We start from the raw sequence: 63496 nt of genomic DNA, 5'->3' as shown, positions 1-63496 counted from the left end.
AAAAAATTTGGGGAGATGGTCGAAAATTATTCAAGTCAAAAATTCAAGCCCTATTGGCAAAAAATATGACTTTTTGACAACTCTGACAAAACAAGCAAGATTTTCATTTTCAACACCAACATTTTTCAAACAGGTTAAAAAATTGTTGGATTAAATTTAATAAATAAATTTTTCATGAAAACTACAAAAAATTAGGGGGGATGGTTGCAACTTATTCAAGAAAAATTCAAGCCCTATTGGCAAAAATATGACTTTTGGCAACTCTGACAAAACAAGCAAGATTTTCAACACGAACAATGAACATTTTTCAAACATTTTTGGATTTAATTCAATAAATAAAATTTCCAAGAAAACTACCAACAAAAAATTAGGGGGGATGGTTGAAACTTATTCAAGTCAAAAATTTAAGCCCCATTGGCAGAAAAATACTACTTTTTGTCAACTCTGACAAAAAAGCAAGATTTTCAACACGAAAATTATTCAAACAGGTTGAAAAATTTTTGGCGTCGTCGTCGTCGTCGTTTCCTTATAAGCGGTAGGCCTATTGGCCTGTCTGCTGCGGTGTGGAACCTGTTGAGGATGAGCCTGAGGTATCCGTGAGTTTCCTCCTTGGTCTCCCTCTGCTTCTCTTCCCCGTTGGTGTATATTGGAGGACCTGTTTTGGTGATCTTGTTTCCTCCATCCTTTTGACATGATTTCTCCAATCTTTCCTATACTGTTTTATCTTCTTCATGACTGGCTTCACTCCGAGATCTGCTGTTATTTTCTCGGATGGGACTCTGTCTCTGAGAGTCACCCCTGCCGTTCTCCTCATGAACTTCATCTCTGCTGCCGTTATTCTTCTTTTATCCGATTTCTTCAGTGCCCATACCTCGCTTCCATACGTCATCATTAAATTTTTGGCCTAAATTGAAAATTTTTCATTTTCTAAGAAAACTACAAAAAATTAAGGGGAAAAAATGAAATTATAAAAGAAAAAAGGAAACGAAAAATTTATAAGTTTCATTTTTAAAAAAGTGAAAAGACAAGACCTCTACAATTTTGACCAAAAAGGGAGACCTTCGGCTAACTTTGGCAAAAACAATTTTCGGTGCCTAATTTCGACAAAAATAAAGGTTATCAACAATTTTGACAATTTTTTTGGGTGGAGGGAGGGGGTAAGGGGGACAATCAACTTATTGGAAAAAGATAACAATGAATTTCTTGGTTTGATACGTAGATGGAAAGTGTAAAAAAATTGAAATTTTCTGCAGTTCTGACAAAAAAAACTTTTTAGCAAATGTTTACAAAAAACGCAACTATTTAACAATTTGGCAAAAAAAAACAAGATTTCTCAGACAGGAAATTTTTAAAATTAGGAAGGCGAAAAGTACATTTTAAATTTAATCAAATCGAAAAGTTTTTACGTCCTACAAATTTCCTATTTTCAAAAAAAAAAAAAAAAAAAAAAAAAAAAATGAGAAAAAATTTGAAGATTCTGAAAAAATACAATTACTTACTTCCAATCATTTTTCCTAAAATTTTTTCTATTTTCAAGAAAATTGGAAAAACGATTTTAAAAAGTTGAGATTTCGAAAAAAGTACAAAAATTAATGAAAAATTTTAAAGTGTACGTATTTTAAACAAAAAAAACTTATTTTTTTTTTATTATTTCGCAAAAAAAAACTTTTTTGCTATTTTGGTGAAAAACATACTTGACTTCTCGTTTACTACAAAAACATTTTTCACACATTTCAATAAAGCGAAGACGAGAGACTCAAAAACCACATTCAGGTCAGAAATTGTTTCACTTTCAAGCAGAACTTTAGAAAAAATATCAAAATTTTGGACGAGCGATGAAGGAAATGAAAGGAATTTTTAAAGTTGGGTGTAAAAAGTGAAAAAATATGACTTTTCGACAATTTTTGCAAGAAAGCAAGATTTTTGACCGGAATTTTTTTCAAATAAATAATACAAAGGGTGGAGGACGAGAGGGGGGGGGGTGAGAAAGACATCAACATTTATTCGAGTCAAAAATGTTTTTAAAAAACTTTCGAAGATACAGAATACAGAAAAAAATTGAATTCAACTTCTGAAATAATAATACAAAAAATAAAAAAGTGTAAATTTAGAAGTTTCATTTAAAAAAGTAGAAAAAACAGAGCTTTTGGGGATTTTCGGCAAAAAACCAACATTTTTTGGTAATTTTGGCAAAAAAGAGAGACTTTTGACCTAAAATTTTTTCAAATGTTTCAATGGGAAGTAAGAGGACTTGAAAAAATTATTCTTTTAAAATTGAGGGAAAAAATCCACGTTTTGAAAGAAAAAGAAAATAGAATAAGATGTATTTTCAAGTTTCATTTTTAAAAGTAGAAAAAAACATGACTTTTTGACAATTTTGACCGGAGGAGAAAGGAACCATTCAGACGAATCAAAAATTCTCTCACAAAACTTTCCACTTACACTGTTCAGTGTTCAATCCTTCTCAATTTCTTCCACATACAATTTCGTCCATTAGTTTATCATTCATGTCATTAAATTTCTAATTCACATCTCATTTTCCTTAGTTATCATACCCAATTAGAACAATTATCACGATCCATTCCGGTATCTAATTTTCCAATCACACTTTATATTCTTCACATAATTTCCAAAACCTCTATATTTTATTCACATTTCCCTCATTCTTTCTTCGAAACTCATTACTCAATTCGCCAATGTCAAGGCCACTTGCTCGATAAATCAAATGTTGATTTTCCATCAACTTTCGCATCACCACTCTGCGTTCTGGCCATCATTAAACGACACAAAATAAACTTTCGACCCGGATCGATAAGCTTAGTAATTCTCAACCGAGTCAAAACTTTCCAAATGGACCGCCTCGAGGTTGCAATATTCTCCATTCTTAACGATTTGTTTGCATTATTCGTCGGTGTAATATTCAACTGGTGGCATAAAACAAACACTTTCTTCGCATTAAAACGACCCCATTTCGCCTATTAAAACAAATCTGTTTTCTTTCCGATCGTTTCATTAAATCCACTTCCACCATAAGGTGCAATCGATTCGCTCATTTAGTTCGTATCTTCTCGATTTGAAAACCCCCTCAACATTTAATTGCATCCGAATCGAATTCCTGTAAAATAACTCTAGACAGCTAATGTAACGCGTTATCAAATCAGTAGTAATTCGGAAAACAGCATTCGAATCATTTTTTTCAATTACTCGAGCAATTGATATAAGATCGTCAGAAACTCATCAATTCGTATACAGATAACGTGCAAACTGCATTCTGCACAAATCGACCGTAAAATTATCGCGAAATTCATTTTAAAAAAAAACACTTTCTTTGAAAAAAGATGAATCTTTCTCAAAGCACAGAAAAAATAAAACAGCTACCTCGAAGGTAGGTATTAAAATACAACGCTAATTTATTCGAAATAAAAAAAAATGATAAATAAAATAATTACCAAAAAGAAGGAATATAATAATTATTCTATATACGTTCAACATAACACAGTGAAAATTTTCTTTTCGTAAATCGATATAATAACGAACGATTCGTGCAGCAGCACGTTTTACGTAACTTTTTACTAAATTAAAAACACACGCACGCAAAGGAAAAAAAAGAGAGGAAAGCCGAAATTTAAAAAATAAAATAAACGAACAATTAAATAAAAAAAAATTCTCAGATACACTCGTATAAATAATATTAATAATAATAGCGATAATAACACACGAAAATAGAATACAACAGCGATAGGTAGGTAATTAGGTATATCGGGATCGACGACTTTATCAGCGCGAGCTTTCGTTCAATTTACAAAACAATTTTTTTTTAAAATAAATAAAAAATACAAGTTAGCCAAATTCTTCGTAATTTCTTTCAATCGAAGCAGCAAGCACGGCGGAGATCTGGAGGGAGAGGAGACGATTCGAAGCACCACCACCAAAGACGTCAGATATTAGCAGGGTTATCGGAGGCTCTTCTTCTTTTGCTTCTTCATTTACTCATCCACCAGGATATAATTTCGTTTAATTCTTGCATTCTGTAATCTTCCGGTAACGGCAGCTGGTCCACCAGGCTGACGAAAAACCTAACCGACGGTCCGGCTTTACCGTATTGTAAATTCAATATCGTTCGAATAAACTGGATCATCCTTTTGGAAATTTCCGCTTGACATAATCTGCAAAGAAAACAACGAAACCGTTTCATTAAATTTACGCTAACGAAACATATTATTTTTTTTCTTCTTCTTCTTCTTCTTCGATGAATTATTCATACTTTATTTCGCACGTATAGGGTACTTACTTGCCCAAGAGAGGGTATTTTTATAGTCTACTTTTACTGTTACACACTTCTCTCTACAGCAGCAGCAGCAGCGATTCGACAAAGCACAAAATAGCAAAACAAAACAAAACGTAAAACAATGGCTGGCTCACCTTTCTTTAATCGTGTTGGTGGGGAAAAATTTTATTTTGTGGCATACGGAGCTCATCGTAGGCTGCAGTTTTTCCATCACCAAGGCCGTCTCTATCGATTGTTCAGCCATAAGGGCGTTTATTTCGTTCATTATGGTTAAATAATCGTAGATTATGCCTCCTTTGTGGTTCCATCCGCTGATGGCACGTTCGCTGGCCACGATTTCGTCCAGAAGGTCTTGTACGACGGCGTAGCTTTCTGCGAACATACGACGACGGTCTTGGGTATTATTCGGTTACAACCAGTTCGGAATTTGGAAAATATTGTACGAGGTGGGAGGGAGGGAGGGTGAAGAAGACGAATTCGGTTCCATTTTGGAAAAATTCAGAAACAAGGGTGAAAGGGGAGGGGGAATGAATCCGGATCTCGAATCAGCCGGATTGAAAAATGTCACTCCTCGTGATTTTCGATTTTTTTTTCAAATTTAAAAAAAGGGGAGGGGAGGGGGTTCATGAGTCGTAACCAAAAAAATGAATAAATTATTCCAACTCACCATCCTCAAAAACCCAACAAACGACACCTCATACGTAATTTTAAATTCTTTGCAATTTGACCATATTCAAGGTCATCCCGGGAAAAGGGGGGAGGGGGATCGAAAATTTGCACTCATAGTAGTTAAAGTAGATACGTTACTCGACTCCTGATTTTTTTTTTAATTTTTTTTTTTAAATCCCGATTCCTGATCAAATATTAATTCAAAAACAATTTTTGCTACAAAAAAAACTGAATAAAAATTTTAAAAAAGTCTTCACAGTAACTTTATAAAAAAAATTTCAAATTGTGGCGTTTGCTTTTTGAAATCGTCCAGAAAATTCGAAATGAAAACCAATTCCAAAAAAGTTGGTAAAGTGAATTCAAAAAAAAAAAAAAAACTGAAAAAAAGTAAATTACTCAAGTTACAGTGGTGTGAAAATTATTAGACTAGCGCAACTACATAAACTGATTTTTGCAGTTTTATCGGGGAAATATCAAATAAACTCATTTTGAATTTTTTATACCATATCATTGACCACAAGGAACACTTTTTTTTGGTTTGGAAGCATTCATTTACTTTATAAAAAAATTTTCGAGTTGTGAAATGAAATTTCACCATTTTGGAGAAAATCAGTTTTTCAGTAATAAATAATTATAAATTTGTAAATCTGGAAGTAATTAAACACGGATTCCGATGAAATGGACATCTATGGACCTCAGCCGATGTTGATTGGCCATTGGTTTTCAAAATGAAGCAGTATTTTCGAAATGCGCCATTTTTCATACTGAAATTTGAAGTTACAGAAAAGTGAAAAAAACACGTTTTTCTATTGCTGATTTCTCAATTTCAACCAAAATTCAATAAATGGGACACCAAAATGACCGGAATTTAGTTGCGGATCTCCTCCCGTTGACAGAATTCCGCTATCTTATTTTGTTCTCGCGAAATTCGCAAAAGAATCTTGAAAAATGAGATTTTAAAAATGCACAAAAAATTACGTTTTTCAAGCTACTTCTGCTCGTGGAAGGAAAACGCAAATACCAATCGTTTCGCTCTAACCGCCATTCGATTCCTCATAAAATTTACCTTCAGAATCAACTCCAGAAAAAAATTTTAAAAAATCTATTGCGATACTTTGCGAGGTATTAGTGATTTCTTTTTTCACAAAATCGCTCATGCAGCAAAAATCGCATATAAGGCGATCTTGAGAAAAAAGATTTCATTTCACAACTCGAAAATTTTTTTATAAAGTAAATGAATGCTTCCAAACCAAAAAAAAGTGTTCCTTGTGGTCAATGATATGGTATAAAAAATTCAAAATGAGTTTATTTGATATTTCCCCGATAAAACTGCAAAAATCAGTTTATGTAGTTGCGCTAGTCTAATAATTTTCACACCACTGTATAAACAGAATTTTGAAAAAGTAATCAAAAAAGTGACAAAACGTGAGCAACACCTCTTTTTTATGCAGCAAAAATTGCAACAAAAAAAAAAATGGAAAAAAAATTACAAAATGAAAGTTTTGGTTTTTTGATGAAAATGAGAGGATTTTTTGGGCTTTTTGGTATTATTTCAGGCAAAAATTTTCAGTAAAAAAGGAATTTTTGTTCGAAAAGAAAGGCATTTAAAAATTTTTTTGCATAAAAATAATTATGACTGAATTTCGAACAAGTTTTTGAAAAAATTACAAGTTTATTTTTGAAAATATTACATTTTTTTTTCAATTTAAAAAATTTCAAATTCTTGTAAAAAAATTTTTTTGAAAAAATTACAAACTTGCCAATTTTTGAGAAACTGAGAAATTTTTGTCAAAATGCAGAAAGTGGAAAATTGTACAAAAAGTAGCACTTCTTGAGAATTTGAAAAAAAATAATTTTTGACAGTTCGTATGTAGTAAAAAAGTAAGTCTTTTGGATAATTTTTGAAAAAATTACAAATTTCAAGTCAATTTTCAAAAATAAATACGTATTGCAGTTTTTTTGTCAATTTTTGAAAAATTGCAACTTTTTGTCTATTAAAAAAATTTACAAATTTTGGCAACAAAATTATTTTGAAAAAATTGCCAACTTTTGCCAATTTTTGGAAAACAAAAATTTTGGTCAAAAAGCAAAAACTGGAAAGTTTTGCAAAAAGTAGCTCTTTTTAAAGAGTTATTGAAAAAAATATATATTTCTTGAGAATTTTTGGCAAATTAAGTGAGTTTTTTGGAAATTTTTTGAAAAAATTACAAATTTCAAGTCAATTTCTGAAAATATTACAGTTTTTTGTCAACTTTTGAAAAATTGCAACTTTCTGTAAATTTAAAAAATTATATTTTCTATCAAATTTTGAAAATATTACAATTTTTTGTCAATTATTCTCGTAAAGAAATTTTTCTTCGAAAAAATTACTAACTTTTGCCAATTTTTGAAAACTTGAAAAATTTCAAACTGAAAACTTTTGCAAAAAGTTGCACTTTCTATTGAAAAAAGAATGATTGTTGACAATTTCTGGTAAAAAAGTGAGTTTTTTGGATAATTTTTCAACATTTCGGATTCAAAAATCAAAATTGAGGACTCCAATGGCTCCTTAGAGGTGCTCAGATGCACAAAAAAGGATGAAAATGCATTTTTCACAGAAATTTTTTCATTTTTATAAAACGTCGAGTTTTCATCTCGAAAATTTAGAAACCAAAATTAATTGATCAAATTATTCCTGGTCAAAATATCAAGGAAACCGGACCATTCATGGGTACTGATGATATAAAAAATTAAAATAAGAAAAAAAATCACAAAATTTGAAAAAAAACTGTAAAAAGTAGATTAGGTAAGTAAACGTTTTTTTTTTGTTAAAATATTAAAAAATTAAATCAATCCAAGGTAATCAAAACGTTGAAGCCAATGAAAACTGAAGAAAAAAACACCCCAAAAAATCGAAAAAAAGACAAAAATTGAAAAAAAGTCAATAATTTGCGATGAAACGATATTTTGTTCAACATCTACAAGTTATTGTTTCTTCTTATTCAAAAAAAAAAAAAAAAACAAATAAAAATTGGGCAAAAATTTCCAAAAAACTTTCAAGTTTGATGATTCAAGCTAAAAAATTCATCGTCTATCGTTTTTTCTAGACTTGAATTTACTCGAGATGACTCAACTAAGGGTCCATCCCCCCCTGGGAAAAAATGTCGAAATCTTCATCGATTTAAAACGCAAAATAAAATTCGTCTCGTGAAAAAAAAATGAAGAGTCGAAAAAATAACGCAAATGGAAATTTTACTCAGAAGATCTGGTCCAAATATTTCTGAAATAATGCAACATTTTTACGAACAACGTAAAAAAAAATAGAAACGAGACAATTCAATTCAAACTACCCCTACCTCCCTTACTCGAGATGACTCAACAAAGGGCCTATGTCCCACCCCCCTCCCCCCTGTACAAAAATTTCCAAATCTTCATATGTAGATTTAAAACGCAAAATAACATGCTTCTCGTAATAAAAAAATTAAAGAGTGAAAGAAATGACGCAAATGGAAATTTGATTTAGATCTGGTTCAAATATTTCTAAAATAACGCTACATTTTTACGATCAACGTAATAAAAAAAAAAAATAGAAACGAGAAAATTCAATTCAAACTACCCCTACCTCCCTCCCACAACAAAATAAAAACTTCTCAGTAAAAGTAAAAATCAAACGAAATTTGTCTATCGCACACGATTCGCGTAGTTCAAGTTCATGGATGAAAATTAGCTCGAAAACCACGCCAAAAATTCGATTACTCGTAATCGCAATTATGTAATTACTAATTAGATCCGACGTCTGATAATTCGAGTCACGGTTCGTTTACTCCTTCGAAGTATTAGCACTACGATAAAAATTTCGTCCATGTGATTCGATACCAGATAAACTACTAAGTAGCTTCGATTGAAGAATAAAATTACATTTTGGTGGTCTCATCGCAGGATTCTTCGCATGGGAGATGAAAAATATCTATGGTTTAATCAATATTGCAACGTTATACGAAACATTTTTATATTAAATTTTTCAAAAAAAAAAAAAAAAACACTGACCACGCTGATTGCAACACATGGGGTAATTTTTTCCTCTTTAGCTTCTCTAGAGGGACTTGGAAACCGAACCATCCACTTCTCTCATCAATTAAAATAAAAAAATTCTTCCGGTATAAGATAACTTAGTAGTTCAATCGAGTTCAACGTATGCTTACCATTAATAATGGCATTTGTGACTAAATTATTCATGATGATTTCGTGAGCTTCGTTCCATCTCTCGGCCTTCACGTAATACCAGGCAGCTTCTCTGTATCTGTTCTGAGACGAGGCCAAGATGGCTTTAGCGTAGTAAACCCATTCAACAGGTACTTCTAGCTTCTCGGAGACGAATTGTTCTTCGGCGGTTAACCCGATGGAACGATCTTCGAGGAGTCGAACGTTTCTTCCGATTGTATCGGTAACACGATTAATTCGACTATTATTGGGGAAAGGAAAAAAACATATTCGATTAATTATTTTCCAATATTCGACCATCAATTATCTACACAATGATCAGTTTCCATCTTTGAAAAAACTTACCAGTTAAGATCTTTAATATGTAATAAAACAAACACAGCCCATTGCCATAAGTTTTGTGCTTCTAGTTGCGCAGCGAAACTGGTACTAAGGATGAATTCGCTCTCCTCCGATAGGTGAGTGAATCCGAGATTTTTCAACGTTATCATAATCAACCAACTACAAAAATACAATAAAATTAATACGAGAATTCAGTCTCCATCTCTCCTTCAAAAAAAAGACCCCAGTGTACAGCTTTATCTTAGAATATTTGCTCACCTTAAACGATAATCCAATACGTTAGCGGTATGCGTAATAGGATTAAGGAGTGTTTCTAGAGCATAAGATCGTCGCGAGTACAATTTCAGCAGATGATAACATAAATCAAAAGCTTTGCGACCGTCGCTTGTTTCGTATTCTAGCGTATCTTTAGCGTAAGGAGGATCAGGAGCGTTGGCAAATTTTCCATCGGATTTGAACGCAAGCTCGTATTGGTTGAGGGCTTCGACTAACGAGTCCGCAGATCCTGTGATATACCTAGAAAAATAAAAATTCATTTTCAAAAAAGAAAAGAACTTCAAAAAATTGAGAAAGAGGAAATTATTTTTCAACGAGGGAATCTTTTTGATGAACAGACATCCTTCGATTTGAACGAAACCAAGCTTGGTTGAAAGAACCAGAATTTTAGGAGCTAAAATTCATTTTTGGGTTTTTGAAAATTTCAAACAATCTACAATTAATATAATTAGAAAAGTGAAAATTCATTTTTGGATTCCTTTTCTGATCAGATGCAATCATTTTACGCTGAAGATTTCTGTGTTAGTTTATAATTTTGATGGAGAAATGAAATTTTGTTGACAATTTTAACAAAAAATGGATCTTTTTTTAGAATTTCTGCAAAAAAATAAATGACGTTTTGAAAATTTGGACAAAAAAATTAAGATTTGTATTTTAATAAAACCTGATTATTGTTTGCAATTTTGAGTTTTGACAAATGCAAATTTTTGACGACAAGAAAGCAAGGCTTTCTGGAAATTCTGACTAAAAAGAACGAGGTTTCAGCAATTTTGGGAAAAAAATAACTTGCCAGCAATTTTGATGAAAAATAGGATTTCTAGGGAATTTAGACAAAAATAGGTTCCTTTTGGTGTACAAAGAGTAAGGTTTTTTGAAATTTCAACAAAAGGGTAAAATTTTATGATAATTAATGTAATTTTGATAAACAACAGATTTTTTGCATCTTTGATAATGAGATGATTTTTTTGCGACAAAAACAGGATTTTTTAAAAAATTTTGACTAAAAAGGGCTTTTTGCAATTTTGGCAAAAAAAAAGTCTTTCAAGCAATTTATATGAAAAAAACAGGTTTTTTTTGGCAACAATTGACAAAAAGTGCTTTTTTTACAACATTTCCGAAAAAGTATGGTTTGTCCATAATCTTGACAAAAAATGTAGAATTTTTTGGTAATCCTAATTTAAAAAAAACTGATTTAGTTTTGTAAATTTTGAAAAAACAGGCAGATTTCATTTCAGAAAACACATTTTTTTTTCAAGAATTAATGCATTTTTATGGATTTTGGACAAACTTTGAAAATTACTTCAGTTTTCAAAAATTCAAAAATGATCTTTGGCACCTTCAACTTCTCTTGGTGTTTAAAACTTTAAAATGCACAAACTCAAGTTGAAAACAGCAACTTCTAAAATATTTAAGGAGCTTTTAACGTGATTTTAATTTTCTGCGGAAATAAATCACTCTGGAGACTCCAAAAATTTTTAAAAAGGAGTTCATTCTCAACTAACGTCTGTGCCCCATAAACATCCATCAAAGTTTCATAAGCTCAAGTTCATTTTTGGACTTTCCACAGCAATTTAGAATTTCTGGAGAATATTAAAAACTCGCTGGAGGCTCCAGAATAGCTCCAAATTTGTAGTTTTTGAAAAGGCAAGAGGTGAGAGAGGGGGGGGGGTCTTGAAATGAAGTAATTATTCGCAAAGGTTTTGATTCGATTTTTTGAAAAAAAAAAAAAATTAAAAATATAAAAATCTTCATAACAACAGCTATTTTGAATTTTCAAAAATTCAAAAAAATGAATTCCAGCTTTTGAAATTTTGGTTGCAGAGGGATTTCAAGACATAAGTAAGTATTCTTTCGATCTAGCTTGATTTCGTTCAAATCTGAGTACAGCATGAAAAAATGCAAGCGAAAAATTCAAATCAGAAAAATCACTCCAAAAAAATATAATTTCAATTTTAAAAAAATGGCACCATCTTTGAAACTTTTTGATAAAAAAGTGTGAGATACTTTTAAATCACAAGGTGAGAAATTTTGAATTCTGGAAAAAATGTCAATTTTTGGAAGAGAAAGATTTTGGATAATTTTGGCAAAAAGAAAAAATTTTGCAAAAAAAGAGACCTCCGGATAGTTAATTTTTTGTGGAAAAAAGAAAGAAAAATCTTGGGCAATTTGCTAGAAGAAAGTATTTTTCTATCAAGTAAAAATTTCACAATTTTATCAAAAAACAGCAATTTTTTGGAATAAGTAATGGCAAAGAAATTGCATTTTTTCGCCAATTCTCAGCCAAAATCAAGGCTTTTGGACAACATTTGGAAAAAAAGTAACATTTTTTGCAAAAAAACAAAAATTTCTGTCCGCGAGGATTTTTAACCATTTTTAGTAAACAAAAATCAAGACTGACAGTTTTAGCAAAAACTAGAACTCTTTGGCAATAGGAACATGGCAAAAGATGGCTGCGAGCCTGCCACTTTATTGTTATCAATTTGGAGGTAACTTGTCGCCAATGATATTTGAGCGTTCACATGACGTCAGCTTCATTCAGCCAATCAAACGTTTGCTTTTGGTTTCTTACCTCCAAATTGATAAGGGAGCCAGGGCGCAGCCATCTTTTGCCATGTCCCTATTATTCGCAAAAAAATGAAAAGTACTTTTCACAATCTTTGTTGAAAACGAAAAATTTTTCACGGTCAAAAAGGGAGACCTTTTGGCATTTTAAGACAAAGAAGCAAGCGTTTTGGATAATTTTTAAAGATAAATCAAAACTTCGACATTTTTTTTGCAAGAAACAAGACTACTTGAAAATTTTGATCAAGGTGAGATTTTTTCCTATTCTTGGCAGAAAGCGAGACTTGGGAGAATTTTAGCCAACCGCAGGGCTCTGTTTAGCCAGTTAAAAAGAATAAAAAAGTGTGTAACGTTCACAAATTATTCATAACAATTACCTACATCATTAACAATTTTTTTTCAAAATGCATGAAAAAATAATTTTTTTTCATTCAAAAAAAAAACAAAAAAAACTTGAGAACCAAAACGCAGAAAAAGGGACCAAAAGTAACCGAGTACGAACTCGAACGTACCATAAATGTAGAGCGAACGCTCGTTTCCAATCTAAATTCTCGCAAGTGTTGACGATATGTTTACTCGACACGAACAGCATGTGCCCGGCAACCAACGCCATGATCTTAAGACGTCCATCATCGATCAACTGATCAGCTTCGGATTCGTGCCATTGTTTCAATTGTTGCTCCATTAACGAACGAGTATGCTCACTGCTGCCGATTTGGGATATAAGCAAGGCCAAGTTGTAATCATCTAACAGGGGGAAAAAAGAAATCAAAATCAATCAATCGCAAAAAGATTTTTTTTAAAAATACACGGATGATAATCTCGATCACTTACCGTTATTCATGGCTGTTTTAGCAGCCTCGTATATTTTACCAGCCGACAAGAGCGATACAACCGAAGCGACCGGATCGGATTCGTTCAGTTCGTTTTCGGCGACCGATGATACGACATTTTTCAGCCAATCACTGACAGCTGATTTACGTAGCATTTTATTCTTGTGACTTTTTGGATCGTCTACAACATCACACCGTATTATTTTTTCATATACGTAAGCTCAAAGCTCATCAGCTGCTTACATTTAATAGTACACTACACTTACATTCCATTTCGATATCCGGTATATTACCCCACAGGGCGACCATAAGCTCCCACACTTGTCTATTGTAATCTTCATCGATCCGTGAAATTCTCTGCTCGATGTCGCAATGCGCGTGCAAAGCGTCTGTGCCCAATTTCGGCGTCAAAATCGGACACCCGTCTTCGAAATTGAATACGCTTTCGCGTAAACAAACATCCAAATGGTTCTCGGTGATCTCCTACAACAAACCACCGCATCCACATTGATTAATCGACATTCGCAGACCATACGCAGTCATTGACGTACTTACTTTCATATTATCGCTACTCGAATACGTAGACATTTCTAGCTTATGAATAACGCTGGGCGTGTAATCGGAATCTTTGCGGCCGGATATGATACGACATTCGTAGTCAACTTCGCCATCGATGACCGTATTCGCGGTACAGATACTCGACTGCGTAGCCAAGGTTAATCCTTTACCCCAGCCTACTCGGAAATGCTGACCGAAGTATACACCGACGTCGCATAAACACTTGGAAGCGTTACGAAAAACACTCTGCTCCAGAGGGATCACACCGTTGCGGTATTTCACCTGGACACGTTGCGGACGCAGCACGACGTGGGGTACGGCCGGTACTGGTTTGATTTCCGGCGAATACAGAGGTGGTTTGTATTCTTCGTCGGCGAAATCTGCGATTTTCCAGAAAACACTGAGTTCAGTATACAAATGGTATCGGAAAGTGATTTTTTTACCCTAATAAAATACTCGTATTGAAATATTCGTTTTGAGCGATGACTTGATGAATTTTTTTGAACTGGAAAAATTTTAAATTAGTAAATAGACTCGAGAACGAGCTTGAAATTGATCATGCTCACAGCATCCTCTCTCCAGCTCATAAACGATTTCTGTTCTCTCTTTTCTGCAACAAAACTGAATCTTTGGCGCACTCTGCAGCGTGATTTTCAAAGAGACTGATTCGAAACCGTTCATAAGCTTGGGAGAGGTTCGAAATTATGAGCTGAAAAATTCATAAAATTGCACAGTTCAGCAAAACAACATCATCGCTCAAATCGATCGTGAACCAGTGGGCAAAATTGACCCAACGAGGGAACCATTAGAAGTCATCATCGCCGATTTGGTCTATGAGATCCTCAAAGGAGTAATATAGACTTGATGTTCGGTTTCTCTGAAATTGGAAGGGGCTATTGCTCGTGTTTCAAAATACTTCGAAATTTCGAGGACGAATCTTCGCATATGTCATAGAAAGAGTTCCAGTCAGTTGAAAATTTCAGAAAATTTTTTCAAAAAAATATCATTTCTTCAACAAAGTTTCAAACTTAGTTTTTAAAGGTTTCAAAACTCAATCATTTCGATGCAGCTTTTGAAGACAAACACAAAAAGTTCTACAATAAAAATGCTCAATCTTCAAATTCAAAAAAGCTACAAGCAGGGCTTTTTTTTCTTTTTCAAGAACGACATCAGAATTCATATTTTTAAAGTATTTTCATTATTGAAAAACTTTTCAATATTCTATCAACAGGGAAAATGTCAAAAAAAACACGTCCATTCAGCGATGATAACTTCTGATTGTACCCTCGCAAATAATCAGCTGCAAAAATCACAGAATTCAATTCAAAAAGAGAAAAACTTCACCACAAGCGAAAAAAAACAAACAATCTCAACAAAGTTCGCACACACAAGAGAATAAAAAGAAAAAGTGAAATGCAAAATTCCATAAATGAATCATTCTTTGAAAAAAAAGGCCAAACATTTCAAACGAGTTTGCAATAAAATATGTTCAAAAAGATTGCACTAAACTGAACGATCATAATATCAAAACACGCCGTATATTTTTTCAAAGAATGATTCAAACAGCAATTTTACAAAAAAAAAAATAAATAAATAATGAAAATGAGAAAAAAATTGCTGCATCATTAATTTATTACTATAACTAAGCTAATTTTATGGATAAAATAAGCCAGGAAATATTAGATTAAAATTTAGCCAACGATTAAAATGAGCTGAAATTCAATTAAAAATATTTTATGATAAAATAAGCAATAGAATAAGGATTGAATGGATACAATCGAATAAAAATATATTCAGCTGGCAGCGTAAAACTAAGCAAAAAAAAAAATTGAAATTAAATTCAAAGCAAAATTAAAATGAGCTAAAATAATAATAATATAAAGATTTTTAGGCAAAAAATTTAATTCAGTTCAACACCGAAAAGGGGTCAGATTGAAAATCAAATCAAACCAATTTGGACTAGTAAAAGAAAAAAAAAACAAAAAAGGAAAAAAATAAAAAATAAAATTTGAGCAAAATGTTCAAATGAAATAAAAGTAAACAAGAAAAAAGTTAATTAGGACTAGGTAAAAAATGAAAAAATTGTCCAAAAAGTCAACAAGAGCTAAATTAAAGCTACATGAATTTAGATTGGGACATAAATTTTCAAAAATTATCAAAATAAGGAGGATCACAAATTCAAGAAAGTAAAAATTCAGTAACACACGGGGTAACATTAAAATTTTTCGATGCCAAAAATTTGAAACAAAAATGACATCAGGAAAATACAAGTGATGGGTAAAAATCAGACAAAAGGAAACAATGCTTTTTTTTTTTGTAGAAATCATAGAAAATTTTTATCAAAGGTCTATTCTCAAAAAAAAAAAATCGAATAAAAAATCAACTACATGCAGTTTGGAATTCGACGAAATTTTAGCACCGAATTCAAAACTCAGCCAAATAAGTGGGGGAATTTGCTAAAAATCACTAAAACAAGCTAAAATGTTACGAAAACAATTACCCCATAAACACCTCTTAAGCGCTAAATAAGTCTAATACAACTTATATAAGTTCTAAGTGATAAACCGAACCCCACAACCGTTCAAACTAAGTGGGAAATGTTCACAAGAAATTACAGAACGCATTTTTTTTCGAGTTCGATCGCGTTTCATTCATCGAGTGCTGTAAAAACATGCAATTTTCCATACAATTTCAATTTTTCGCATATGTACCTGTAAACGGTATCTCCACAGGTGGTGGGAACTGCGATGTGAATTGAGTCTTCAACAACGAAGGAAAGTTCTTCGTGGCCAGAGTAGACCTATAGGCGTCGATACGACCGGTGGCGAATAGATCCAAATCGGGGATACCTTTTTCCAACGATATTTCCGGATCTGTGGACATAAAACGGACACAATCAATCGAGTTTCAACTATTTTCGAGCTAAAAAACCAAGATGAGAATTTTCTACACACCTAAGGGAGCGTTTTCGTCCACATAAAACGACGCCTTCATCAGTTGCACCTTATGCAACGATGTATCCAAATCACGAGCCAGTTTTTCAATCGGACTGTGTAATTCGTTTTCGTAGAATTCACGCTCTGTAATCATGAAAAAAAAATAAATCATTGAAATCGAGTCAAACATTGAAAAAAAAAAAAAAAAAAAAATCAAACAAAAAATCTTTATATAATTTGCCCTCAATTTACCATAATCGTGATGCTTAGAAAGAGGCGTTAAATGATCGTCATCCATCATTTCATCGTTTTCGTCGTAAATGAACTGGTCCATCGCAGCGTCACCGTCGCTCGCGATTATTTTACCATCCAAGCCTCTCTTTTTACCCAAATTATATTCCTGCTGAAACATAAACAAATAAATTTCCAATTAGTCGAACCATCTCGACTGAAAATACGACGACAGCATACCCATCGAAAAAACTTACCTTATCGTTAAAGATCTTCTTAAGATCGGCTGTCGTTTTCGAAAAAGGTCTCGGAGGTATCAGTTTCTTGGTTTTATCGTCGATATTCTGGGGCGTATCTTCGTCCGAGTCGTCTAAACCATATTTCGAGAAATGTTCCACCTGCACAGACCGAAAAATAAATCAAAACACTTCAATTAATACGCAGAATTCTTCGAGTTATTTCAATTCCATGAAAAAACTGTCTAAACACTCGCCTCAAACACCCACGATCCAGTAGGCGGTCTGTACTCGATAAATTGAGCGTTCATTTTCTCCGACGATCGTTTCAATTTATCCACAAATTTCAGTTGTTTCAAACGTTCGGGATCCTTGATCACTTGACGGCTGGCTTTATCCTGAGGCCAGACTCGGTCCAACGTGACCTGAGCTCTTCTATTTAATCCAACTCCGACCGGCGGTTTTTTATCGTCATTCGGGTAAATTTCCACTTCTTTGTGACGGAAGAATACTATTCGAGAACAAAACGTGAAAAAAATTAATTCATCGATACGACAATTTTACTGCTCTTCGGGTTAGCAAACTCACCGATAGTGTCCAAGTCGAGACCAGCTACGTCGAAAGAGTCGTAAAACGTAACGTTTCCGAAATTATGACGTCCAATTGTGAAATGCTTCAACTTGCACTTTCCATCGTCGTCGGTCATCTCGTCTAGATCCGCAAGAGATGGAACGGTGAAGTAATCAGCGCGACGTAGGGTGATACCGCAAGCGTGCTCTTTTTCCGAATCGTTTCCGATTTCGATGGCGTTATCTTCTTCTTCGCCTTCGGATTTTTCTGTATGAACAAAATCATAATCATAATTAATTGCTCGAGAGGGTTTCAAGTAGTAAAACGAATCTATGCGTACCTGAAATAAAGGAGCTGGTAGCGTTGTAACTCTGATAACTGGCATCTTGGGTGTCGCTGACGAACGAGACGTTTTTCTTCGTTTCCGATGATTTAGTTTGCGATCTAAGCTCGGCCATTGTATTGTCGCTGTAGGTCGAAGGAGGCGTATGAATTTCAACGCTGAAACAGAAAAAAAAGAAATCAGAAATGCTGACGAAACGAGATCAACATTTTGAAAATTATCCAAAAAGGATAAAAATCAATACTGGGCTGCTTTGAACCTCCACACAACAAAAATTACCACAAATAAGTCAAAAAAATATTACCTAATCTGAGTAGACTTGCTCAGGGCTGGACTTGTAGGTAGACTGGTATTGCTGAAATTCAAACAAAACTCAAATTAGCCCAAAAATGTCAATTTTTGCAATAAAACAGAAAAACCCATGCTAAAATATGCTTACTCGATGAACGAGCTCATGTTCGTTGGAGGCGAATAAGGCGTATCGACGGTATAAGTGGAGTTTCCAGCTCCAAGATTTTCCTTATTTGTGTTATCAACAGACAAAGAAGTCTGGTCGGTAGTCGTATCGGAAGACAGTTTACCCTTGTTCAACATAGACTTAGGTTTCAGCTTCAAATACCTCGGGCTCGATTTCTGCTGGCTGAGCACTTTGTTCACATCTTCGTAATCTTTATCGAACAACGATTTCTTCGCCGGCTCTAACGCGGTAGCTGTATGAGCTTTCCTCGCGACTATGTTATTAATCTGCGTCGATACTTTGTAACTGCTACTGTCGGCATTTGGTTTTTGCGGCACTACAGATGGCTTGAGCAAATCTTCGGTTTTACCGGTAGCCGGACGTAGATGCTTATACAAGGGCGAATCACCATAGGGTAATACGGTCAAGAGTTGTATTTGGTCGGTAACATTGGATGAGGCAGCTGTAGGCTGAGCTCCGCCCAAGTTACCTAATCCGGTGCTGCTGAAATTCAATCCTCCAAAACCAGTATTGCTCGAGGTACCAAATCCGCCTCCGGTACCAGTGCCGAAATTCGTAGATCCGAAAAGTCCCGTAGATGGAGCGGCGCTGCCAAATAGTCCAGTTGGTTTCGCAGCCGTGCTACCGAATAACGATCCACCGTTCAAGTTAGTGCCTCCTAGAGTCGGAGCAGCCGCCGTGTTCGATCCGAATGAGAATCCGGTAGCTTGAGGTTTATTGAATCCGCCGCTGAATAAGCCTCCGCCGGCCGCCGGAGCAGCTCCGAACGGTGTAGCGCTACCGAACGTGCTGGTCGACGTAGTGGAAGCCATTCCGAATCCGGTGGTGGCTGGTTTTTGGCCAAATAACGACGTCGAGTTGGTAGCTGTGGCTTGACCGAAGGTGAAACTGGATGTGGTTTGGGCACCAAAACCGCCGCCGAATTTATTTTGAGATTGACCGAATAATCCGATACCCTGGGTGGGTTGCGGCTGCTGCGTGTTGAAGCCACCAAAACCGGTGTTCTGGGCTCCGAATGCTGTGCTGGCCGGAGCAGTCGAGCCGAATAGGCCGGTGCTCGGTTGAGACACGCCGAACGCTGGTTTCGCTTGATTTGTATTCGCTCCGAATAGAGTAGTTTGTTGTTGTTGTTGTCCAAACGTTCCGAATCCGGTCGACTGTGTTGTGGTCGTTGCACCGAATGGAGCGGTCGATGCGGGTTTACCGAACAGACTGTTATTCGTTTGAAGACCGCTGCTTTGGCCGAATACGCTCGTTTGACCGAAACTTGGGCCGTTGCTACCGAATAGACCACCTCCTGCGGTACTCGGTGTGCTCGTAGCGCCTCCGAATAACGTCGATTGACCGCTTCCACCGAATAACGTGCTGCCTGTTTGAACACCCTGTCAAAAACACAACCGAAATCGAGTCATTAGCTTACGTTAAGATGAGAATTCACATAAGTAAGATCAAGGTTACCTGAGTTGGTCCTTTTCTATTCGCCAGGTAATCTTCGTATCTCAATTCTTCCAGAGATTTGCCTTCGTATTCTTTCATACACGTGATGCAATAATGTTTCGTACTAATCGTTGAAGTTTGACCATTTCTCTGCATGGTATCAGTTCCAGTAACCGGAATGAATTTGATTGTCGTTCCTGTGGCTGCTGTTGCACCCGGAGCGAAAGCACCTGCTAATCGATAACCGATTTTTTAAAAAAAGTCTTACATCAAATCTTTACACGATGCGAGTATTTCTTACTTGTAGTAGATCCAAATAACCCAGTACTACCGGTACTCGGTTGTCCAAATAATGAAGTAGATTGCGTAGCAGGTTGCTGCGTTTGTCCGAACAATCCGGTGTTACTCGTCGCGCCAAAAGCACCTAGGCCACTTGTATTTGAACCAAATGCTGTCGTGCCCGAAGATCCAAACAATCCACCGCCTGTTGTATTCATGGTGGTGTTCTGACTACCGAATAAGCCACCTCCTGTGCCAGTGGTCGGCTGCTGAGCGCCGAATAGCGAACCTCCGGTACCGGAAGCGAATCCTCCACCTAGGCAAAATTCCCCCAATTAGTATTACGTCATATTACGCAACATTACGAACAATGAGTCAATTAAGTGATTAATTACCGAAAGATTGAGTCGGTGCTGTGTTACCGAATAAGCTCGTGCTGGCTTGAGATGTTTGGCCACCGAATAACGAAGTATTCGTCGTTCCGAATCCAGGCTGAGCGAAACTAGTCGTTGGCCTACCGAAAGTCGTCTGGCCGAACGCTGACGTCGTTCTGTTTCCGAAACCACTACCTATAATACGAATTGATCGTAGAATAATGTTTATTACAAATGGGGCCGATTAAGAATGAGAAATTTGAATAGTATTGTACACTGAATCGAGGAATTCGAATAGTATCATATACGAAATAGCTACAAAGAATGGTTTAATGGCGGTCCATACTTACCGAACATTTTGCTGCGTTATTTCACTCGCTATAGTTTACGTACGGAAAGTTTATAGTCGTCAAAACACACATCAACGAAAGTCAAATTTAATCTTATATTCTAACACATATTTTCGCATTTTATTTCGAAATATTCAATAAAAACTTCCACTAAAATTAATAACGAACGCGCAATCATGAGAAAGAAAACGAGTAACGAGAATTTCTTCGAGGAAAACAACAAAAACTTCAACCTCAACGTATTGCGCATCACACAAGGCCCCACCTTACGAGAAGCCGACATAAAAAAACGTTCTGCGATAATACGCCTTAAGTCCTACAACATATCAGACACCTTAAGGTATATTTAACCTGATCAAAAATTTGAAATGCCCCACCTTGATTTTTTACGACATTGTTTACATAAGGAAAATTAGATAAGATAAAAAACACTCGAAATTTGAGAAAAATTTTCACTTACGTTGCATTCTTTGCGATGTATTTCCTCGTATTTCTTTCTATATAAAACCCATAATACATTCATTTTTAAACCAATAAAAAAATGAAGGATGATCTGTAAACGTTTAGATTCGCATTGAAACTGAATGTACGTAAGCCCATTTTCCCAACTCCACGTCGGTAAGTCCTCTTAGCATACGCTACATGGCTATACCTTTCACTGGCGCTCTAACAGTAAATTTAAGTTGCACGCACACTAATAAATGTATTTTTCCCCTTTACTTAATATGCTAGGTTTTTCTGCTGTTTCAAGTGAAAACAACAACACCAACAATGGCTACGAACGGATCGTACAGTGGTAACGAGAAGATATCCGGAGTATCGGAAATCGAATACGCCACTGATCCAGCATCCGGTGGATTTTTCCACTCGGATTATAAAAAGTAAGGTCACTCGTGCTCCGATATGTACGATAATCAATACATCACTCATTTCGATTTGATTTTTCCCCCACAGGCACGATGACTTGAAACAGATGTTGGATGTGAATAAGGATAGCATGAAGCTGGAAGCTATGAAGCGTATAATAGGGGTAAATATGAATCAATCGAGGTAATCTGGACAGTCGAACGAATTAATTAATCGTATATTATGCTCACAGATGATAGCCAAAGGTCGAGATGCTTCGGGACTGTTTCCAGCTGTGGTTAAAAACGTAGTATCGAAAAACATCGAAGTCAAGAAACTGGTTTACGTGTATCTGGTTCGTTACGCCGAAGAGCAACAAGATTTAGCGTTACTTTCGATTTCGACGTTTCAAAGAGCATTAAAAGTAATCATCACGTTCAATATTTAAAATCAAAATAAATGTACAAAGCTCTCAAACACAATATTTTCAGGACCCTAATCAACTTATAAGAGGATCAGCTCTGCGAGTATTGTCCAGTATACGTGTCACGATGATCGTACCGATAGTCATGTTAGCTATTAAAGATGCTGCAGCTGATATGTCTCCGTATGTGAGAAAAACAGCAGCTCATGCTATTCCTAAATTATACAAGTACGTACGAAAGTCACCATTGATCTTAACCAGCTTTTGAAAATAATTTCAATAACGAATGAATCTTTTTGTAGTCTTGATCCGGATCAAAAAGAAGAGCTTATTTTAGTCATCGATAAATTACTCTCAGATCGAACCACGTTAGTCGTAGGATCAGCTGTTATGGCGTTCGAAGAAGTAAATAATTTTTGAATTGAAATCGTAATATTATGGGAACCATCTTTACATTTCCAATATTTCTCAGGTTTGTCCCGAACGAATCGATCTAATACACAAGAATTTCCGAAAATTGTGCAATTTACTCGTCGACGTAGACGAATGGGGTCAAGTGATCATCGTCAACATGCTGACCAGATACGCTCGTACTCAATTCACCGATCCAAATATCAACGTAAATATACTATTCTATCACTTACCCAGCTCATATCTGCCAACTCCAGCTCACTAATATAATCTGGATATTTTTCAGGAGGCCGACGAAGAATCCGAAAATAATAAATCATTCTACGAAAACGATTCCGGATCTGAAGCTGAAACAGAACCGAAAAAGAAAACATATATTTTAGACCCTGATCATAAATTATTACTTCGAAGTGCTCGTCCTCTGCTACAAAGTCGAAATGCAGCGGTACGTATTATTCCACAGCTCCATTTCGAGTCAAAATCCTCAATAATACGAGTAATTATGTTCTTAGGTTGTCATGAGCGTTGCTCAGCTGTATCATCACTTGGCACCTAAATCGGACGTAACCGTAATGGCAAAATCATTGATCAGATTACTACGATCTCATCGCGAAGTCCAGTCCGTAGTTTTAAACTGTATAGCTTCGATTTCGATTATTCGTAAAGTAAGTTTCACTCTCACTTTTCATCCACCCCCTCCCCTCACTTACAGAATTCAACTTTCCACGATCAATTTACAGGAAATATTCGAATCATTTTTGAAAAGTTTCTTCGTCCGAACCAGCGACCCAACGCATATAAAAATCCTTAAACTAGAAATCCTAACCAGCTTGGCGACCGAATCGAATATCTCGATAATTTTACGAGAATTTCAAACATATATTTCCAGCGTCGATAAACAATTCGTCGCCGCAACAGTTCACGCCATTGGACGGTAAGTATTCGCGTCGAGAGATCATGACTGTGTCTTCGAATAATCGTAATGGTTGCTTTTGTCTTTGTAGTTGCGCTTCCGATATCAAGGAGGTGAGGGATAGCTGCTTAAATGGCTTGGTTACCATGCTTTCGAATAGAGATGGTAATTTCGATTCGTGTATTGCTCAAAATGGTCCCTTGATATGTGTCGTGTTTTACTCATCCGATGAATTATTTCCAACTTGTAGAAGCTGTCGTTGCTGAGAGTGTTGTGGTGATCAAGAAACTCTTACAGACGCATCCGAACGCTCATACCGATATAATAAAGCATATGGCTAGATTGGTGGATAATATCACGGTGCCTCAAGCTCGTGCTTCTATTTTATGGCTACTTGGAGAGTATTCTCATCTGGTACCGAAACTGGCTCCGGATGTGCTGCGTAAAATGGCGAAAAGTTTCGTCAACGAGGTGATTATCTCTCTGTGATTCGAATACTAAAGCTTCGGTGATCGAATATTGATCTTGAAATTGATTTATTTTTACAGGAAGATATCGTGAAATTGCAAATATTAAATCTGGCCGTTAAATTATTCCTCACCAACGAGTCGCAAACCAAGCTACTTTGCCAATATGTGTTGACTTTGGCACGTTACGATCAAAATTACGATATCAGAGATCGTTCCAGACTCCTGCGTCAAGTCTTATTCCCTCAAAACGAAGATAACAAGATTACAGCTAAAGCTAAAGATATATTCTTAGCGAATAAACCAGCTCCACTATTAGTTTCTAAATTCATCGGTTCGTATCTTCGATCTGTACTGGAGCAGTAAAAAAATTCGACGCGATTTTCTCACCTTTTTATTCAAAATTACAGATAGAGAGGAATTCCAGATGGGATCTTTATCTCATTACATCAACGCTCGAGCTAACGGCTACCACGATTTACCATCGTTCCCAGAAGTTCAACCGGATACTTCGGCTCGTAACGTACCAACTGAGAATACACCTAAAGTGGCCAAAAAACAGATATCCATCAATAAGAAGAAATCATTTTACTCGGATTCGGATAATACTTCGTCTCCTGACGAAGGTAAAGCCAATTTCCATCCTCGATACGATTTTTTCTCATCAAAATAAGATTATTATGTGGATATTCTATTCGTAGATTCAGACGACAGCGACGATAGCGAAGAAAGCGGAGAAGATAGCAGCGAACCTGTATCAGACGACTCGGAAAATTCTGAAAAACCTTCGTACGAGTTCAAAAAAACAAAGGTAAATTACTTTTGAAAATCTTCGACAATTTCCACCAATCCGGAGCGATTACTGGAATTAAAACCATTGGTCGTTTTGCAGGCTAAAAAATCAGATTCCCAAAAATCCAAACAAGATTCTAGCGACGATGATGAAGAAGAAGATAGCGATGAAAGCGACGACAGCGATGAGAGTGAAGAAGAATCCAGCGACGAAGAAAGCGAACCCGAACCTCGTAAACCGGTTAAAAAACCCACTAAGCAGGTTAATAAACGAGAAACGAAGGCAGCCCAGCCGCAGAAATCTAGCAATATTGATCTTCTATTGGAACTGGATAATTGTACGTTTGAAATACATTTTGATCTCACCTCTCGTACCCTCTCCCCCTCATCGCCTTATCGTTATTTAATTAAGTTATCGAATTTTTCCTTCAGTTGCGCCAACTCCGGTGATGACTCCGAGTTCATTCCTATCACCAATGACTCCTGCATCGAACTCGGCCACCTCAGGATCTGCGATTCAGGTAAAACAGCAGCTGTCCCCGATGATCATAGAACTTATGTCTTGTTTAAAATCGATTTAATTTCGACCAATTTCATTTTACAGTTCGTCGGAGCAGTTTACGTCTCGGATAAATCGTGGGAATTATTGAATAAAATCAACTCCTCTGGTCAACTCAGCATTCAAGGTAGATTTACCAGATCTCCTCATATCTACAGCTCTGCCATGGTGTCCATCGAGTTGATCCTCGTCAATCATCATTCGGATGCTTTGACCAATATCAGAGTTGGTCAAAAGGTGAGCACTGAACAGTTCGACTCGCGTCACAGTCTACGATTTGAAAGAAACCAAGCTAGATCAGTAATCAAAATTTCAAGTCCAATCATTTTTGGATTTTTGACGAATTTTTTTGAAAAATTTAGGAAATTTAAAAACGCAAGGCTCGTACTCGATTTTTTCCAAAAAAAAAAAAAAAATGAAAAAAAACGGCTCGGAAAATCAATAAAAAAAATGACAAAAAAAAATCAGTAAAAAATTCAAAAAAAATACAGATGGTTTTCAATTTTAAAAAGTTTAACTATTTTGTAAGTTTTGAATGAAAAAGCCGAACTTGGAAACTACGTAAAAATTATTGCAATTTCTGAATAAATAAAAGAAAAACTACACAATTAGCAATTTTGTTGAAAATTTAGAACTTTTTACATTTTTAACAAAAAAAAGGGATTTTTATCATTTTTTGGAAAAAAACAAAAAAAGTAAGGCTTTGTGGATTTTTTTAATGCAAACAAAACTGTAATTGTAGCATTTTTTTGAAAATTGGGAAGTTTTTACAACTGTAAAAAAAAGGGGGCTTTTATCAATCTTTGGAAAAAAAACGAAAAAAGTAAGATTTCATGGATTTTTTTGCAAAAAAAAACGACAAATTTTGCAATTTTGTTGAAAATTTAGAATTTTTTACTATTTTAACAAAAAAAAGGGCGGTTTCTCAATTTTTGAAAAAAAAAGAAAAAAATGAGGCTTCATGGTTTTTTTATTGCAAGAAACCAGCATTTTAAGCATTTTTGTTGAAAATCGGAATTTTTTTTTCATTTTTTAAAAATTGGGAATTTTTTACAATTTTAATAAAAAAGGTGGGATTTTTAACATTTTTTTAAAAAAAACGAAAAAAGTGAAGCTTTGTGAATTTTTTGACAAAAAACGACAAATTTAGACATTTTGTTGAAAATTTAGACTTTATTACAATTTTAACAAAAAAAAGTTTTTTTTTTATCAATTTTTGGAAAAAAAAGAAAAAAGTAAGGCTTTGTGGAGTTTTTTTTGCAAAAAAACAGCAATTTCAGCATTTTTGTTGAAAATTTCCTTTTGCCAAATGAAGAGCTTTTTATCAAATTTTGAATTTTAACCAAACAAAAGGTTTTTTAGCATTGCTAAAAAATGATACTTACCTACTTTTTGAAATTTTTTTGCAAAAAAAAATTTCACCAATTTTATTGAAAAGGGAGACTTTTGGCAAAATTTCAACAAAAAAAAAGAGCTTTTTTACAATTTTTGAAAAAAATAAGACTACTTAGTTGAAAATTTTTGCAATAATTTTTAGCAACTTTGTTAAAGCAAATTTTTGACAATTTATGAAAAAAAATGAATTTTTTTGAATTTTTTTTTTGTAAAAAACCACAATTTTTAGTAAGTACTGAACTGAACTGAACTGAAAAAATGTTTATTTAAAGACGAGTAACTTTGTTTAAAAAAAAGAATTTTTTACAGTTTTAGCAATTTTGTTGAAAAGCGAGAATTTTTGACAATTTAAACAAAAAAAAGGAGCTTTATGGCAGATTTAGGAAAAAACGAAGACTTTTTAAATTTTTTTTTTTTTGCAATAAGCCGATAATTTCTAACAAGAATTTTTGTCGATTTTTGGCAACAAGCAAAATTTTTACAATGGATATCAAATATCAGGACTTTTTAGGAATTATTGGGAAAAAATTGTTACTTTTTAATGAGTTCTGGCTAAAAAGCAAGATTTCTGAATAATTTTTGGGGGAAAAAATGAAAAATTTCCAACAATTTTGTTAAAAAACAAGAATTTTTGACAAAAAGCAAAATTTGACAATGTTTTTCGCAAAAAGTAGCAATTTTTTGGAATTATTGACGGAGAAATGACGTTTTTCGTGATTTTTTTTCGAAAAACGGGGGCTTATTTTTTTTTATTTATGAAAAAATTAAACATTTCAATAATTGCTAAAAAGTCAGAATTTTTGAAAATTTTGGAAAATTGCCACACTTTTGGATAGTTTTTACAATTTCATGCAAAAAACGACAATTTTATAGCAATTTTGCTTAAAAAAAGAGAATTTTTGTAAATTTTCAAAAGAAGTGAGAACCTTTTAGAATGTTTGGCAAAAAGCAAGACTAACAATAGCAAAAAAATAATGATGAGTACTTTTTCGCAATCTTTGCCGAAAAAGCGAAACTTTTTTCAAGTTTTTTGGTCAAGAAGCGAGACTTTTAGGGCACTTTTTTTTAGGGAAAAAAATTGAGATTTTTTTTTTTGTTGCAAAAAAAGGGCAATTTTTACTTAAAAAAGAAACTATTTGACAATTTTGACAAAAAAAAGGGACTTTTTGCCATTTTTGGCAAAAAGCGAGACTTTGATTACGAGACCTTTATGACATTCTCTTTCGATCCAGATTGGTTTCGCTCAAATCTGAGAATATGGCTTCAAAGAGTTCCACTTTGAGTATGTTTTTTCGAAATCTGCTGATCACTTATCATGTCTCGTATACTTTCAGAATCTCGGAACGAACATCTCGATGCACGAGTTCCCTCCTGTAGCTTCGCTGATGCCGACGGAGAAACGAACCGTCACCTTGGGAGTGAATTTCAACGATTCAACGCAACCGATATCTTTCGAAGTATTATGGAATTGCGACGAGGTCGCCATGAAATCCACTATCTCGTTTAAAGCTCCAGTTGGCGAACTTTTGAGAGCAGTTTCGATGCCAGAATCGAATTACTTAGAAGAGCAAAGTAATTATTACGAGTTCATCACTCGAGTTTTTTTTTTTTTAATGGAAATATTTTTTCAAACTCATTTTACGAGTAATACTATGTGGATTTCTTTACAGCCAAGTTGAAAGGTATGAATGAACATTCCGCCAATATTACCATAGGCACGGACGATAAATCCAAAATTTCCCAATATATTTACGAAGTCGCCAATTTCGCATCTACTTCCTCCATCGAATCGTCCACCTTGAGGTAAAATTTCAATCTACGTACGTACGACGAAATAACACAAATCAGATCCTCATGTGACTCTTTTACATTTCAGATATTCGGCTCAAACCCTGGCATCTCAATCGCTCGTACTGTTGACCGTAGTTTTAAAAGAGAATCGAGAAATTTCCATTACCGTAAATTGCGAAAAAATGGTCGTCGGTTCCATGGTGTTGAACGAAGTGAAAAATAATCTATTGAAATTAGCTTAAGAAAGTTCCATATTATTCCATCCGTCGCGTCGGTTGATATATTTTTGTTGATTTTTCATTTCGTTTCCTGCTTTTTCTTTTTCGAGTTGGTTATTCTTATTATTATGAAATGTAACGTTGATGTGTATGTTATTTAACGAACTTAATTTAATCGAATAAATTATTAATTTATGGTTAATTAATTTCTGTTTTTTTTTGTTTTGTTTTTTTAAACTCCAAATTCCTTCTCATTTCCCCTTTTAATAATTTCCATTCCATTCACAATGAACCTAATCGAGTTATAAATATTCGTATTTCTGCGTTAATTTTTTTCATCACGTGATACCTCAAAATTTCCTGGTACACTGTCCACACATTAAACCGAACAAGGTTACTAACACGGAACTCGACCAGAGTCAATAATTTACTCAAATATTCGCACCCCTCCACCCTCCCTGTCCCCATCCAATCAGCCAAAATTTAGAAAAATTTCCAGCACTATTCCCATCACTCGTCTTTACTCCGAAGAGAGCATAAAACTCAGACTCTATAATTATCCACCTGGTTTGCGAATACTCAGGTAAGTAAAAGAAGCGAAAAATCTAAAAAAAAAATAATAATAAAAATCGACTAAGTATGTAATTAACAAGACAGAGAAGCTATGCACATTATCGACGTAAATTGTCAACGTTTTTCGTTTTCGTCTCGGTTGACGTATTTTTTTGCCAACGAGAGAACGTAATATCGTCGTCGGTGGCATCGAGTCTTCAAATGTATAATCATTAAATACGGTTCACAGAATGGCGAATACCTAATTTCTGCTGTTCGTACAGCAGCAGTGGCGGGTGAGTAAGACAGGCACAATCCATACTCCTTGGAGGCGCCGCCGGTGTTTCACTGTTTCAGGTGAGGTGAGAGAGACATAACAGACAATAGGCTAAACGCTGAGACTTCTGAGAGCTGGGTCACAGATCAACTATCATTTTAGTGGATGATGGTCTCGACCAGTGAACTGGTTCGTCGTCTTCGTAGTACTTGTACAGTTTGCGGCGGCTTTTGCGAATTCGTGAACGGGTTTGTGCGTTGTTCTCTTCATCGTCGCGATTTTATCTAACTTAATTACTCGTAGGTACGACTACGAGTATATTCGGTCGAGAGTTTTCGCGCCGTTGATGCTGATGGTGCTGTATTGTGGCCGTTTTTATTCTTTTTATCGTCGTTTTCAGAATAATTATGAGGTAATTTACACACATGCGTATTTTATTCGAATTCGATGCACGCAACGTTTCATCGAGTGATTGCTTAGTTTTTTTTTTTTTAATTTGATCGTTTATTTGTGTGAAATTTTTGTCCTCTGATACTTTTTTGAAGAATGTAAGTAGAGCTTTTTTTTGAATTTATGACCACTTTAAAAAATGCATCTTGTAAATAAAATTGAATTTAAATTTATTAAAATAGTTGAGAGTAGGTATATTTTTCATTTTTACAATTTAATTTTTTTTTCGATTCAAAAAGTTTTACTCTACTTCTAAATTCCAAACTTTATGAAGCCCCAAAAATTGTAGCCAAATGACCTCAACAGGACGTAGAAAAAAGTGTCAAATTTTTAGGTGAATGCTGAACCCCCCCCCCCCCTCATTTTTGTTGGGAACTCTAAATTTGAAGCTTTTTTTCAATTTTTTAGACCTGCTGAAGACATTAAGAGACAACCTGAACTAAAAAATACGAATTGAAAAAATAAGGGGGGGAGGCTAAACATGGACCCCAAAAATGTAAAATTCTTCTTACGTCTTGTTGAGGTAATTTCCAACATAATTTTGAAAAAAAATTAACTGATACATTCTAGGGTCAAAACGTTTATCCATCTAATTTTAAAGATGAAATAGACATTATTCACCAAAAAATCCCATCGAAAGGGGAGGGGGAAGTCAGTGGTAAATACATCTCAAATTTGAAAGCATCGAACATACGTTGCTAGGGGTGGGAAAATGACTCAGCCACATTTTTCGGTTTCTGTATTCGAGCCGGATTTCGAAATATAATTTCCCTACATGAAATATCAACTTTTAGAGCATGATCTGAACACCCTACCTTCCCCTCTCCCCCAAATTTCAGCCGTTCAAATTGATTTTCTTTCTGACGAATTTTTGAAAATCCAAAATTGACAACTTTTGGCAATTTATGCTTCATTTTTTCAAAAATATACTTATTTAATTGAAACTTTGAAAATTAGGTATGTACCTAGTTCAATTTAACAAAACTGATTGGAGTATTTTGCAGAAAGTTGAGAAATTCTGACAACATTGAAAATCACGCTGCAAGCTCCAGAATGACCTAAAATGGTGAAATTCGATTGGGAGAAGTTTGTATTAGTTTCAGGAATGATTTTCATAATTTTTACCGAACATAGAAATACGCTGTTTTTTCATTCCTTTTTTAAAACGAAATTTCAGAAAGAAAAAACCGGATCTTAGCCAGACTTTTGGCAGGACATTTTTCCAACACTTTACGACTCTTTCATGACGGGGGAAGGGGGAGGGGGAGGGAGATACAACATTTTTACGCCAAATTTTCGCTTTCTTGATAATATTTTTGGATATTCTAAGGTCCTTTCGAAGGAGGGGGGGGGGGTGTCGAAAATGTCTTCATTATTTCAATTTTTCATGAGCGAAACATTCTGCAAACAATTCATGACATTTTTTTGGCAATGTGTCGAATAAAATTTCGCAAAAAGAAAACTAACTTTGGCAGGTCTTTTGCCAGGACATTTTTCAAACACTTTATGACTTTACGATTTCTTTATTAGAGGAGGGGAGGGGGGGTTCAACATTTTACTCGCCAATTATTCACTTTTGTGACGTTTTTGAACAGTTTAAGATTTTTTCGAATGTCAAAAATTACTTTACCATTTCGATTTTTTATGGGAAAAATATTCTGCAAACATTTCACGACATATTTTGAAGAAGAAGGAGAGGGGTCAAAATTTTACACCTGTATTTATCATTTTTCTAGTGTTATGGGAGTTGTAGTATTTTTTCGTTGATGGGGAAAAGTTGACAATATTCTTACAATCTCAATTTTTCATTTTTCAAAATTTTCAAGTTTCTAAAAAAAAAAAAAACACGCAAATCATTGAAAAATTGTTTAAAAAGTGAAGCAAAAGGCATTAGCATATTTGAAAATGTTTGAATTCAGAATATCGAAAGAAGCACTTTTATCATACTTTTTTAATGTTTTTTTTTTTTTTTCAAAAAAACAAAAAGCAAAGAAACTAAGTGAATATGCACCTTCCCCAGCAGAGCAAAGGCAGAAATTTTTTTTGAAAATTTTCGTGTTTTTCTATCGGATAAGTACAGAATATTTTTGCACAAAATTTTACCATCAGTCAGGTGAGCATAACAACAGTTTTTTTAAATTTCCACAAAAAAAATGAATTGAAAATTCACAGTCTGACTGAGAAAAAAACCAGGAAATTTTGGATTTGCAGGATTGTTAGACACCCTGTTCGAAATAAAGCATAAATTGTCGAAAATAGTCCATTTTGGATTTTCAAAAATTCGTCAAAAAATGAAAGATCAATTTGAGCAGTTGAAATTTCGGTTATGACTGCCATAAGGAATTCCATCCATGCTCTTTCTGAAAAATTCTTGAGCAAGGAGAGGAAGGGAACTGCATTAGATCTCATAAAATCATAAAAACCTCATTAATGATATCCCCAAAAAATTCCCTTTCATTTCACCCAAAAAATTGTTACCTTTCGCCTTCTCAAATTCACATTTTTCATAAAAAAATAACTGAGAGTTAAAAAACGTGGAAAAACTCCTTAACGATAGTTTCAAAAATTATTAAACAATTTTCAACTTCAAAAAACCAATTGACGAAAAAAGTCAACAGAAATTGAAAACTTCCTGCACAACTTGTCAAATTTGGTCGAGCTCAACTTTGGCGCCCTGAAAGAGCATGTCACTCAGACCTCAGAGTCCAATTTTCAGATGCAAAATTAGATTTCTGAAAAATGGCGGAAATTGATTCGAGGGGGGGGGGGGTTGACTTTAGCAGATAGTGTAAATTTTGAGAGATCGTATGTTGTAAAAATTGACGATTTTGGACTTATTTTGAGATTCTTTAAATTGTAAAAAAATACACTTTTTCAATTCGTCAACTCAGATTTTCAAATTCATTTGCCTTAATCGATTTGAAAAGTCGAACTTTACGACAGGATTAAATTTTCAGCAGCCGAGGCTGATAAAAACGCCTTCTGCAGCGATTTGAAATTGCTGGGGAAGAGACAACTCTTGCTGGAGGCTCGAGATCGGTTGAAAAATGGTACCAATCGAAGGGGGAGTGGGGTGACTTTGGAGGTAGTGGAAGTTTTGGGTAATTTGTTGCAAAAGTTTACAATTTTAGATTCTGTTTTGATTCTGACATTTTTCAACTAGTAAAAAAACAAACTTTTCGACTCATCAATTCAGATTTGAAAATTTATCTGCCTTAATCAATTTGAAAAGTCGAACTTATGACAGGATTAAATTTTCAGCTGCTGAAGTTTATTATACAGCTCTTTCTGGAGAGATATAAAATTGCTGGAGAAAAACCAACATTTGCTGGAGGCTCCATATCGGCCTGAATACGGTTCCAATCGATTCGAGAAGTCGACTTTAGAATATAAATCGAGTTTCAGATTTTAATATTTTTTATATTTGCTCCTTTTATAGAAAATGAATACGTAAAAGTATCCACCAATAGGTAGGCTACATTTTCTGCATTTGCAAGAATTTGCCAAAAATCAAAAAATGAATTTCGGTGACCGAAAATTTGGATCTGAGTTCTGGGTGACATGCACTTTCATTGAGACAAATTTCAGCTCGATTGGAGTTGAAGAGTCGTAAATGTTCCCTTGTTAATAGGTAGTCAAATTATTCCAAAATTTTTGAAACTTACTCATGAGAACTTCAAATGAAACAAAAATGATAAAAAATTTCCAAAGAACTGAAAACTCCTTATCATTTTATCAGAAAAAAAATCGACAGCAAACCTTCAACACCAAAAAAAATTCCTCATCGAAGGTTCAAAATTTCTGAATCATTTTACTTGGGGAAACAATATGATTACTCATCAGTCCTCAGATTTCCAAAATAGTTTTTCTTAGCTCATCACAGCGATGTCCAATACGTACATAAAAATATGTATATCTAAAAAAACTACCCTCGTAGTACCTCCTCCTTTCCCATATGCTCAATTTTCTCAACAGTACGTTTCGCAGAAATTTTTTTTCGCCAACAGCTAAAATAACAGTCACAAGACCACGCCATCTCCATTCTTCTATACCTTCACCTGAGACCAGACTACAGGACGGTATTAAAAACACCGCCTTGCCGAGCATACACAAATTACCCATTGTATACTTTCTTTTCAATTAGATCAGCTGTGACTATAATAGAAATAGATACAGCATTTTATTCCCAGATACTTATCTTTTATAGTAGATAGGTACTTATTCTCAATGTAAACACTCTTCTCATTTCTTTTCCTCTATATTTTAACACTCACAGGCAACCAGGCAGAAGCCAGATCACAACGTAATAAGTAGGTACATGCAATTTATTTGCAAATTGACCTATACATCTCGAAATCATCTGATTATCCATATCGATCAGTTTCTGGATCCTTTTTTTAGCACATCTGCATATCTAGTAGGAAGTTCAATCATCCATTCAAAAGTGATCTCTAGAAAGTATATAGGTAGTTAGGTACCGAGTCTTATTAGCATCGTAAATTATTCCTTTTATGGCAATTTCTGTTTTGTTTTTCTTCGCCAATTTCGTCGCTTTATTATACCTAATTAAAACCCTTACAGTTACCAAAACTATCAAAAATCAAATGATCCGTATCCTACAAGATAAAATTTGGCGCGAATACATAAAATTATAGGTAGCACGTTATTAACCGGTTTCGCGAATCGAATAAAAAAAAAACAACAAGCAAATAGACACGAGCAGGACACTGACTCTTCGTGGTGTATTTAGTATTTTTATGACTAATCTAATATTTATGTGTAACATCCTGGATACCACCTCTGGCGATATTATAAAGTCTACGAGACGTGATCTCAAATTGGCTGTATGTGGTTAGACTCGCCACTCGCTTATACACCAGCTGTGCACCTGAATACTATGGAAGGGTCATTGTCAAGAATTTACATCGTTTTTAGGTCCATGTTACGGTATTTAATCGTAAAAATTATCCTATTTTTCCATTTTGGCGAACTAAATGGCAAAAAAAAATATTTAACGTGAGTTTTCTTCGCGCGTAAATATAGGTATTACGGTTTTATTCTCCCCTTCACCCTCCTCTCATCACACATTCTACCTTCTTTATCGTCATTAGGAATCTGGTGCGCTAGGAATATTATTGTTGCAGTGTGGAAAGAGTTGATGCGTCGTTATATTATGTGTGTGTGTTTTTTTTGTGAATTAATTTTCTTTAATATGGTTCGCAATGTGTGTAATGTATGTAGCCTATGTACCATCTAAGTATGTTAATTACGCATGATGATTCATTCGAGCAAACGGTATATCCACGTACCTACTTAAGTATACTAAGACGATTTTGGAGACAGGATGGATGAAAGGAGAAATACAAGGAGAAGGGGGTAAGAGAGAGAGGGTCAAGAATGCTCAAGAAGTATACCTCACTACGAGATATGCTCATGTACATACATATGTGCATTTTTTTCATCGCGTGAATAATTTCTTAATGATTTTAATAAAACTGCAGATAGCCATCTCCCTGTGTCATGTGTGTGTAAGTTCTGAAATACTCGTATACGACTTTGAAAAGTGGACTTTGCGCGATTCGATTCAATACATACACAAACGTACTCACTCACGCGCGAGCTGAGGAACTCGAGATTACGAATAGCCGGAAATGCTCATTACTGGCGCATTAAGAATGACTCACGTGCGCATACTTATCACAAAAATGAGGTGAGAAGTATGACGGAGGCGAGTAAAACAGAATTACTAGGTAAACAACATTATAAATTTGTTGGAATCTCCAGGATCTGGTCAATTTGGTGAGATGAGAAAGGGGGAGGGAAAGGGTACAAAGACCAAGGAGCTATTCCCCAGTTGGCATTTTAGGATTGATCCCTCGCTCGACTTAAAATTTGGTATGAGTTGAGTACTATGCCAGTTTCAAGTACTTATCTAACGAGCACAACAAAAACAGAATTTTGAGCAGGATATAGTATATTTTTTTAATATTACCTACAATTTTTGAGAAAAGAAGATGGGTCAGGTCTGGTCATCTTTTCAATGGAATTTTTTTTGATTTTTTTCTTTCAATAATTCTTCGAATAATTAACAAAAAGAAATGAAACAAAAATTCAAAATGTTAAAATAAGAAGAAAATAATCAATGTAAAATAATTTTAAAGTTCATTTTTAAAGAATGATAAAAAAACAAACCTTTTGGATTTCCGGTTTCTTTTGGCAAAAAGCTGAATTTTAATCACTTTTTGGGCAAATTAGCAGAACTTTTACTTTTTTGAAAAAAATTAACTTGAAAAGCAACTTTTTCAGCATTTTTAACGAAACAGCAACATTTTTGGAATTTTGGCTTTTTTTGGATGAATAAAAATCAGGCTATTTGAAAAGTCAAATTTCAAGAAAAAAATAGTATTTTTTGTCACTTTCAGTATTTTAGATAAAAAAGTACTTTTTTGGCATTTTGACATTTTTTTTTGCACTATTGACAAAAAGTAATTTTTTTTGTTTTTGAGCGAAAATAAGCAAGTCATAAGATTTCTCAGCAACAAAGCAGAATATATTGGCGTTTTTGGCAAGAAATCTTGATTCTTTGGTCAGAAATTAACATTTTCTTAGCACAAAAAAGTACGATTTTATGGAAAAAATTGGGACGTTTTGGAATCTATAGCAAAACATTCTTTTGCACTTTTGGCAAGAAGGAGAGGTATTTTGCCAATTTTTGGCAGAAAAATCTAGATCTATGGCATTTTTTCAATCTTCAGTCAAATTGATTTGCAATTTGGTAAAAAAAAAGCAAAATTTCATTCACAAAAAATAAGGTTTTATGGCAAAAAAGAAAGAAAAAAGTAGCATTTTTTGGAAAAAAAATAAAACTTAATGAAAAAAATCTGGATTTTTTGAAATTTATCAGGTCGAAAAAATGGCCAAATTAAGCAGGATTTTTGGTACTTTTTATACCTATGAAAAAGTAAAAATTTTTAGCAAAAAGTAAGGTTTCATGGCAAAAAAATAAGTACATAAATTTTATTTTGGTAAAAAGCAAGATTTTTGACATGTTTGAAATAAACAGCAGAACTTTTTGCAAAAAAAGATAAGATTTATAAACTTTTTTTTTTAATTTTTAATTTTTTAAAGGCGAGGATCGTGACACTTTGAGACAAAAAATCCTGATATTTTGACTTTTTTGCCTATAATAAGCAGGATTTTTGATAATTTCAGCTAAAAAGCAGGGTTCATGGCATTTCTTGGGCAAACAACAGATTGTCAAAATTAATTCTATTTTGAAAAATAACAAAATTTTTTGACATTCATGACAAAATAGCAAGATTTTTGACTTTTTTTTGCGTTCCTGGAGGAAGCAGAATTTCTGGAATTTTTTGGCCAAAAATGCATTTTTTAAAGCAGAAAAGGTGGTACTTAAGATTTTACAACAAAAAATTAAAAGTACTTGAGATATTTTTCGATATTCAGAAAAACACCAAGATTTTGAGCATTCTAAAATTTTTTTGGAATTAATTTGACATTTATTTGAGGAAAAAGTAAAACAGACTTATTAGATGAATAAAGAGAGATGGTCAAAAGAGTAAAACTTGGTGGAAAAAAAACTAAAAAAAGAGACTTCATGACAAAAAAGTACAATTTTATGACAAAAATTGACATTTTTTGGGAATTTTGGCAGCAAAACAGATTATTTTTTCAACGTCAAAAACGACAAGATTTTGGCAATTTTGATCTCTTTTAGCAAAAAGGAGGATTTTTGTTATTTTTGGGGTAAAAAAGTGGAATTTCTTCGAAAAGTTACTTGATAACAAAAAACAGAATTTTTTGGCAATTTTGGCAAAAAGCAAGATTTTTGGAATTTTTGTCAAAAAATTTGAATTGTTTGGGGATTTTTTTTGATAAAAAAGTACCTGAAATTTTGTGGCAAAAAAAGTAGGATATTCCGGAATTTTTGACAAAGAAGTCGAATCTTTGACATTTTGAAACCTTTTTTTGACAACTAAACTAGATTTTTTGGCATTTTCGGCAAAACAGTGTAGTTTTTGACATTTTTAAGGCACTTTTAGCAGAAACGAGACTTTTAGAATTTCTGGCCTCTGGTTGGTATAAAAAAGGATCAAAAAATAAAATTTGATGGCAAAAATTTTCGTGTTTTTGGCTATTTTGGCATTTATTAGGCAAAAAAACTAAAAAGCTTAATTATCTGGCATTTGAGATTTTTTTTTTGGCAACTATACTGGATTTTTCGGCAGAAAAACAGAATTTTTGGTATTTTTGACGAAGCAGGGTGGTTTTTGACATTGTGACATTTTTTGGCAAAAGCAAAATTTTTAGAATCTTTGGCATTTGATGGATAAAAAAGGATTTCTTAACAAAAAAGTAAGATTATATGGCAAAAAGTTTTGTGTTTTTGGCATTTATTAGGCAGAGAAGCTTAATTATCTGACATGTATATTTTGACGTTTTTGGAATTTTAATCAGAAAATCTTCTTTCTAAGTACCTATTTCCCCAGCAAAATCAAAGCATGTAAAAATTTCAAAATTTGAAAAAAACTAAATAAAAATTTCTCAAATGAATAAAGAACTAAATGATTTACTAATGAAAGTAAACTTACTCGTCTTTTAAAACATTGTTCAAGTTGGTTAACTGTTTTTCGTAGCAGATGTGTCAATTTGAAACTCAACTGGAACAAAACAAAAAAGTTGAATTAAATTAAATTAAATGACATTGAGTAAAGATTTGCCCACATGATGTTAATTTCTACATTTTGGCAAATCATTGGTCAACTTTCCCCCCATTGAAAAATTTCTCAGCTAAATACACACATTTTCAGTTAATACTAGCTCAATTTTTAATCACCTCTACCCCCTTCCACCCTTCCCCTCTGACAATTCCATGGAATGAAAAAATACCCAAAAAAATCACGAAAGGCCAATTTTTACTGATAAACAATCATTATTTAGTTGCATTCCATTTTAATCATACAAAAAATTCATTGAGTTACACAACCTTCGCAAAAAAAATTCTGATCCGTTTTTTTTCTATTCGCAGGTTCTCAACACACCGTTCCATGCATTGGACATCGTTCATAACATGGTTCCTGCTAGCAACCGAAATATGGACTGACCACATTATCCAACCAGATCGACCAAACCACCTCTACCATCCGCTCAGCTTCCAGCAATCCTTCCAATTGTACCCAGCATCACCCACCTCTCCACTGAGACGTTCCAAACGTCAATCAACAAACCCAGATTTCACGTGGAAACCAACCAAGACACCCAAATTTATCACCGCCAAAGTTGAAAAGCACCCCGAACCCGTTCTTCGGGTCTACCCTCCCGACAACTTGTTTAGAAGCGGTCGCAGTCGAGAACTACAGCCTCAGTTTCCATTCGAACAAGGTCAAGGTCAAATCCAAGGTCAAGGCCAAGCCCAAGGTCGAAGCCTGGGACGTCGAGTCATTTACTACGCAACTCTACCAGACGTTCCTCGCCATCCTACAACCAATATATCGCCATTGGACAATCGATACGTGCATTATCCGATGGTGGTGGCCAATCAGCAACGTTCGTATAGCCCATCCAAGGTTGGTAAAGATTTCGTCACCAAGGTATCGTCTTCTTTAATAGGCATCCGTCCGGGGAAAGATTCGGTCAATTCGACACCTACTTTTACCATCATCGATGCGAACACGACCCCTTATTCGGGCTCTTTCGTCGGACCTTCGCCTTATAATCGAGTCCACGTTGATTACAATATGGTGGGGCATGTCGGCGATAAACCTAATTTCAATTATATTCCTTCTTATTATAATCCTACCAATCCTAAAAATCAATACGAGTTCATATCGCCTCAATACATCAAAGCTCAGTATCCTCCAGCGTCTCAGTATCCTCCCCCTCTATCCCACTATTCTGTAACTCCTTACTACGGAGGGAACGTGGATAAAACTCAACAATACCATCATCAATTATCCCAATACCAGCAGTATCAACATCAATCCAGTCCTTATCTGTACGGTAACGATGTCAGTAAACTACCTTCCCCCTACCACAGCCCTCCTTATCCATCGAGGCACACTCGTTTCCCCACCGACAGGTACCCGATACCTTCGCCTCTGAGTCAGTACAACCTGGCTCCAAGTTTACCAGCCACATCGCCTCCTAATAACTTGAACTTGAGCCCAGCCCATCAAGATTTCAACGACCATGACTTGAGCTCGTTCAATAAACCGAGTCTGGGACTAGATGGACCATCGCCAACGCTCTCTTCAGGTCTGGAGTTCAACGGTAATCTGGGATCTTCGCTGGATCATGGGGGATTGGATCTGGACGAGCATAGCCTCGGAAACTTCGGATCACCTCTCAAAGACAAATTCCCCGATTACAATTCGTTGGGGAATAAGTACTTCGATTTTAATAGCTTTAACAACGAACTGCCTCCTTTCAAGAACGATCTCAAGGATACCTTTAAACTGGACAAGGAACCGTTTAAAAATCCATTCTCACAAGTATCCGATTGGCTGACGAATAATTTATCGTCGTTAGATTCCGATGACTTGAATAACCCCAATCGAGATGTACAAATAAAGGGGTCGGCCCATTCGGTCGTGGTCGATTCGCAAATGGTTAATCAAAATGTCACGCAGACTGTAAAGGATTCGAATAATACGATCATTACGCCATTCACGACCTCGAACGGGACCAGTCTGATGCAACAAGAGGAGAGGACGATGAATCGTTGAATGAGATCTCGAAAGGTGGTTAAAAGTCTTAATTTTTCCTTCGTTCGGAGACGTACTACAAATCGTACTGAAATTGAAATAAGTACAACTTCGAGTACTCTCGAACCAGTCGAACCTCGTGGAATTTGATTTGGGAATCGTAGAAGTTCGAAATTTGGATGTCTCCTTGTCCTTGTCTCCCCAAGTATCCCAAGATGCATTTTTCTCTATATTTCCTCAAATGATTGTGTATAGGTATGAGTATACTCGTAGGTAAAAATTGCTGCATTTTATTTTTATTTTCCTTTTTTTTAAAATTTTTTTTTCGTTGTTTTTTCTTCTTTTTGTTAAAAATTTATTTTATAGTTATGATGTACTTAATTTATCAGCTGTGTAATTATTTTTTCCCCTTATGTGTATAGCTTTAGGAAATCTGACGAAAAACAGGGTTTTGTATTCAACTTGAAGTAGGTAGTGAGTAAAATTTTTGGTCTTTCGTTCACAAAAAGTTGATCTATTGGTCCCTCGTCGACCATAACGAGAATTGAAGGTTTTTTCTCAAGTCCAAATCCATATACGTACTTAGAGAAATCACATTAAATTTTTAATTAATTTCAGAAATCGAATTAAAATTTATAAATCAACAGCCAAAATTTTTCATGTACCTATTGTATTTTTAAAAATCTTATAGCCAATACAGAAAATTGAAAAAAATGTAGTTGATAAAATTCTCAATCCTTCAGTTTCAATTACATGCCCCTCCCCCCTCTGACCTGAACTCTGAATAGACCGACAATCGGAATCTAACCTTTTCAAATTCAAACCTCAAATTCAATGGTTTGATTGATTTCAAATACCAACTCTGAAGATTTGAAATCTCAACTCAGATATCCTGGACGAAATCTCATTTATATCAGAGCACCCTCACTGCACATTTTTTTAAAACCTAAAATGACAATTTGGTTCACAAAACACCTACCCCCCTCCCCCTCCTCAAAAAGGTCAATATAATGAAATTTAACTTGACCCCAAAATTGTGGTTCAAAATCAATTCCAAGGAAATTCTACTTTTTTCAATTGTCAACTCCACATTTTGAATATCAACTACTTACACCAAAAAATCAATTTCAAAACAGTGATACGAGTGAAAAATCTCATTCGTTTATTTGAATTGGGATCTCAAAACTAAAATTCTTATTGATGGGCTCAAAATTGATCCTAAAATACAACCTAGTAATAAATACCAATTTTGAAATGCCAGGGTAGGTATCTAACGAAATTTCTCAGACGAAAATCACTACTTTTTCAACATTTCCAAACAATTTCTCCCCCCCCCCCCCCCCGACACACCTAACAACTTTTTTCAACCTTCTTTAGTGTCACTCAGAGCATCTCACCTTTAAAGTTTGAACACGACATGACATTTTTCAATTCAAAGCAAGCAAGAACGCCGAACGAAGCGAGGGGAAAAGCTCTCCTGAATTTATATAAAATTCAAAAAAAAATAACTTCCCAACTCAACAAAATTATTTTTGAAGTCAGAAGTTGATTTTGTTGGCACTGTCATGTTTCAAATTGGAATTTCCTTTTTTGGGGGTCTATAAAATACTCGGGAGTTTTTTTAAATAGTGTTTTGGAATCGATTTTGTGCAATGTCTTGTACATAATTATTCATTTCCAAAATGTGTAACTATATTTTAAAAAATGAAGCTTCATGACATTCAGAAATTTTTTTTACAATGTTTATAATTTTATTCTTTTCCAAAACGTGTAACTATGTTTTAAAGAATTGAATCTACTCTGGGATTTCATCACCTGTGTTTTGGGATTGTTCTTCGAGTCAAATGAAATACAATTCTGAAAATCGGTAGTGAAAGTTGTGAAAAAGTAGTAAAAATTTGGAAAATATAGTTTCAACATTGGATACCTGCTTATTTCTAAAAATCCGTTCCTCTTAACTGCCTATACTTGACTTGTAAATTTTCAAAAAATGTCGCCCTCTTTCACTCGACCATCATTTTTTCCCCTTGTCTAAAATTTCAAAAATATCAAAAATAGCCCAAAAAGAACTGATTTTTCTCATAAAAATAGCGTCGTTTATTACTTCTCGAATCCCACATTCTCCAAACTTTCTGCTTCGCTGGGCTCAGGTCAATTTTATTTTTTGCTCCAGAATTTAAATTTCTAAAAAATGATTGTTCCAATTTAAAAAATTGAAATTATTTACAAAAAAATTCAAACCAAACCCAAAATCGATCCCAAAACACTGATCATGAAGCTTCATTTTTTGAACATATCTCTGCGCATATTCCATTCATTAAAAATACACACCAAAAAAAGGGTAATTCCAAATTGACCCAGAAGCAGCCCCAAAACACGTTGATGATGATATTTTTCAAAATAGGAAATGCCAATTTCACATTTTCAACTTCAACATGTTCCAAAATCAATCTCAAAATACACCCAAGAAATCCTAAGTGTTCATTTGAATAAGTTGCCAGAATGAAAATCTCAACAAGATCCAAAATCAATTCTAAAACATTTATGAAATTTGATCAAAATTACAAAAAACTGAAAACAAATGTTAAAATGACATAAACATACTAGAAAACAATATTAATATCACTAAAAATGACTAAAAACGGATAAAGTTTCAGAAAAATTGAAAAAAATAGCATAAAACGTAATTAAAACATGTTGTGTTGAAAGTGGTATAAAAATAACTACTTCAAAAGTAGATACTAAAATCAGATAATTGAAAAGTGAAAAAAACTGATGAAATTTCGTAAAGATTTCGTGAAATTTAATGAAAATTGCACAAAACATTATTGAAACATAGCCCTATATTAAAAACCACATCAGAACACCTAAAAAGCATAAAAATCATCCAAAAGTTATCCAACACTGATGAAATTTTAGCAAACTTGGTCAAAATTTAGCAAATATTGCCTAAAACGTTGTGAAAACATATTAAAAATGGCATAAAAACACTCGAATAAAAAAACAATAAAATCATTAAAATGATTAAAAACTAATTAAATTTGAACAAAAGCAAAAATTGCATAAAATATTATTAAAATGTGTTTAAAACGATAAAAACAAAAAATAAAACACCGAAGTTGGGAGAAATTTTACCAATTTTTATGAAAATCAAGTAAAATTTTGCAAAATTGAGCAAACACAGTCTAAAAAAATACTCGAAAAAAAAACAATAAAATCAATAAAATAATCAAAAAATGATGAAATCTGACCAAATTTGATCAACATTGCATAAAATATGTAAGTACTATTAAAATGTATTTAAAATGATGAAAACAAAAAATAAACCCCGAAGAGAGAAACTTACTCTTATGAAAATCAAATAAAATTTTGCAGAAGTTGGCAAAAAAACTGTGAGAAAGATAATTAAAAACTTGTTAAAATCACAGAAAAATACAGAGATAAAAGTTGAATGGTTCGAACTTCAAAGTGACCAAAAAACAGATGAAATTTTTGAAAAATATATAAAAAATGAGCAAAATTCGTATAAAAAAATAGCATGAAAACAAGTAAAAAAAATGACATAATTACACTAGGAAAAAAATTGTAACTACAATTATCAAAAACCAATGAAATTCAATCTAGCAAAAATTGCATAAAAAACACCATGATCAAGAAACCTTACCAATAATTTGGGAAATTCAAACAAAATTTAGCTATAACTGTGTAAAACATGGTTAAATGATGAAATGGTTAAAAAATTCGTCAAAATTGAGCGAAAGTTGCATAAAACATTGTAAAAACGTGTTAAAAATGACATAAAAGCATTGAAAAAAAATCGTTAAAATCAATAAAAATAATCAAAAACTAATGAAAGTCTAAAAGTTAAAATTGTATCAAATATTCCTAAATTGTGTTGACAATTTTTTAAAAATTACCAAGTAATAAAATTTCAGTAAAATCAACCCGGTAGCAAACATTGCATAAAACAACTTAAAATTCACTACAACGACATAAAAACCATTAAACATGACTAAACATTGACAAAATCATTTAAAAATTTAAGCGAGATTTTGTGAAAATTGCGTAGATCATTCAACATTACCAATAAAATTGGTCAAATGTCATCAAAGTTGAACAAAATTCTGCAAGAATTCCATGAAATATGTATCACAAAAACGGGAAAAATGGGCATGAAAATGACTGAAAATCGCCAAAAATTGATGTAATTTTAGTACATAAAATTGAGATAAAATTGGCAAAAATTGCTTGAAATATTGTTCAAAGTTGATGAAGTATCTCAAAACTTGAGATAAATCAGAAATATTGCAAGAAATTTCAGCTAAAAAATTGATTCGAAATGAATCATGTTTTAAAAAAATGATTTTTGATTGAATCGTGGCGTCGAATCATTTTTCTTCAAATTATGAATTTTTGAAACACTGCCTGGCCAATTTCATTTCTGTTGCATCCCTCAATTCTCCAAATTGAACTTCATCCCAACAAAGAATCATTTTCAGTCGAGTTTCAGTTTATTGGAATGGATTTTTAATCTTTGTAGACTACATTTAAAGAATTCTTTTAGATGCAAGATTAATTTTCAGAAAAATGTCTCCAAAAAAGTTCTAGTTCACTTTTTTGGCATCCCATTAAAATTTTGACTATGTCGACCCTAAAAATCTGCCTTATCCAAAGTGTAAGGCAGATTTTTAGAATCGGATTGTTGATGAAATTTTATTCCATCAACAATCCTCTTTCAAAACATCGTTTCAAAATACAAAACCCTGTTCGTAATTTAAAGAACTTGAACGTATAAATAATTATAAGTAAATAATATGTAATTCTTCAAATTTTCAGATTTGGAAAAATGGTTACGTAATTAATCGTTGTACATTCGTATGTATAAATTTATAGGTAATTTTTTCAAATCTGGATATTGTTCTAGTGCCAAAGAAGCGCTATCGCAGCGCTGTTAAATACTTTATTTGTTGCTTATTGTAGGGTATTTTTCTTCATAATTTACTGTACTTGCGGGGTGATCCATATCATGTTATCTTAAGATTCCAATTTTGAGGAGTTCAATAAAATCAAGTTTTTAAAATCTTGTTCAAAATATTTCAAAATCAAAACAACCCAGAAAAAATACAAGTCATTCTTCGCGATGAGTGAACAATTTTATGCTCTATAATTTAGTATCTGTTGAAATTTTTTCGTAGGATCTTCGCTTTCTCTCAAAAATCTATTTTTGTGATATCGAATTATTGGTCGAGTTGAACTTTCAAATGATCACACTCTTATGATGGGAAATTTTGTGCTCTATAATTTTAATTTTTTAAATTATTTCTGTAGGATCTTTGCTTTTTCCTTAAAAATCTATTTTTTGCGATGAAATATTTACAATTTTTTCGTCACAAAAAATTCCAATTTTGAGGAGAAATCAAAAATGTGCTAAAATAATTTAACAAAATCAAAATTGGAGACCATAAAATTTGCCAACATCAATTTTGAACAAAAAATTCCAAAAGCTCAAAACTTCATTATTCAGTATTTTTTTTTTTGGAATCTTAATCATGGACCACCCCAACATTTCGGAGCAATACATCAGAGATTAAGTTTGTATATTATTATCCCATTATTAGTTTATTTAAATATATTCTAGATACAAAAAATTGTGATGTTAAAATTAAAATCAGTTTTAAAAGAAATCGTCTCACTGTCAATATACTCGCCCTACTCGTCGTCGTTTTCTCATCTCACAGCTATTTTCTCTCATCTCTCGTTCGTCACTGCGAAGATGCAGCCTCTCGAAACGAGAAAAAAAATAGGCCTGTAGGTATGATAAAAATCATAGACTAAGATCGCATATTTACCCAGTTTCAACACACAAGAGACCGTTTTGCGATAAGATCCATCATCTCTTCATCTTCGCTGAAGCGTTTAATATAGCGTCTAATGCCAAACAAAAATAGTCGCGCGACAATTAATTTTCTATTCCAATTCGATATGTAGGTTAAATGAATCAATTAATATGTCAACGGTAGCGAGGTGGCGATAGCATTACGGAGAAAAAAAGACAGTGAATCCGAGTTGAAAATTTCCATCTACAATATAGATCGATCAATTGACAGTACTATAGTACGATATAGAAAGGGCCATATTCACAGACGAATGATCGACTCAGCAGCAGCAGCAGCAGCGAATCCGCTCATAAGAAACCATACGTCATGCAGGAAGTGAATTTACCTAGGCGAATGTTTATTAGCATTTCGCATCGCTTTTAAACCATCAACGACCTCCTGAAATAATACGGGAAAGTACACCTTTCGCACAGATAGGTATATCACATAACCTCTCATCGTATACCTACCTATACAAAAAGTATGCCACACTTTTCGCAGTCTAAACGCTTCGTTTGGTAATTCGTTTTATAATTTAAACCAACAAGATCAATATAGGTACTATGTACCTAGTGCTACTCGTATTAATTGAAATGTGTGATTAAAAAAACAACAACAACAACAACAACAGCCGGAAAATTTCGATTTCTATTTTAACTACGAGTATACGAGTAGATATAGAGTAATCTATCGATATACCCGATTAACGAACAGCTTTGAAAAAAAAAACCTAAACAGAAGCCTTTTTTGCCTCGTTAAATCGAGGTATACTATACAAAGTTTAGAGTATCTGTACGTTGAATAATTGTACCGAAAAATTTTAATTAAATTTGCCAAAAAAAAAAAACAGAGAAGAAAAAAATACCAAAAATCTCAGTTTAAAGTAAATCGAAGAGAGTATTTTAATTAAAATTTTTTACTCGTTGGTATGTCAAACATTCGAAAGAAGTGAAAAAGATCAAAGCATTTTGCAAGTAATAACATTAATGCAGGGGTTGGTAACGCAACTCTGTACATAAGAAATGAGATGCTGGTTTGCCTATTGCTGGGCTTTTTTCAAAAGAAGAAATCAGACCTAGTGACGGATATTCAGCTAGCTCGGTGTTTGGTTGTATGTAGAGTAGGCTTAATTTAAAACTTGTAAATACATATTTTGGAATATTATTCGGCATAGTTTTTCTTTTTCTGAGATAGAAGGAGAATTTATCATAAAAAAGCTTAGCGTAGAGTGTATTTTAGAATTTTATAAAATATGAACTTAGCAATTTATACTTCGTTTGCAGTGTATTAAAATTGAGATACTTAATTAATTTATAATCGGATTGATGAACTGAAAAATTTCGTAATCAAAACAATGTTGTTGTTGACTATTTATACTTTTTCATGGGAACGAAAATTAAATTTTAAAATCTGAGAGCCAAAATCCAATTCGACCATATGGGGGTCGGTAGTACGTTGAAAAGTGAAATAAATCAGCTATTATGACTTTTTGTTTAACTGCAAATTTAAAGGACCACAAATGATTTTAAATTAAAAAAAATTACGATGAAAAAGATTACTTAATGCGGAAATGAATTTTACGTCAAAAAATTAAAAAATTTTGTAATGATTATTTTTTTTCTTACTCTAAAATTTGAAAAGTTGAAAAGTTTTTGAAGCTCAACAATTTTTGATTTGCTAAATATTTCATTAAATTTACAATTTTTGAGCATCAAACACTTCTTAAATTTTAGTGTAAGAAAAAATAAATTATCGTAACAAAATTTATTCATTTTTTGACGTAGTACCCATTCATTTCCGTATTAATTTTTTTCATCGCAATTCTTTGAAATTGAAAATCATCTGCAGCACCTTCAATGTGCAAGTAAAGCAAAAAGTCAAAATAGCTGATTTTGGTCATGTTTCAAAGTACTACCGACCCCCCATGGTCAGAATTGGATTTTGGCTTTTGGATTTTGAAAAGGTATTTTGCCCCTTCTGTTTTCAAGACAGGCAACTTGTTTATCTTACGTTTTTTTTTACTCGTACCGGGTTATACATAAAAATCTGAAGTTTGTACTACCCCTCACCGGACGTCCTGTTATATGTATGTATAGTGTAACTTGTTTACTTAAACTTATGTATGAGTAAGTAGGTATGTACATACAATTTTTTCGTTTTTTTTTCGCTCACACCTCCGAAAATTGTTACCTCGGGTGAAAAAATCACGGCATGAAATTTTTAGTCCCCTCGGTGAAAAATAAGATTACCATAATAATAATGAAACATCGAACAAGTAAGGCGTTTTTTTCTGGAAGTAAGTAAGTCACTTGAAAGAAATCTGAGAGATTAAATTCAAAAAAGAAAAAAAATACCAATGTGATCAATATTTTTGATTTTTCAACTTTGGAGGTAAAATTGCCATACTTGACAACCGAAAAAAATGAAAGAATTGTTTAGGAGGAAATGAAGATTGACAAAATTAAAGAAGCTTACTCTAAAACAAAAAGAGGACTTTTAAGGCAGGCAAGGCAAAAATTAATGCTTTTTTGGAATTTTGGACGTTTTGGTGAAAAAGCAAAAATTACGACCATTTGACTATTTCATCAAAAAATTGCTTCCTGAAAATTTTGACGAAAAAACATTTCAACTTTTCCTCAACTTGACAAAAATTGACTCTTTGTGACAATTTTCTCAAAAACGGTAATTTTTTGACAATTTTGATAAAAATTGGCCCCTTTGGTGATTTTACCAAAACTGGACACCTTTTGACTTACCTACCTATTTTGTCAAAAATTGACGTTTTTTGACACTTTTTGCCTGGGACAAATTTGCCAGAAAAACAACAGAATAATATAATAATTATAAGAAAATTTGAGCAAAAAGAGGACTTTTCAAACACATATCCCGAGCAGCAATTTCCAACTGATTTACGCATATGTTCTGCATAGCAGAAACACATGCATTCTGCAGGCGATCTGCATGCGTTCTGCGTGCAAAACGCGGCGTAATTCTGGACTAATTTGATGGTTTTCTGCATGCGGAAATGTATGCATTTCTGCATGCGATTCCGCATGCAGTACGCGTGCGCTTTCTCAGCATTCACACACGCAGAAACGCGTGCATTTCTGCTGCATTTACGTGTCTGACGCTACAGTGAAATATTGCCTGTATTGCTGGCATTTTGTTATTATGCCTTAGGCGTAAGTACAACTGCCATATACTCATATATGCGAGCCAATGAGCATAAAATGATAGAAATCATGATGTGGTGGCTAAAAAAATAAAAATACTGGTGGTGGCCCTTGTGAGACTTGAATATTGGCCTCCTTGTACAGCGCTTTGAAAAATTACGTTTATATGTAGAAAAAATGAAACATAAATGAATGAACATTTTGCAAAAATGTTGTGCTAATGTATTTATAAGAAAATAACAAACTTAATATTTGTATACATAACTTAATTTTCATTGTCTAGTCTATACAGAGAAAAAATAGGTACAAAAAAACAAAAATATGGAAAATTAACATATTTGATTGATATTGTAAGTAATTCATAGAACTTATAAAAATTTTCTGTCCAGTTTCGGATTTTTTATGGTATTTTTAAACAAGAAAGTTTTTGAAAATTCAATTCCAAAGACCTAAACGCAATTTTCTTTTTTGGAAAGTAGATTTTGAAAAAAGAGGACAAGACCTACAAGAGGAAGAGTGAAAATTTTTAAACATTTGTATTTGAAGTAGGTAGCTAGGTAAGTATGACACATTTTTCAAAAATATAAACATTACGACTCAATTTTGTATTTAAAAACATACAAAAGTATCCGATGAACATTTTTGTTATAATATTCAATTTTCTTGCAAGATTTCAACTCATTTTGATATGTAGCATTGCATCTTATTGAAAATCCTCAAAAACTATGATTCAAGTTCAAACTCAAAGTTCTTCTAATGTGCTCAAAAATAATTGAACACAAATATTTCGATTTTCAGTTGAAATTTTAATTCATTTTGACTTTTTGACAGGTTTCAAGGCATTTCAATAACCCAGAAAATATAATGACCCTAGTTGTGGCTCAAAAGTTATCAAAAAAAGTTTGGATTGAAAATTTGGGTCAAAATTTCTTCAAAAATTGTCAAAAAATATTTCTGTTCAAATGAGTATTTGAATTTTTTGTGAAATATTAAACCTTGAAGGGACACATCGTGGCACTGTTTCAAAAATTTGAAAATTACATCCCAGATTTGTGCTTGAAATTCTTCAAAAGTGATTGAAAAAAGAATTTTCAATTTTTTGCTGAAGTTTTGATTTACTGGCCTATTTTGATAGGTCACACGACCATTTTTTCACAAATCCCAAAAATTATGACACATTTTGGAACAAAAATTCCACACAAATGTTCAAAAAACATTCAACATTTTTGATTTCTTCGTGTTGTAGTTTTGATAGTTTTTGATTGTTCCGGATGTAATCCTTTCCCATATTATGGAATGCCACCGCATCATGGCCATCTACTGACTCTAATCCTTCTGCAAAACAACAAATTAGTATTAGGCCTAATATAAAATTAGGTACGTGAGTAAATATTAAATAAAAAGATCATATTTCTTCAATTTCCGAGTAGGTACCCACTACCCAACAATAATCCATCATAATTTTCCAAATCTGGGAACAAGGTCATTTTGCCTATTTTACCATGGAATACCCTTTCTATAAGCTGGTAACATGGTACTTTGTTTTTTTCGTAGATTTTTGACATATTCTGGACCAAAAATGCCTAAAAAAGAACCAAAAGACTGAAATGTGTAAAAAGGATGAAAAAAATTGTTTTTCTTATTTGTCTTATTCATTAATTTTCATTTTCACGATTAGGTACTCCATGTTGCAAGCAAATTTTTGTTGAATTTTCAACAGTTGTCAAAATATCAAAAAAATCAATCTAACAAATCATAAATAATCATGTTTTGGGCCTGATATGTGTAAATACCTACTGAATAAAAAATAATTTTTTTCATATGTACCTATTGAAAATTCTTTTTCTAGTACATAATTTTTACTGGTACCCCATATTACCTGCAACTTTTTGAAATAGTTGATCTACGAGTAGAACCTTTTTTTTATAAAGATAATTGAACATGGTTGAAATAATTTTTCGTTGCCACTGCAGTTTTTACCATCAAATTAAAAAGAGACTTCCACTTTGAATAAAATGTAAAAAAAACGAAAAGTTGAAATTTTGTTTTAGAATTTGAAGGAGAAATAAAATTTAAGTTTACAATTTGGATACAAAATTAACATTGAAATCTACATAGTACATACTACATATTAATTAATAATTGAGTAATACATTTCAAACTTACTGTATGCATGAATCATGAATGATGCTAACATTTTCCCAAAAAAAAACAACACAGAAAAACGAACTCAATGCACCATAACAGAAAAAATACAAGTGAAGAACTATTCACTGGGACAAGAATACCAGTTATCTCTTTTTATAAAATGCTAGAAGGAGTCTGTCAACGTTAAGAGTAGGTAAGGGTGAGAGGATGTGGGAGGGGGTGAAGAATTTCATTTGAAATGTCTCTGAATATGTTATTGTTAAATATGCTTTGTCACTTTTAATTGTTAAAGCCTAGAATCGCTACTCACTAATTCTCTCTCTATCTCTCTCTCTCTCATTCTCATATCTTTATCCGGGTGTAGCTTCAACAACGTGCATGCACCATTGTTGCCAAACAAACAACATTAGATACCTAATGCCTATGCGCGAGATGCGCGAGCACAGCCTGGATATACTTATGTATATGAAAAATAGAAAGTTGACAACATTATTCAAATGTCTATTTGATATTTCGATTTTTCAGAGCAATTTTTCAATTTTCACGGAGCAATTTTGAAAAACTGAGCAAAAATAGTCAGCTCCGGTCGTATACACCCTAAACCTATCATATTATTTGGGCATTTTAATACATACAGGGTCATTCCACATCAATTCCACCAAGAAGTGTTAAGGGGGGGTCGAGGATTTTTTTGAAATTTTTCCTGTGGAAAGGCCTTTTGAAGGGATGACCAATGACGAAAATCGCAGCCTTCTAGCCCTTTTTAAAAGCTGCTAGGGGGTGTCCAGGTTTTCAGTGAACTTGAAAAACAACATAAATTAAAAAATTGAGATGGCATTATTTCGTAAAGTTGATTTTGAAAATTGAAATTTTGCGAAAAAATATGATTTTTAGGTTTGAAACATCAAAAAAAAATTGATTGGTGAAGTTGACCCATTTGACCCCAATTGTTACGTATCCGCGCTGAAAAAGTTGAAAAAAAAAACCTTTCACTCAATTAAATGAACTCATCACAAAAAATCAAAATTCAAAAAAATTCGATTTTCAATTCCAAGATCAAAAAAGTTCAAATTTATTCAGTTGTCTTATTTTGACCTCTTTCTGACTTATTTCATGAAAAAGATGATGAAAATTACGCGCGTAGCAAAAAAATTAAACTTCTTTCAAAATTCACTCAGAATTTTGATTTTTTTTTGTGATGAGTTCATTTCATCGAGTGAAAGGGGTTTTTCAATTTTTTCAACGGATATGTAAAAGCTCGGGTCAAATGGTTTAACTTTACCAATCAAAACTTTATTTCTTGTTTTAAATCAAAAAATCACATTTTTTCTCAAACTTTCAATTTTTTTAAATCCGCAATGTATTTAGCCACAATCCACGTCCCCCTCCCATCTCCTTCTCTCTAAAGCTGTAATAACCACGGAGGTTATGAAAAGATAAAAGGAATACCCACGAATTCAAATGGTTCACTTATAAATTTCGTTGAAAATCTTTATTGTTACGAACATGTATAGATATTTTTCATGTTTTCTTGCACGTGGTGTATAGCCATAGCCAGACATAATTATGTCTGGTGATATGGAGTGTATTGCAAAAATCAGCCTAGAATACTACCTGAAAAAGATATAGGCATGTGAGCTGCTTTACTACAGCCAATAAGAAAGTGAGAGAGAGTGAGAGAGAAAAGTGAATAAAACGGAGATTCGTTCTGTACTCTGTGTAGTGATATCCAGAGGCCGTGTCTTCTTCGCAAACTACCCAACAAAAGATCCACTAAACCTGTTGGCCATTGTTCCCACGCAGCGCGCAGATGACAATGATTTCCGCATGGTTGAGCACAACAGAAAAATATGTACTTTTATGCAAATGAATAGATTGATTCCTTGTAAGGGAAAATTTTCTACCAGTATACTTCTATTATTAATGCAAATATCACCAAAACCACATTTTTAAAAATACGTAGATGTATAGATAGATTTATTCATTGATTGTTTATTACGGACCAGCGGATGTCTATGTTTTACATTACCTTTGGACTGAATTTTCAAGTTAATAAAAAAATTAAATGAAAACTTACGGCGCCCAACAATTTTTTGGGACTTTTACGTATTGGGGGAGGTTCTGGGAGCCATGGGTGAGGTCGATTAAAAAAACTGTGGCTATATTCGTGTCCGGCGATATCGAAAACATACTATTTCATGTGTCACACGAATGTATATCCTTTTTTGGGGGGGGGGTTACCCCCTTTGGGGAGGTGCTGGGGGCCGTGGACAGGCCCAATCAAAAATTTGACGTCATATTCGTGTTCAGTGTCACCAAAAACATACTATTCCATGTGTCGCACGAACAAAACACTTTTTTGAACTTACCCCCTTTGGGGAGGTGCTGGGGGCCATGGATGGGATCCTATCAAAAATCTGACGTCATATTCGTGTTCAGCGTCACCAAAAACATGGAATTCGATCTATCACATGCCCTAAATTCTCTTTCGAAAGTTTCGCCCAACATTAGGGGTGGGGTTTTGCTCCCCCTTCCATTAAAAGATCCCATCTCGAAACTTGAATATTTCAAAAAAGCATCACAAGGTACATCTATGGAAATTTTTTCAAAATTTTAAATGGTAGCTCTCACTTACAACGTCATTTTGTAATTTCAAAATGCTTAAAAAGCTAAATGCAATGCCCTTTCGAACAGTGAAATCAGTTTTGATCAAAGTATCATAGTTTTGGAGGAATGGGCTGCTGAAGTTGAGTACCTCGAGACAATGTGAAAGTAATGGAAGCCCCCACACCCGCCCCCTGAGGGTGCTGGGACCAAACTACGTAATTGCGGGGTTATTACTTATACTTACTGGATGGGTATATATTGTGAAAAAATTTGAGTGAAATCGAAAGACATGACGCAAAAACGTTGGCTGAGTAAACATGGAATGACCCTGAAGTTAATGTGGAGCAATTCTGAGGCATCTTTTGTAGAATTGGAATATCCCCAAAAAGTCCCTGGAGCCTCCAAAATGGCCTGAAACCAATTTTACAATTAAGGAACAGTGTGTATTTTCAGTTTTCCATCTTCGTTTCGTGCCATTGGGTTGGGTGGAAAATTTCAAGTTACAAAAATCTGCTAGATACTCCAGAATAAGTGCTGAAAACGACTCGTAAACGTTTTCAATTGATTCGGCGAGTCTCAAATATTTGGTGAAATTTTGATTTTTTTCAGTTTGGCTCAAATTTTATTCTCAAAAACTCAGCAAAGATCGAAAAATGCACTTGAGCAGCAGAAATTTTGGCAGAAGGTATATTTTTACAAGCTCTTTAATTTAGCTTTATTCGGTTCAACAATTTTCCTGTCAATTGGGAAACCTCCCTTGTTAACAAAACACACTCAGAGAAACACATATAACATTTACTAAGAAACCTACTAATCAGAAAGCATAGGTTAAAGTGCAGGCGTATTCGCAGCTGAAACGCATCGTAGTGGAAGACGCGAAACGCGTGCAGAAATGCCAGTGCAGAAATGTATGCATTTCTGCAGTAAAACGCATGCGTAAATTTATCGAAAAAACGTCAGCGGAAATCCACGCAGAAACGCCTGTCATACGCAGGGCAGAAACGCCATGCGTTTACGACGCGTTAGTCCAGATTTCTGCATGCTGCGGCGGTTCTGCTGGCGATCCGCCACGTAACCGCGTGCATTTGCGCATGCAGAACTGTTTTTCAATTGCTGCTCGGGATAAGGCGAAAATCAATTATTTTTGGTGATTTGAGGTGGGGAGAGGGTACAACAAATTATGGAATGTTGAGGGAATAAATGACACATTTTTGAAATTGCAGTGAAATTCCACAAATTTTTTCTTTGGAATATTTTTCAATTGCAAAATTAATTTATCAACAATAAGTATTCAATTGAATATGTGACGTGAAAAACTTGGAATACAAAAGTTCAATTTTAGAAAACACTGAAGTGAAATGTATACCACAAACACCCCTTACCCCCGTTTTGGTCAAGATTCAATGGCTGAAACAGATGACAACGGAAGTGCTCAATTTTCACACTCCTGAATCAGTTTCGCAATTCGATCTCAAAAACGTGATGGTGGTTTCGGGGGTCGGAAAATGGCCCTCTTCTTTTGAAGGAATATCGCAAAAATTTTATTGTCAACATTTTGATCTCTTTAATATTAAAATTGGTCGTTATCAATAAATAAATTAGCAAATTAATATCGCGTATTCAAAATGCGCAAAAAAATTATCACGAACCATATAAATAGAAAAGTCCAAAATACGTACGAGTGGATATTATGCGGAACGAACGAAGAACAACGTTTATTAAGGGAAATGCGTGTGAGTAAGTACACATTATATGTATGTATTATTGAATAAAATGATAAAATTTTCACACAAACATGATACTGCTATCACACGAATTACGTAGGTACCTACAATATGTGGAACAAAATCGACGGTTGATTTATATGTACTTCGCAGACGAAAGCTTTACTCCTAAACCTGACCATGTCTCCTAAATTTTACCGTAGCCTAAATGACCATCTTGAAAATGAGCCGAGCTGAAAGGGGTTAAATAGGGCAATTTTCTGCAAGGCCCAAATTCTTTGAAGGCCTATTAACCACAAAGGTACCATACACATATTTATTTTGATAAATTCATTGAAAGATTTTAATCATTGTTGTTGACTGTTTTAAAATTTGCTAAAATATTCAAAAAATGCAAAAAAAGTTTAAATTTGGAAAAAATATGCATATTTAACAAAGAAAATGTGGTCCATGGCTGTTTTTTTTTCAAACAAAAATATCAAAATTTGTTGATCCTGCATCCTTTTAAGGCTCAGCCGCCGCGCCGACACATCTCATCAATTTTTTATATTTTTCAAGTGGATTACCTAAGTTACATTTATGATAGGTATTGATGTCGTTTTCATGTTGTACATATTAAGAATAATTTTAAAGCAAATTTGCCAAAAAGAAGTTGGCCTGTTTAATGAATAGGTCATTCCAAATCGATATTTTGTTTTCTAACACAGGACTCGTTCTGAACCTGGCACAGTCAAATAGAAAGAGTACAAAAAAATTCATCACTAGTCAAAATTTCAAACGCTAAAGCACATTTTTCGCATATTTATTTGAATTTCTTAAAAATCAAATTTGAGCCACAAATGAGGAAAAAAATAAAATTTCACTAAATTGACCAAAGAATCTTAAATTTGAGATACGCCCTATTTTCGACCTGTCTAATCGATTCAAGACGGTTTCGAACCGTTTCGAGTACCTACTACCTACATACTTCTAGAGTCTTTAGTTGATTTTTGAAACTTGAAATTTCCACAAAATTTCACCAAATGAAGTTGGAAAACCGAAATTTACTTCGCACACTTATTTCTACATGTTATCAAGCCGACCGTAAGTAGGTACAAGTCATTTTGGAATCCCCAGTGAATTTCAGAAATTAATTCTGGAGGCCCCAGCACACTTTCAGAACTTGAAATTTCCGTAAAATCTTACCAGATGGAGTTGGAAAACCAAAATTCAATCTGCACTCTAATTTAAACGCACTGTTAAGTCGACTGCATAATGGCGTTTCAAGTCGTTTTGTAGCCTCTGGTAACCTTTTGAAAGTTCCGGTTTTCCAAAATATTGCCATAAGATCTGTTTAAACTATGTCAAGCACGTTCGAGGGTTCGGGCACCACAAAATATTTTCATGTAAAACAATGCAAAATCGAATGGCATATACTCTAACGTGAAAAAACGAATTTTTTGGTGCGCACCACGAGTAGATGCCAATTTATATATTGGGCACCACGTAAGAACCCAAATTGTACCAAAACCTATTATCTTCAGTACAAACTCATTGTTCACCAAATGCAATTTATATGTACGATGTTGTGGACTAATGCGTTGCTCTGCACGCTAGGATTTTTTTGCTCGTTTACAGCTCGATTTTTTCATACATACCTACTCTCATTATGTTCCGTTAAAAATTTCAAATCAATGAAATAGGTATTTTCAAACATTGAACAATACACGCAAAAAATCTCTCTGTGATCTATCGTGTCACATCCTTAGCATTTACTTGTATTTCAGCTCAAAATCAAATCAAAGCCCATAAAATTTGTATAGGTATAAATATACACGACATAAAATCAGGTCGGTACTCCGCTGTACAATCCATATTGGAATATTCGACCTTATTAAGTATTGTGTACGATATGAAAAGTTCAAGTTTATTTTTAAATATTGGAGAAAAATGCAAGTGTTTTACATTGAAGGAAGTGGCGAGTGTAGCTAACAGTGGGCTAACATGTATTAATGTGTACTAGCCTAATAGCTGAGTGGTACAGCTCTATTGCCTACCTATAGAACCCTCTGAGCAAGGTGCATCCGCCGAGCATCAAGAGGGAAGACTTTAGCTAACAAAAACACCAGAGTTGTTTCATATGATCTGTATTGTACGCAAAAGATTTACAGTATATGGTTAGCTGGGGTTATGTGCGATCCGCTACTCTACTCTTACACGACATATGTAGACAATGCACTACAACATGTTTAAATCTTGGTATTTCCAGTTAAAGTTATCGCTATCATCCGAAGTTTAGCTTCCAAGGGACTTCCATGCTGTGGCATAAGTCCTTGTTGGTGGACTAATAACGTTGTTGGCTGCGTATAAATTAGAAGGAGCACCTGCCACAGTTTCCAAATATGCACCAACGCTAAGCAAGAGCAGCGCTACTACCTGTAAAAGAAATACAGTTCACAATCAATTTCTAAATATTTAAAAGGGGATTTCAAAAATGTTGAATTTCCCAAATAAAGATGATCTCGCAAGGAAATTACAAATGACAAATCACAAATCACAAACGAGCATAGTTGCCTCAAGTCAAAACCCTCCAGCTCCCTCAAAACTCAAACGTGGTGTTGCCAATCGCAGCGCTGATGTCTCCACATTGAAGTTTTGGAACACACTTGATCAAGGCAATGGGTCCAATACCTACCGATCAGATTTGTGCGGAACAGGTTTTCTTAAATTTCATACCATTATTTTGTTTGCACCAAGTGTATACAGGAATGGCTTAATTTTTATTTCTGTACTTGTACCAAGAAAATATGGATCGCTATCCATCCTTCTTTTTCAAATCCCTCAGAGTCCGTTGATTTCAGATTGAAAATTACTTCAAAAATACCAAGAGTAAACGTGCCCAAGAAGAATTTTTCTTACTATCACAAAACGTGCACCTAAACAGGGTTTCATGATGAACAAAACTAACACTTTTAATAATAAGATGTAGCTTTTTTGAAGTTGAGTTGAGACTATGAATTAGAGATTCTCGTAGATCGTAGCATTTCTGGTGAAAAACAACTACCTACCTATGCAATAATTCTCTAATCTAATGACGTTTTTCGTTTACCTTGAACTATCAACATTGAATGCAATTATTTCATAATGTACCTAAGTATTTGATCGTAGATGTCAACTATGAAAGTGATTTGAAAAACTTGGCATTATTTTAAAAATAAACAGATTTAAAAAAAAATATGTACTAATAGATTTAAACTTAGTCATTGTGGTGCCCGGTTTTGGGCTTGTGGTGCCCAAATCGGGCACACCACAAGGTCTTATATAAAACGACGCAGAATCGAGTGAAATGCACTGTAAGGTGAAAAAAATTTGAGGCCGGCGGCACCACAAGTACCAAGTTTATATATCGGACACCACTATGACTATAACTATGATGAAAAATCCAAACTGCACCAAAACACCTTTATCATACATATATATTAGGGCGGGTCGAAAAAAAACGTAGGTCTGTCTCAGAATTTTCTGAAATTCACATATGTGGTTCCTTTTGAGTTGAAACCACCCCAAAAAAATTTTTAGCCCCCCGCGGCACCATGGGGCTGAGCCACGTGACCTCAAAGTGGGGCCATTTTAGCTAAAAATTCACTTTTTTCAGGTTAAAAGCTCCAAAATCGACTTTAAAAATTTTGCCTTAGCACTCAATCGGTAGAGTTTGAGATGCTGAATCTCCCTGTGGAGTTCGTTTTTTTGTTCGGTGGTCCCTTACGTCGGCAACTTTTCGTTGAAAGTACAAAAATAGCTGATTTTAAGGTGTCAGGAAAACGTTTCCGCGAATTTATGCCCAAATGGTGTTTTGTAGGGGGACATATCGATGTTGTAAGTTGTATATGTAGTCGAGGGGTTAAATTTAGAATCATCAATATGCCCTCAGATCGCTGATAGGGTACATGATTCAACTTTTGTACAACATTTTAGGATTTCATCAATTTGAAAATTTCATCAGATTGCTTCTACCTACTTTTTTCATGTTTTCAAAAAAATTTTCGTTTTATTTTTTATAAATTCAATTTTGAATGACATATGTATCTTGGAAGTACACAAAACCTTCTTTGAAAAATGTGAAAATCATTCAAAAATATAAAAAAATGATAAGACAATCAAAAAACCACAAAAATTTGAGAAAATGTCTCATTTGCGTAAAATTTTGCACAGACTGCTTGGTTTATTGAAAAGTACGTACCTACCAAGAATTAATCTCAGAAATTCTCAAAATTGAATGATGATTTGTCAAAACTGCAGAAAGTGTCATAATAATTGTCAAAATTGAGCCAAAAAAAACAGTTTTTATTTTTAAAATTCAAAATACAAATTATCCTAAAAAAGTTGAAAAAAAAACAAAAAAAAACTCAGACCACAAAAACATTTTTTCGATTCCACTTTAGGCATCGCGTTGATGCTTCTCAATTTATTTTCGATTTTTGTCGTTTTTTGATGGTCTGTCATTTTTTCATATTTTTTTGAATTAAGTATTTTCACATTTTTCAAAAAAGGTTTTGTGTACTTCTAATTCAAAATTGAATTTATAAAAAATAAAATGAAAATTTTTTGAAAACATGAAAAAAGTAGGTAGAAGCAATCTGATGAAATTTTCAAATTGATAAAATCCTAAAATGTTGTACAAAAGTTGAATCATGTACCCTATCAGCGATCTGAGGGCATATTGATGATTCTAAATTTAACCCCTCGACTACATATACAACTTACAACATCGATATGTCCCCCTACAAAACACCATTTGGGCATAAATTCGCGGAAACGTTTTCCTGACACCTTAAAATCAGCTATTTTTGTACTTTCAACGAAAAGTTGCCGACGTAAGGGACCACCGAACAAAAAAACGAACTCCACAGGGAGATTCAGCATCTCAAACTCTACCGATTGAGTGCTAAGGCAAAATTTTTAAAGTCGATTTTGGAGCGTTTAACCTGAAAAAAGTGAATTTTTAGCTAAAATGTCCCCACTTTGAGGCCACGTGGCTCAGCCCCATGGTGCCGCGGGGGGCTAAAAATTTTTTTGGGGTGGTTTCAACTCAAAAGGAACCACATATGTGAATTTCAGAAAATTCTGAGACCTACGTTTTTTTTCGACCCGCCCTAATATATATGTGATCCTCTATGTACGCGGGCACCACAATTACCATAAAAGACCCGGGCACCACAAGGTACTATGTTACGTGTATTCATATTTATATACCGCACCTTGGGAGTAATAAGGTTACATCTCAACAAAAATTGATTTTGACGTTTTTACATTTTTGGGGTTTGTATGACCCCCCTCAACCAAAAATAACATTTTGAATTGGGTACACTACATGGCTGTTAAATTACCGTAATTTATTTTCTGGTAAAATATGGCGGTAAAATACGGTATTTTACTGTAAGTATTTATGGTATTTTACTAATTTGGATATGAAGAGTTATTTTTTGTAGTTTGACTTCAAAGTTCTGAACTTCTGACCTGCCTCTGAAGTAAATTTTCATCTGTTTTAGGTGTTATTAAAGATTATAGAAAATTTTCCAAGGACATTCTTTGGAAATTTATGGAGAAAACTTTTGGTGATTTTCAAATCATAAATTTCCATGGAAATTTGGAAATTTATGAAGGAAAGATGGAAAAAAAGTGTTAATTTGGCTTTTTGGTAAATTATGGTAAAATACGGTAATAAACTTTTGGTAAAATACCGTTAAATACGGTAAAATACCACTGTAATTTACCAACATAAATTACCTTACAGCCCTGGTACATTATCTAGCAGGGATGGAAAGCTAGCCGAAAGCTAAAAGCTAAGAGCAGAAAGCCGAAGGAAGTTAGGGATTTTTGAAAGCTAGAAGCTAAAGCCAAAAGCTTCATTTTTTCAGCTTTCTTTGAACTTTTTTTTGCATGTTTATCTGGTTTGGTTTCAGTTTCAGTTTTTTGTAATTATATCCATTTTCCCGTTTTTGTTTTCATTTTTTTCGTTGTTTTGTTTGATTCTAATTTCTATTCTCATTAAAGTACACGTTTCCTATTATGAATTATACTCATAGTTCATTTCAACTATCCATGGTGTACTTTTCTGTATTGTAGCCATGTGTGAAAATATTAAAAGCCAAAAGCTGAAAGCCAAAAGCTAAATAAAAGCCGAAAGCCAATGATTTTTGGAAGCTAAAAACTAGCCATTAGAAAGTTTCATTAATTTGAAGAGCCAAAAGCTAAAGCTAAAGTTTCATCTTTTAGCTTTCCATCCCTGTTATCTAGATCTTGTAAAAAACGCAAATGGCCTAACTCAAAATTCCAACAACATTGCAAGTTGTTTGGAGTTATAAGGGTACATCTCAAAAAACTCCACCTTTTTTGAGCAAATTTCGTACATACAAAGTGTTAACAAACAGTTTTGATTGTTTTGAATGTTTGTCAGTTAGAAATAGTCACAAGGAGTGCATTTTTTATTGGTTTGTACCAAATGGAAAAGAATTTTTATATCCATCACTTTTCAGAAAAATGAATTTACACGTATAATGAAATTTTAATTTTTTGAGAAAAACTCAAAAACGAAGCACTCTAGAAAAAAACTAACGACAATATGTCGATTGGAAATCTAATTCTCTACAATTTTGTTACAGTGAAATATTTTTTGGACGCTTCCTTTCGCCTCCACATCAACTTTAATGATAGGTTATAACTCAAAATGTTTTCCAAATATTGAAATATTTCCCTCTTTAAGATTTTATTTTTTAAAGTGTTCTTATGCTAAACGAAGGTAGGATACCCGATCTTTAAAATGAGGTGCTATTCATTCCTCACAATTAATTATAAGTTGATAAAAATAATGAATCAAGTTTAAAAAAAAAGAAAATCACTCTCCTGTAAAATGTCACTTTTTTGAGATGTAACCTTATTACTCCCGAGGTGCGGTATTAAATCAAGTTGCTATGTAGTCATGTGAAAATAAACTAGGTACCTATACCTATTATAAAAGTTGATTACTTACCACAAATCGTATAACTGACCAGTTATCCATGTTCGCTGTTATGATTATGAATAAGAAAACAGGTGTTGACGCGGTATAAAATGAAATTGTAAGAACACTGGAGTAATTTCTTTCGGATACTGCACTATCAATACTAATTATTCGCGAACTACAAATATCTATGTACAAGGTTCAACTTCGC

The 63496-nt window shown here is 33.9% G+C and overlaps 2 protein-coding genes and 1 long non-coding RNA gene across 5 annotated transcripts in view; 1 reads left to right on the top strand and 2 right to left on the bottom strand.

The window, feature by feature from the left end:
- Positions 1–3392: 3392 nt before the first annotated feature.
- Positions 3393–21165, bottom strand: Nup98-96 (nuclear pore complex protein Nup98-96). Of its 3 annotated transcripts, none has more exons than XM_065368971.1 (22): positions 20963–21165; positions 20634–20807; positions 20261–20554; positions 19981–20192; positions 18484–19904; positions 18349–18399; positions 18042–18202; positions 17720–17968; positions 17389–17642; positions 17153–17293; positions 16917–17067; positions 16683–16808; positions 16440–16601; positions 13726–14108; positions 13437–13653; positions 13172–13351; positions 12850–13084; positions 9758–10015; positions 9503–9658; positions 9139–9398; positions 4423–4660; positions 3393–4166 (listed from the first exon to the last, which is right to left on the bottom strand). In XM_065368971.1, exons 1-22 carry the CDS (start codon positions 20967–20969, stop codon positions 3983–3985), a joined length of 5514 nt encoding a protein of 1837 aa, XP_065225043.1. In that variant the 5' UTR covers positions 20970–21165; the 3' UTR covers positions 3393–3982. The 3 variants fall into 3 exon arrangements, with proteins under 3 accessions (XP_065225043.1, XP_065225045.1, XP_065225044.1); XM_065368973.1 differs by having other exon boundaries at positions 16917–17064; XM_065368972.1 differs by having other exon boundaries at positions 19981–20189.
- Positions 21166–21378: 213 nt separating this feature from the next.
- rb (adaptor related protein complex 3 subunit ruby) lies at positions 21379–28984 on the top strand. Its single transcript, XM_065368974.1, has 21 exons — positions 21379–21580; positions 21714–21843; positions 21917–21992; positions 22062–22232; positions 22300–22460; positions 22535–22637; positions 22705–22851; positions 22930–23088; positions 23156–23308; positions 23384–23577; positions 23648–23721; positions 23807–24027; positions 24105–24357; positions 24434–24649; positions 24725–24834; positions 24916–25153; positions 25248–25336; positions 25420–25611; positions 28104–28341; positions 28440–28572; positions 28646–28984. The coding sequence occupies exons 1-21, from the start codon at positions 21547–21549 to the stop codon at positions 28800–28802; spliced, it is 3249 nt and encodes a 1082-aa protein (XP_065225046.1). The 5' UTR covers positions 21379–21546; the 3' UTR covers positions 28803–28984.
- A 29432-nt stretch (positions 28985–58416) lies between these two features.
- The window catches only part of LOC135847543 (uncharacterized), a 5163-nt gene continuing 83 nt past the window's right edge, over positions 58417–63496 (bottom strand). The window contains exons 1-2 of the long non-coding RNA XR_010559195.1: positions 63316–63496; positions 58417–58721 (exon numbers count right to left, since the gene is read on the bottom strand). The exon at positions 63316–63496 is cut by the window's right edge and continues 83 nt beyond it. This is a non-coding gene — a long non-coding RNA (uncharacterized LOC135847543). The remainder of the gene's footprint in view (positions 58722–63315) is intronic.

Source organism: Planococcus citri, chromosome 5 (assembly GCF_950023065.1).
Source record: "Planococcus citri chromosome 5, ihPlaCitr1.1, whole genome shotgun sequence".
In the NCBI taxonomy this organism is placed as follows: domain Eukaryota; kingdom Metazoa; phylum Arthropoda; class Insecta; order Hemiptera; family Pseudococcidae; genus Planococcus; species Planococcus citri.
The sequence above is the reverse complement of the archived record's forward strand: the minus strand, read 5'-3'. Positions and strand labels throughout refer to the sequence as shown.

Coding starts and splice junctions, on each gene's coding strand:
- rb (XM_065368974.1), top strand. CDS start 21,547: ATGTACGTAAGCCCATTTTCCCAACTCCACGTCG. Junction 22,233..22,299: donor CGTTTCAAAGAGCATTAAAA/GTAATCATCACG, acceptor CAATATTTTCAG/GACCCTAATCAACTTATAAG. Junction 24,028..24,104: donor CGAAAAGTTTCGTCAACGAG/GTGATTATCTCT, acceptor TTATTTTTACAG/GAAGATATCGTGAAATTGCA.
- Nup98-96 (XM_065368971.1), bottom strand. Junction 20,193..20,260: donor GTTATTTGGATCTACTACAA/GTAAGAAATACT, acceptor GTTATCGATTAG/CAGGTGCTTTCGCTCCGGGT. Junction 19,905..19,980: donor ATAGAAAAGGACCAACTCAG/GTAACCTTGATC, acceptor TGTTTTTGACAG/GGTGTTCAAACAGGCAGCAC.